Genomic DNA, 72,089 nt, shown 5'->3' on the forward strand with positions numbered 1-72,089 from the left:
TGCCTGCAAATTACTTTCTGTGTTGTTTAGAATTCCAAACAAAGGAAATGCACTTAACTCAAGACACTGGCATTATGGTTCTTGGGTACCTGCTTTTGCTAATGCTCAGTTGTCATAGAGCGCCTAGTAAAATGGATAGAGAACAGTTTCCATAGAACAGTTTGATGTTTTTGGCACGGTGTTGGAGGACTTGGTAATTAGGCTTCCAGTCCCGATAGGTCAAAATCACTTGAATCGGGTTAAGAGGGTCAAGGCACAAGATTAGGAAAGGTTAGTGTTAGCATAGTTAAGGTTAAGTTAGGTTCACATTACGTATGTTGGCTGCAACAATGGATTGTTCCCAGAGTACCGTGTCACTACGCTATATCCGTCACATATTCATCTATTGGTGGAAGTTACACTTCTTGTTAAATAGGTTCCATGCAACGGTTCAGTCTGTCCAACAATAGAGATGGCTCGAGCGCCAGAAGGATAAAAGTACATAAAATGTTTAAAAAATTGCTGGGAGGAAGTGGTGGACTCGCCTCCATTAAAGCAGACACCAAGGACTGTAAATATATAGATATACACATTTATTGAAAATACCCCAAAGATGCAACGCGTTTCGCGGGCACAGCCCACTTCTTCAGGCAATAAGCAGGGGATAAACAACAGCAATTCAGTTATAGCAAGCAGAGCACCTCTTTTCAATAAATGTGTATATCTATATATTTACAGTCCTTGGTGTCTGCTTTAACGGAGGCGAGTCCGCCACTTCCTCCCAGCAATTTTTTAAAAATTTTATGTAATTTTATCCTTCTGGCGCCTCTGTTCACCTACCAATATATTTGAGTCCACCCCAGGTGGAGGGGTGATCTACCCCCTTTCTTCCTATCTACAGAGAGTGACTTTTTAATCCTGAGTGAGGACAGGTCTAATCTCCTCACCTGCCTAATGAGTGGTTACCTAGGTGGTAACCTGTGTTTGTGAGTATTACCATCTCACTGTTTCATTTATCCAATCAATTTTGACATACTACACCATATTGGGCTCTCGATTTCTCTTCAACTTTAATAGAGATGGCTCGAACCTCCGATTTTTGGTTCGCCAACCTCAAACGCGAACCTCCGCAAAAAGTTTGGTTCGCGCAAACTTCCACGAACCGCAATAGATTTCAATGGGGAAGAGATCTTCGAAAATTAGAAACATTTATGCTGGCCACAAAAGTGATGGAAAAGATGTTTCGAGGGGTCTAACATCTGAGTTTTTGCATGGGGGAGTGGGATACATGCCAAAAGTCCCAGGAAAAAAATCTGGATTTGGCACACAGCAGCGTTTTAAGGGCAGAAATCACACTGCATGCTAAATTGGAGGCCTAAAGTGCTTTAAAACATCTTGCATGTGTATACATCAATCAGGAAGTGTAATTAGTGTACTGCTTCACACTGACAGACCAAACTCACTGTGTAACGCACCGCACACAGCAGTTTGTGTAGTGATGGCTGTGCTGAAATGGTGCGCTCCATGGCGAGAGTGCAGGTGATGGTGGCTTTCCAGCCCATATGGTCGCCGGGTTGCTCAATGACAGAACAGTGACTTTCCAGCTGATCGAATTTGGTCTGTCCAATGAAACAACGACCTTATTATCTTGGGTGTGCCTCCCCACCCTGAGACACTCATATAGCTGTCGGTCATTGTTTCATTGTGATATGCAAGGTCCTTTCTGACAGGACGCTTGAGGCAGGGTAAGACAGAAGTTGGATGGCTAATTGTGACAGCTCTGGCCACAGGTCAAGCCTGCACAACCAGTAGTCCAGGGGTTCATCGCTGCTCACAGTATCTACATCCACACTTAAGGCCAGGTAGTCGGCTACCTGCCGGTCCAGGCGTTGGTGGACGGTGGATCCGGAAGGGCTAAGGCGAGACTTTGGACTAAAGAATCTCTGCATGTCCGACATCACCATGAGATCTCTAGAGCGTCCTGTCCTTGCCTGCGTGGACATGGGAGTTAACAGGTATGCACGGACTGGTATATTACACAGCGTGCGGTCACACAGGTACTGTGAACAATTATGCAATGATTGGTATTACAAATGGTATATAACACTGCTTGCAGTCACGTAGGTAGGTAGGTGCACTGAGCACAGGTAGGTATGCAGTGATTGGTATTACAAATGTGCAGCTGTCACACACACAGGTAGTCACTGAATGTGCTGGACCTGGCAGTGGCAGTGGCACAGTAGGAATTACCAAGGGGCCAAGGTCCCACCAGCAGCTGCAACTGACTGACAGGGCTGTGTATATGCAACACAAGTGTCTGTGGGACACACACAAAAAAAAATAGATCACAAGAACAACATTAGCTCTCAAAAGAGCTGTTGAGGATGAGGAGTGCTTTTTAGCAATAAGATTAGCAAGAAAGAACAACCTAACAAGCTTAACACAAGAGCCTTACTAAGCTTTCCCTATGTCAGCAGCAAGGTTCTCTTCCTTCTCTAATTACTGCAGCCACGCAAGTGAGTGAAAATGCTGACGCTGCCTGCCTTTTATAAGGTGGGGGGGGGGCTCCAGGAGAGAGTGTAGCCTAATTGGTTACCCGGTGCCTGTTGACTGTGATGTAAAGGGTCAAAGTTGACCCTAATGATGTAGTATAAGGGGCGGGTCGAACTCGCATATAGTTCGCGAACCACCGAAGTTTGCGCGAATAAGTTTGCGGGCGAACCGTTCGGGCCATCTCTATCCAACAATAACAGACTGATGTGCTTCAAAAGAATCCTGATGACCAGCACTGGAATGCTTCAAGTGTTAGCTCACTTCACATTGAAATATGGAATAACATCAGGAAAAAGGCTGTGTAGGCGCTCAACATAAAATATTGAAATTCACATCAACAGTTCCAGTCTATAAATGCTTGCCGAAAAAACATCCCACAGAGTAATGTCTACACTGGGTACTCTTACCGGATTAGGTGGCTGATTAATTTACAGACCAGCATAAATGGCATATCAATGGCATCTCACTGTCATCTGTGTCTGCTCGTATCTAAAACTCAGAAAAAACGGGCAAACATAGCGTAATCCGATTTAAAAAAATGATAATACAAAGTCACTCAGCCCCACACGTGCATAAGTGTCTGAACTCAGTCGCCAGCAAACCAGTGATACTATTGTACGCTCACCAGATAGGAACGCTGATCACATATGAAGACCAGCAAACAGCGCTTATCTGATAATATCCCCCAGGCTCAGCTTGCGTATAAGGATCCTTCAACTTTTCTGTAGCACTGGGAAGTCCAGCCAGGAGCTTTGCACACAATCTGACACAGCTGGTCTCCATAGCTAAGCAGCAACACACCTGCTCAGGTGCCCAAGTGTGTCTCTGTAGGTTTTAAAATTCACCTCTCCATTGAAGTCTATGGCGGTTTGCCAGATTCACCCGCTCGTGAACATTTTGTGGAAGTTCAAGTTCGCCGTTCGCGAACGGAAAATTCTATGTTCGCGTCATCTCTACTGCACATTTTATACCTCCCTATTCCCCTGATGGACCAGTGAGCAAAAGCACACGGACCTATCGGTAGACAGGGCAAGACCAGGCAATGCTGGATCTGCATATATGCAAAAAACATTCCACTTACCCACATTGGGCTGCACCGCTATGCTGAGTAGTCTTGCTAAGCTGGAAAAGCTCACTCCAAATCAATAAACCACACGATCAAAATGATTAGATTGTCCATTGATCTGAAGGGAACTCTTCTAAAAATTGAAAGATAAACATTCATTTTCTTAGTTGTTTAATGATCAGACGTGTTGGTAAATAGTGATTGCATGGTTCCTAGAGTGTATTTGATAAGAACAGATCAATATGATTGTGGATGTGTGTGCAGTAAGTGAATAGTGTTGTGGGTGGTAGTGTTGCTTGTGAATTTTCGCCAAAAATACTCTAAATTTGTTCCCGTTTTTGCCCAACTAGCAAATAAAAAAAAAAACAAGTGCCATATTTTTGACTAAATAGCAATTTTCAAAAATACCTTATTTTTCGCCGTATAAGACGCTCCGGAATATAAGACGCACCTAGGATTAGAGGTCAAAAACCAAGAAAAAAATAAAAACAACTAAACCTGGTGCGTCCATATTTCAGGAGCACCTTGTACATAACCTCCCCCAAATGGTGTCCTCCTGTGTCCCAGTGTCTCCCCCAAGTGTCCAGCTGTCTGCTCCCAGTGTCCTGCTGTTGGCCCCCAGTGTCCTGCTGTCTGCCCCCAGTGTCCTGCTGTCTGCCCCCAGTGTCCTGCTGTCTGCCCCCAGTGTCCAGCTTTCTGCCCCCAGTGTCCTGCTGTCTGCCCCCAGTGTCCTTGTGTCTGCCCCCAGTGTCCTGTTGTCTGCCCCCAGTGTCCTGCTGTCTGCCCCCAGTGTCCTGCTGTCTGCCCCCAGTGTCCTGCTGTCTGCCCCCAGTGTCCAACTATCTGCCCCCAGTGTCCAGCTGCCTGCCCCCAGTGTCCAGCTGTCTGCCCCCAGTGTCCAGCTGTCCACCCCCAGTGTCCAGCTGTCCGCCCCCAGTGTCCTGCTTTCCGCCCCCAGTGTCCAGCTGTCTGCCCCCAGTGTCCTGCTGTCTGCCCCCAGTGTCCTGCTGTCTGCCCACAGTGTCCAGCTTTCTGCCCCCAGTGTCCTGCTGTCTGCCCCCAGTGTCCTGCTGTCTGCCCCCAGTGTCCTGTTGTCTGCCCCCAGTGTCCTGCTGTCTGCCCCCAGTGTCCTGCTGTCTGCCCCCAGTGTCCTGCTGCCTGCCCCCAGTGTCCTGCTGTCTGCCTCCAGTGTCCACCTGTCTGCCCCCAGTGTCCTGCTGTCTGCCCCCAGTGTCCTGCTGCCTGCCCCCAGTGTCCAACTGTCTGCCCCCAGTGTCCTGCTGTCTGCCCCCAGTGTCCAGCTGTCTGCCCCCAGTGTCCTGCTATATGCCCCCAGTGTCCAGCTGTCTGCCCCCAGTGTCCTGCTGTCTGCCCCCAGTGTCCTGCTGTCTGCCCCTATGTGTCTGCTGCCTGCCCCCATGTGTCTGCTGTCTGCCCCCATGTTTCTGCCCCTATCTGTCTGCTGTCTGCCCCCCATGTTTCTGCTGTCTGCCCCCCCATTTGCCTCTACCCCCTCGTTCTTGTGTCCTCAGGCCCCCCCATCCCCCTGTGTGTCCTCGGGTCCCCCCTGTGAGAGAAGCGGCAGCAGCTTACATCCTCCATCTTACCCGTGGCGACTGAAGACATCCAGCTTCTGTGGGCGGTTTCCTCTAGTGCTAGCTTGTAATGACCCGTCATCGATGACACGTCATTACAAGCCTGCACTAGAGGAAGCCGCCCACAGAAGCCGGATGTCTTCAATTGCCGCGGGCAAGATGGAGGAGGTAAGATGCTGCCGCTGCTGCTTCTCACAAAGGGGGGATCCGAGGACACACAGGGAGGACACGAGGACATGAGGAGGGGGTAGAGGCAAACGGGGGGAAGGAGACGGCCACAGCAGGACGCACATGCAGGGAATCCCCGACGGCGGGTCACGGGTCGTATCGGCGGGCGTTCATAAGTCGGGGATTCCCTGCCTTTGCCGTATAAGACGCAGGGACTTTTTCTCTCCATTTTTTGGGGAGAAAAAGTGCGTCTTATACGGTGAAAAATACGGTAACTGCTATATTCGAAATGTGCTTTGCACGAAAACACAAAAATGTATAGGAAGTTATCTCTTCTCCTACATATTAGACCCATATTAGGCCTTACAGAAAGCAAAAAATCTAAGTGAAGGAATGCTGAACTAAATTTAAGCTTTTTAAGCAAACATTAAAGTGAAAACATGCTAAATTATTTGAGCTTTTTTTCCGCTTGTCGAAAAGAAAATTGTATATATTTTCCCAAAAATAACGCAAAAAGAATAGAGGCATTTTCGTTCATCACTGGTTGTTGGGACGCAGGTTGTGGTGTTGTGGACAAGACATGTCTGCTGATGTGTGGGCAACTAGCAGTTGGCTGTAAAGAGCAGCTAGTTGGGGTCAGTAGTAAGTCCAGCTCTACTCCCCTCAGGGCCGGATTTGTACTTTTTACCGCCCTAGGCCAACTATACCATCTGTATGGTTGTTATATCTGTGTGCCCCATTGAGAATTCTCCTTACTTTCCATCATTGGATGTCACAGACAATAACTATTTTATTAATACGCTTATAGATTATAAATTATGTTTTTCTTAAGAACCGTAATGCCATCTCATTAATGATGAGCCCATTGTGTCACCATGAGAGTTAGGCTGATGTGTACCTGCAGGATAGAGCTTACAGGTCTTGCAGGGACGACACAAGTACAGGACAGAGAGTTCAAAGGTTAAAGCTGTCTTTGTAGATAGGGATGGCTGCATAGAACAGCTTTACTGCCCCTCACTGAGCCGCCCCTAAAATTCTGGTGCCCTAGGCCATGGCCTATAGCCTTGCCAGAAATCCGGCCCTGACTGCCCTACCTCAATATAGCTCCATGAGCAACCCATTCTTGTGTGCAGAGGCGGGACAAGGTCCTCCAGCACCCAAGGCTGAGACACCAAAGTGCGCCCCTCCATCCCTCCCACCTCAGCCGTCACACACTGATTGCTATTTGACTAAGAGGTGCCACAGGGCCCACAACCTCCCCAACACCTTAATATCTAGTTATCTGGCTTGCAGTCACTGCTATGTATCCCCTTTTCTTATTTCTTATTTCTTTCTGCTTCAAACACAATTAGGAATGACAGCTGAATGAATTGTGCACCCCCTCCGACACTGCGCCCTGAGGCTGGAGCCTCTCCAGCCTACGCCTCGGCCCGGCCCTGCTTGTGTGCACTGAAGGGGACTATTTTCTGAGACAAAAGACTTGATGGTAAAATCCTCACACACGTGGTATTCCCATACAATCAATTACATCTCTGGAAATCAATCAGTCTGATGTCTGTCCCCAGATTCCCTAGTGTGTACACAGCCTGAGGCATTTAATTAGTGCTAAGGAATAGGATCATACTGACATTAAATCTTGACAGACAAAATAATTGCTTAGGATCTTTTGAGGCATTTCCATTCTGCATCATCATAACATTGGCAACGAGCAGCTGGATGCAGCAGAATTTTTTGCGCGATTACTTGGTTTGGATTTTTTTTGCTGCGGAGCTTCCTATAAGTGATATAATAGCAATAGGTGATGGACAGAATGGGGGAGAGTGTTTGATTGACAATTTGGCATGTGTGTGGATGGAGGTAATTTTACTGGGGTATTGTGTGGCTTAGTAAAGCTGGTGTTAACAATGATTATGGAGACAGCTTTCTAGATCATGATTTGAAAGATAAGCCTATTGCTATAATTTTAATAATGCACCCTCTAAAGCTACCATTTTTCTTCCTGTTTGAATTGTGTGGCTCGTCTATTGATGTTACCTGGGCCGGGCCAAGGCAGAGGCGAGAGAGGCTCCAGCCTCAGGGCGCAGTGTAGGAGGGGACGCACATCTCACTCAGCTTTCATTCCCCTATTGTGTTTGAAGCAGAGAGAAATAAGAAAAGTCAATACATGGCAGTGACTGCAAGGTAGATAACTAGAGATTAAGGTGTTGGGAGGTTGGAGGCCCTAGGGCACCTCTTACTCTGATAGCAATCAGTGTGTGACGGCTGGGTTGGGAGGGATGGCAGTTTGGTGTCTCAGCCTTGGGCGCTAGAGGACCTTGTCCCGCCTCTGGATGTTACTGGCCCCTCCAGCTTCCTTTTCTCACATGCCATGATGTATACATTGTATGGGAGAGGCGAAGTCTAGTGTTCTTTAAAAGGATGACCCACCTTTCCTAACGTCACCCTGACAAAGCTTTGGATTGGCCAAGCAAAACTAATCGTGTCTGCCACGCTGCCCCGTCCCCCCAACCACTGCTACTGGAACCCGGCTACTGTAGTGCTGTGTGCTGGCATTCCATGCTGGCTTTGGTGCCGAAGAGCCACAACGAAGGAAGGTATAAGCGGTTACCGGCAGGAATGGGCTTCCAAGTACCGAAGTATTCAAATTCGGAATTCTAATAAAGATTAATTAATGCACCTGTGACAGCGGGATAGTGGGGGGTTAACATACCCAGAAGTCTGTGTATCCTATGCGGGTCACTGCTGTAATACGCGACCTACGGGATGCGTTTCACCAGTCACTACTGCACGTCCACGTCCTCCTCCCTGCATACAGTATGTTCAGGAGGATAGTGGGTACAGTGAAAAAAAAATATTTTCAAAAAGACCTTGTCGTTTTTGAGAAAATTGATTTTAAAAATGTAAAGAAAACTTATAACCGAACGCCTCATTGCAATTGTCAATGATACAATAATACCGTATACCAGTGGTTCTCAACCTGGGGTCCGCGTACCCCTGGGGGTACATCATTACCTGTCAGGGGTCCCCCAGGGGCCACAGACAAAATGACGGAGAACCACTGCAGCATGGAGCATAGTGTGCGCTGCGGGGAGATTTAACAGCTGATATTCAATTCAGCTGCCGCCCGATTGTGGGACCCCCTTAGGTGTTGAACTGGCCGCCCGTGCCAGTTAATTCCCCCGCAGCCCCACTCCAGCCTGCATAGTCTTCCGGCAGGCAGAGCAGGGGTACGGGAAGATGGCGTCCGAAGCCCTGTACTGGAGACTATTTGTGTCTCCAGTACAGGGCTTCGGGCGCCATCTTCCCGTAGCCCTGCTGTTCTATTCAGCGCAGGAGATTTGAGCAGGAGGATCGTCCGGGGAGCTGCACACCAGAGGCCGGCCGAGTGAGGGGACTTCTGCCAGGTGAGTAAATAATCTTTTTTGCAGGCGAAATGCTGCCCACATTGCGTTTATTTTCTGCTGAAATGCTGCACACATTGTGTTTATTTTCTGGTGTTATGCTGCCCACGGTACGATTATTTTCTGATGAAATGCTGCCCACATTGTGATTATTTTCTGGTGAAAAGCTGCCCACATTGCGATTATTTTCTGCTCAAATACTGTCCACATTGCAATTATTTTCTGCTGAAATTCTGCCCACATTGCGATTATTTTCTGCTGGAATGCTGCCCACATAGTGTTTTTTTTTCTGCTGAAGTGCTGCCTGCATTGAGTTAATTTTCTGCTGAAATTCTGCCCACATTGCATTTATTTTCTGCTGAAATGCTGCCCACATTGTGTTTATTTTCTGTTGAAATGCTGCCCTCATTACGATTATTTTCTGGTTAAATGCTGCCCCATTACGATTATTTTCTGGTGAAATGCTGCCCACATTGCGATTATTTTCTGCTGAAATTCTGCCCACATTGCGTTTATTTTCTGCTGAAATGCTGCCCTCATTACGATTATTTTCTGGTTAAATGCTGCCCCATTACGATTATTTTCTGGTGAAATGCTGCCCACATTGCGATTATTTTCTGCTGAAATTCTGCCCACATTGCATGTATTTTCTGCTGAAATGCTGCCCACATTGAGTTTATTTTCTGCTGAAATGCTGCCCACATTGTGATTATTTTCTTGCTGCCCACTGTACGGTTATTTCCTGGTGAAATGCTGCCCGCTTTACAATTCTTTTATGGTAAAATGCTGCACACATTTTGATTATTTTATGGTGAAAGATTGCTGCATTACAATTATTTTATAGTGAAACGCTGCCCCCATTACAATTATTTGGCACCTATGGGGGGGCTGATCCAAATTTTTGCAAATTTTGGCAGGGGGGCCCAGTGATTTCTAGCTATGCCCTTGATTCTAAACTGTGCTACAGCACATATACAGTATGTATGTATTGTATGTATGCAATACATGGGCAATATATTTTTTCTGGGTGGGGATGGTTGAGCATTTTCCTGTAGCCAGGAATAGAGGAGCAGGCCACGGGAAGGGGAGGGGAAGGCAAAGGAGGAGGCAAAGGCTCTTCCGTTCAGCGCCATTTGCAGACTGATGCTGCATGTGGCTGGACGTGTGAGAGGGAGCTCGCACTGTGTATCTGTAATTGATAGCGGAGATACTGCCGCAACAGCAAGCGGCTTGGCGGCTATCTCCACGTCGCAGCCGGCGGTTTCCGCCGCACAGTTACATGCTGGTGCTTTGCCTGTTCCTTCTATCGCTCATAGACTAAGGGCTGCGCGTGCGTGCCGAGCGAAAGGACCTTTATGCATGTAGAAGGGGAGCCAGCTGATCACTCGGTCAGCTGACTCCAGCTATGCTCTGGATTGGCTGAGTGACTGGTGTCACTCTGACTGTCACTCTGGTGTCACTGGTGACTGGTGCTATGGAGCGCGTTTAGTATATATAGGACCTGCCTGTCAGTTGTTCCGCATCTGCTGTTGCATATGCTACATGTTAGCACTCAGACCTAGTCAGCTGACTCCAGCTATGCTCTGGATTGGCTGAGTGACTGGTGTCACTCTGACTGTCACTCTGGTGTCACTCTGGTGTCACTGGTGACTGGTGCTATGGAGCGCGTTTAGTATATATAGGACCTGCCTGTCAGTTGTTCCGCATCTGCTGTTGCATATGCTACATGGTAGCACTCAGACCTAGTCAGATCCCAAAGTGTGCTAGAACCAGCTGGAGCTGGGGATCCACACTTAGCCAGATTCTGTTGATAGCTTAAAGTACTAATTGTATTGTATTATTTTTTATGACCTTCTGCTAGTTTGACTATTCTTCTGCTCTCTGATTCTGTACCTTCGCCTATCTGATATAGTTGCCGACTCTGCCTGAATTACTACTCTGATTTAGCTTCCTGTCTCTGTACCGTCTCTGTCCGCCTGTTGCCAAACCTGCTTGTCTGACCTTCCTGTCCTCGCCGGTGAGTTAGTCACTGGTGAGGGATCCTCTACTAGTTTCACCTGCTCCTCAGGTGATCAGTAGCTTCAGTACAGTCTGAATCACCTGCTCCTCAGGTGATCAGTAGCTTCAGTACAGTGTGAATCACCTGCTCCTCAGGTGATCAGTAGCTTCAGTACAGTCTGAATCACCTGCTCCTCAGGTGAATAATCACTACAAGATTATCTCCTCTTCCCGCTCCTCAGGTAGTAGTGGCTTATACAATACAATAATACAATAATAATACAATACAATAACATTTCTATAGTATAGGCTTCAGTATAGTCTGAATCACCCGCTCCTCGGGTGATCAGTACTCTTGTTCAGTGTATTTCTACCCGCTCTTCGGGAGATCTATTTCACTACTGTCATCTCCAGTTTGATGGAGTTTGTTATATTGAGATATTTCCCCCTCCCAGCTCCTCAGGGAGAATAAGTATCTCTACCATTACTGTTGCACCAAGCACCTATCATTACATTGGTTGTCCTGGTTCTGGCTATACTAGTATTATTGGTGATTCTGCAGATCACACATAATCAGGTATAGCATCTGTATTATTGGTGATACTGCAGATCACCAATAATCAGAGAAATCTGTTCTCGCTGACACCAATCGTTACAGTATCACTGTCAAAAATACTAATCCCAAAGGCTTTTATAAAAGCTATTATTAGGAGAAGGAGAAGTGTTAGTAGTGAAGTGGATAGGTAGGCTGGTGGTGGTGGGAAAAAACAGTTTTTTCTTTTTCCTTGCTGAGGCCCATAGATTTTAACCACTTTACCCCCAGCGGTACGAATTTCTCCGCCCCTTTTTTTCCCCCTAAAAAACCAGGGACGGAGAAATCCGTACCTTCCGCGCTACCGCCGCTGTCCGCGCTCCCGCCGCTCGTGCGCACGCACCAGCCACTCGTGCACGCTGCCGCCCGCTTGCCCGGAGATCAATGAACGGGAAAATCCATTCCCGTTCGTTGATCTAGCCCCCGCAATGATCTGCTGCTTCTTTCAGAAACAGCGAGATCATTGTGAGTCTCCCAGCCTCCTACTGCTTCCTGTAAGCGTCCTTCCGGACGCTTACAGGTCGCATGTAAACAAACACTCTGTGGCCATCTTGTGGCCAAATAGTAAACTACACCCTAAAAGCATTTTACATATTCAAACATTACATTTACACAATAAATTAACTCATTACCTCCCACACTCCCCAATTTTTATTTATTTTTTGTAATTAAAAAAAAAAAAAAACATACAATAAAAAAAAACATAAATAGTTAGCTTAGGGACTGAACATTTTAAATATTTATGTCAAGAGGGTATAACACTGTTACTTTATAAACTGCGGGCTTGTAATTAGGGATGGATGCAAAACTGAAAAAAATGCACCTTTATTTCCAAATAAAATATTGTTGCCAAACATTGTGATAGGGACATAATTTAAATGGTTTTATAACCGGGACACATGGGTTAATACATTTCATGGGTTTTAATTACAGTAGCATGCTTTATTTAAAAACTATAATGGCCGAAAACTGAAAAATAATAATTTTTTCCCACATTTTTTCCTATTTCCCCATTAAAACACATTTAGAATAAAATAATTCTTGGCATAATGTCCTACCTAAAGAAAGCCTAATTGGTGGCGAAAAAAAACAAGATATAGTTCATTTCATTGGGATAAGTAATAATAAAGTTATAGACGAATGAATGGAAGGAGCGCTGAAAGGTGAAAATTGCTCTGGTGGTCAGGGGGTAAAACCCCTCAGTGGTGAAGTGGTTAATTGTGTGTGCTGTTATACTGCATGACTAGTGCAATCGTACTGTCACTCCTGCCCAGCGCAGGTATACGCTTCTGCAGATATACGCTGTCAGCTGTCACCTCTGATACCAGATTTTACCAAAATTGCTGCAAATATGCAACAGCAGATTCCGCATTAACTTTTTAAAAAAATTAAATATGGACACAGTCCCTGCCCATCTCATTTGTTAACCAGGGACTACCTGTATTTCGATAGTATTTGGCTCCACCCACATTTTTCGCTGCGGCACGACGCCTTATTCAGTAGGGGGTACATTTGCTTAGGGATGACCCACAAAGGGGTACATGTGCTGAAAAGGTTGAGAACCACTGCCTTATACTAATACATGGCAGCCCTGGCTATCCTTAGCTGAAACACAATCCTTTAGAAACACTGCTCTTACTGTATAACTTTAACTTACCTTACCCTAACGTTGTGACTTATGGGCCCTTTGATCTTTGCCACCTTTACTTTGCTACCTTGTTATTGTACCTTAACCCCATTAATACTATTCTCTGGAATTCATATATCTGGCATGTCTACCCGCCATAATTTATGTGTACTGTTCTTTCTTTATGTTCAGTCCCACAGGGATGATATCAATGCTTCTTGTATACAATTTTTTGCCCAAAACTTCAATAAAATACTTTGAAACTAAAATGAAAAGAAATATGGTTTTTAACCAAACAAACAAAAAAAATGACAGTTTAAAGAGAACCTGTAACAAAAAAAAGTTCCCTAGGGGGTACTCACCTCGAGAGGGGGAAGCCTCAGGGTGCCAATGAGGCTTCCCCCTTCCCTGTAGCTGCATGCAGTCCAGTGCTGGCTCCCCCGAAGTGTCCCGGAATCCTCCCTCGACAAGCCTGACAAGTGCTAATTTATTTACCTTTCCTGGCTCCAGCGGGGGCGCTGTTGCGGCTCTCCGCACAGAGATAGAAGAAAATAGCCGATCTCTGTTGGGTCCGCTCTACTGCACAGGCGCAGGAGACTTGCGCCTGAGCAGTAGAGTGGGCCGATAGCAATCAGCTATTTCCGCCTATCTCCGAGTGGAGAGCATTTTCCCGAAATTTCACATTACGATACGTAAATGCAAATTACGATGCATAATTACACAGTCATAATTTCTGCTCATCCCCATTTATCACTATTTATCACAACAAAGTGATCTATACCTTGTTTTTTTCACCACCAATTAGAGTTTCTTTGGGTGGTACATTATTCTAAGTATTATTTTATTCTAAATGCATTTTAATCATTTTTTTTAATCATTATTTCTCAGTTTTCGGCCATTATAGTTTTAAAATAAAACGTAAAACTGTGAATAAAAGCCACACATTTTCTTTTCCCATATGTCCCGGTTATTGCAACGTTTAAATTATATCCCAAGTGCAATGTGTTGTGACAATATTTTATTTGGAAATAAAGGTGCATTTTTTCAGTTTTACATCCATCACAAATTACAAGCCCATCATTTAATAATAATATAACCTCTTGATATGCATATTAAAAAAATTGTAGTCCCTAAAATCTGTAGGTGTAATTTGACTATGTGGCCAGAAGATGTCCTCGTGCATTATTTCCTGTTGCATACAATAAGTACGCTAAACAGGAAGTAATGTTTGCCTGTGTTACTTCGGAAGGAACGCAGGCAACTCATTGATGCCGGCGATCACGTGGACCTAGAGGGGAGATTAATGAATGGGAACTTTGTTCATTTAACAATCTGCGGCGGAAACTAGTGACGGAGTGGGGGAAACTAGCAAGCAGGAGGCAGCGCATCGCACCGTTTAAGAATGATCACTGTTTTTAAACAAAAACAGTGATCATTCTCACCGGACAAGTACGGATTGGCTCAGGGAACTTCTGTCCCCTGCCACCAATCCCCCCTGTCGCACAGCCTCCGCAGACTGCATGGACTTGAGTCTCATGTCCCTGCGGCTAAAGCAGCACCAGCCACAAATGTGAGACTCACGTCCATGCGACAGTAATGGTTAATGATAGCATGATAACTGGGGCACTCTAATAGGGAGCAATATAATGGGAGCACTACAATGAGGAGCACTTTAACAGAGGCTCTGTAATGGGGAGTGATGTATTGAGGGAATAATGATGGAGAATTGTTATGTGAAGGATCACCTTAATAGGGCTGCCCAGTGTCTTTGAACGATGGGGTTGGGGGTTGTATGTATCAGCCATTAAACAGTGTGAAGGAAAGTGGAATTTGACCTATGTATAAAAAGTCTGAGGACTCCCACCATAGACAGACAAATGATCACAGAGATCACAGTTGATCAATTTATACTGCTGCTGCAATAACATTGGGTCAAATTAACTTAAAGTGCATCTCAACTCAGAACGTCCCCTCTGCTCTAAAAGATACACAACAGCATAATAACCTTAAAGGGAACCAGAGACGCCGGACATAGAAAAAGAAAAAACGATTTCATACATACCCGGGGCTTCTTCCAGCCCTATAAGCCTGGATTGCTCCCACGCCGCCATCCTCCGCTTCCTGCATCCGCCGATACCGGGTCCCGTCACTTCCGGCGGACACGGCCAATTGTCCGCATCAAAGGGGCTCCCAGCATACCCTTACGCGTGCGGCTGCGCAGTGTACATCCGCATGCGTAATGTTATGCTGGGAGCCCCTGTGATGTGGACAATTGGCCGTGTGCTGACGCCGACTGGCCGAAACCACGGGACCCGGAACTGGCTGATACAGTAAGCGGAGGACGGCGGCGTGGGAGCGATCCGCGCGTATGGGGCTGGAGGAAGCCCCAGGTATGTATAAAATCTTTTTCCTGGTGTCTCTGGTTCCCTTTAAAACAAAAAAACTTTTCTTTGCTACAGCTAAAACAAATCCTAAGATAAATCAGGACAGTTTCTACTTCCTGATCCATGGAAGCAGACATATTGTTAATAACATCCTGTGCTTTCAAATGAGCTTATCTGCCATGGCAGTCATGTGACACAGGGAGAGATCAAATTACAACTAATGATTAGACACAAATGAGGGGGAATTAAACAGGCTAAACTCTCTTAACCAGTTCACCCCCAAGTGGTTTTTACCCTAACGGACCAGAGCAAATTTCACCTGTCAGCGCTCCTCCATTTTATTCCCTAATAACTTTATTACTACTTATCACAACAAAATGATCTATACCTCGTTTTTTTCTGCCACCAATTAGGCTTTCTGTGGGTAGTACATTTTGCTAAGAATTGTTTTATTCTAAATGCGTTATAATGGGAAAAATAAGAAAATAATGGAAACAATTAATTATTTCTGTATTTTGGCCATTATAGTTTTAAAATTAAACATTCTCCTGTGGTTAAAACTGACACATTTTGTTTGCCCAGTTGTCCCGATTATTAAACCGTTTAAATTATGTCCCTATCACAATGTATGGCAACAATATATTATGTGGAAATATAGGTGCTATTTTTCTGTTTTGTCCGGTCCATAATTACAAGCCCCTATGTAGTACAGTTATAGTAATATTCCCTAATAAAATATAAAAGCCGAGTCCCTAAATTACTATTTATGTATTTTTTTTAACTTATTTTTTTTTACAAGTGTTTTTTTTTGGGAGGGGGGCGTTGGAAGTATAAGTTATTTATTTTATTAATATTGTGTATGTGTATGTATGTGCCTGTATGTGTAATTTTACCTTTTGGCCACAAGATGGCGCTAGGGAACACATTCCCATTTAATAGGAAGGGTTCAATTTTTTTTTTACATATGGTTACACTGTGACGGCTTCCTGTTTTATGAATGGACGCGGCCGCTGTTCGTGGTCACGTCCATTCATTTCAGGCATTGCGATTGGGTAGAGGACCCCTCGGTGCTCTTCCCCAATCACGGAACGCGGTGATCCGATGGTAAACTGCGGCGGTAGCAGCGCGCACACGTGCGGATCGGCGGCGGGAGCGAGCGACTTATTAAAACGTCCTGTTGCCATTAACAGGGTAAAACAGGACATTTTAATAAGTCAGATTGCCGTTAATAGGTTAATACACACAGGGTGCATTTCTCTCTGTTTTCCTTCTGTCCAGTGCAAGAGTTCAGGTCCAGTTTAACATCAGTAAAATGACCATGCATAGGCAGTGCACGGCAATTTTACTGTTACTCTAACTACACAGAGTTCATCGTGCAACTACCCCAACCCACATTGCCTGAATAACGCACATTCTGCTAGGGCAATGTACACTACACAAGTAACATAGCACTCGTTGGCCTAGCCATAATACAAGCAAGCTTTACCCAGGTAACATGTTATGCTACTTGCACAACGCATGCTAAATAGTCAGCATAAATAATGGGAAAATTGTTGTGCAATGTTTAGTGTACTTGGCTCATTTCCAATCTTTTTTGCGTGTGTGGTTGAATACAAATCTGTTTTTATGCAGAGAGAGCTGTGTTAGCTATAACAGTAGTAGAGTTTCTAAATTATATGAAGGATCCTTGTTTTTGAAGCAGAAGTGATTAGATATAAGTTCCTGTTTTGATGCAGAAACAGCTTTCAGTGCAATGAGTGGTAGAGGATGGAGGGTTCATTTGAATTGTTTGCACTCCTTTTGCTGTCAGAGTGAATAAACTATAATATTTTATGAAATGTGAAATATGTTTCCACTCTCTGCAGCTTCTTTCCAGAGATGCTGAGACTTTGAGGACAGTCGCTCAGTTTCTCAAGCTGCCCACTGCTATGTGATATTACACTGAGATAGCTTGTGCGCTGTCACTGTGTCAGGCTTTGACACCTGACGTTAGACAAAGCGTCCTGCCCATGTCACCGTTACCTATAAGATTGTAGAAAATGAGGAACTTAGCCGTTAGCGCTCTGATTTATGTCTCTGCCAGTGGAGACAAATGTACCCATTGTGCAGGCAGCGATCACTGACCGTAGATGCAGAAGGTCACGCACGGCACACTGCACAGTGCTTTGTACAGTGTCAGCCCTTATTTAATCCAGACACAAAAGGGGACACCGAAAGCCAATAGAGCTGTAAAATGTGGGGTTATGTGAACACAAATGTAATATACTCACAAACCAGGGGTACCAATTAGGCAACCACTATGTAGGCAGGTGGGGAGATTAGATCTCACCCCACTCAGATTAATAAATCGCTCTCTGTAGATCAGAAAGAAAGGGGTAACAGCCCTCCCCTATACTGATAGTTTGCACAGGGGTGCCAATACAGGATAAAATGTGTTAAAAACCATTTAAATGAGGAGGTAGTGGTGGACTTACCTCCTCAAAGTAGACTCAGATTCTGTTGACCAATAGTCAACAATAAATGTATTGAAATACTCCACAGTGCAACGCATTTTGCAGGTTCACTCCTACTTCCTCAGGCAGGAACGGGTGCAAACTCTTGTGTTTAGGTCAGGAAGTTAAGAGCCTCTGGCCCGTATGCAATTCACTTTTTCACCTGAGTTTTCTCCTAGGTGATATTTTTTTGATTTGTTGATAAAATGCATTTTAAGCCACCAGAAAGCAAGAAAATACTCAAAATAAATTTGATATCACTTTTTTATTTACATTTCGGTACTTTTTTAATTGAAAAGTGCTGGAAAACTATTTTAAATAGAAGTGAAAAATGATCTCCTAGGTGAAAACTCAGGTGAAAAAGTGAATTGCATATGGGCCTCTGGGCCATATGCAATTAACTTTTTCTCCTGAGTTTTCTCCTGGGTGATATTTTTAAATTTGTCAATAAAATGCCTTTTAAGCCTTCAGAAAGCAAGAAAATGCTCAAAATAATTGTGATAGTACTTTTTCATTTACTTTTTGGTACTTTTTTAGTTGAAAAGTGCTGAAAAGTTATTTTAATTTTAAGATGAAATATTATCTCCTAGGAGAAAACTCAGGTGAAAAAGTGAATTGCATATGGCCCTCTGTCTCTTATTTAATCCAGCATAAAATAAAGATTCTACAACAGGATAAGGCCCTGTTTACACTAAAAGTGGCCACTAATGGTCCAATTTCTAGTGGAAAATCATTAGAGCGATCAGATTTTCAAAGTAATGCCCATGTTTTCCTATGGTACAGTTCACACTTAACGCGTTTTAAATGAAATCTTTTTCACAATGCACTGCGATGGAAAGAATGCGTACTAACGCGTACTAACACACGCCAACTGATTAAGTGTAAATGGGCCCTTTGGATCTAAACTGTTTAATGCCGGTTCAGCACTTGTGTGAAGCGACCCTTAGTTTATCCTGTAATCTTGTGTGGCTAGTCAGTCAGTCCTGTTCACACTAGTGGTTATCTCAAATTTTCCATAAAAATTATTTTGTAGTGGACACAAATACAATGTAAAGTCATAGTACAAAAATTCCAACTAATGTGAAATTATTTTCATATGTAATCATAATTATTAGATTGCACACATACTCATCTATGGGTTCCTCGAAAAAGCATCCGTGATACTTTTCTAAAAGTCTTTCAAAGCTTCGACCACCCCCACAGGCGTTGCGACGGGCCACCCCCAGCTTGGAGACGCAAGCCTAATTCATGGCAGACAAGCTGGAGGCTGGCCATGGCAACACAGGTGGGAGTGGCCACAGAGCTGCTGGAGACTTTGGAAAAATGGCTACGACTGTCTTGTCAAGGAGGGTGGGCACAGCTTCACCTAATGAATTGTGGGTAAGTTATTAGTCCTGAGACCCCCTGATCCTGCAGCATTAAGACAGAGCCTTATATGACATTGGAAACACTCTTTAAAGGAAATCTAAAGCCTGTAAAACAAACAAAAACAAAAAAAAAACAACAACAAAAACAGTTTAACTTATCTGGGGCTTCTTGCAGCCCCAAGCAGTCATCCTGTGCCCGCTTTGTCCTTCCGCAACCCTCCAGTGAGCAGCGACGACACATTGACGCTTCTCACATCCCTGCGCACTGCATCGTTCTGCGCATGCACAATGCGGGACAACTGCTACTGCGCATGCAAAGAACTTTCCTGATGACAGGAGTGCATGCGCAGTAGCCTTTGTCAGGCTGTGACTGGCCAGCTTTGAGGGTGTCACTGGAGGGTTGCGAAAGAAGTGCACGGGTAAGTTCAAGATTTTTTTGCAGGCTTAAGTATCCCTTTAAGGAGTCGTAGTAGTCAAATTCTTGATTGATGCACCAAGGCGATACAGCACCTTAAATAACTTATCTTAATATTTGAAGCTCCCTAATGGGAGTCTAGGGTGTCACTGAGACTGAGACAGGAAGTGAGAGACAGCAATAACATCCAAAATGTGAAGTTGTAAAACCTGCCATTGCTCTAAGAACTGAGGAGAGCCTAGGACTCTTAATAAAACAATCCTATAAAACAATGCCAAACGGCAGCCAGAGAATCCTACAGCGGTCCGCTAAATCACAGCACATGTCTTTGTTGAAATCTATAACTGTCATAAAACGAGATCCATTTAAATTGCAGTCATGCTAAAACATCCTTCATTTAAACTCCTCTAGGATTCTTTTCTATAATGAAACAAAAATGGTGAAGATGAAACAGAATGTAATAGGTGACAATTTATTCAAATGTCCATTAGTTTTCCATTGAAATGCGGCGTGCAAGACGGAACTGTGTGAAGATCAGACATTACTCATTATTAAGAAGCCCTAATTACCCACATGTTCCATCGCTAATCAGAGGTATGTAGCAGATACTTGGGCTACAGCCTCAGGTGACACCATTATAGTCTACCGCCCAAAGCTGTGAGTTTGGTGAAATTTGCATTTCTGGGTGGATTAAAGGTACAGTAAAAAAAAGATACAAAAGTAATACTGAAAAAAATGGTATTTGTAACAGTCTGACCCCACTTTCTGAAATGGAAGACTGCATGACAGCTAATGCAGGGTTAGGCTGCAACCATATAACCTCAGCTGCATCAGCTTCTGTCAGGCCTAGTGCACACCAGAGCGGTTCTGCTGCGGTTTGCGATCCGCTTGCGGGTGCGGATCCGCTAGGGTAATGTATTTCAATGGGCTGGTGCACACCAGAGCGGGAGGCGTTTTGCAGAAACGCATACTCCCGGGCTGCTGCAGATTTTGGATTGCGGATGCGTTTCTGCCTCAATGTTAAGTATAGGAAAAATGCAAACCGCTCTGAAAAACGGCACTTCAGAGCGATTTGCCAGGCGGTTTTTGTTACAGTAGCTGTTCAGTAACAGCTTTACTGTAACAATACATGAAATCTACTACACCAAAAACGCTTCACAAAACCGCAAAATGCTAGCTGAAACGCTACAGAAAAAGAAGAAAAAGCGTTTCAAAATCTGCTAGCATTTTGCGGATCTGCTAGCGTTTTTTGGTGTGCACCAGGCCATAGTATGATTTGCAGTTCCAGCCAGAGCTCTTCTGTTCTGCCAAGCCTCCTCTGACTTATGACACATCTCTGCCTGTCCATATCCCTCAATTCATGCTCAGGGCCGGCAACTGGGCAATTCTCCAGGGACCCAGAGTTGGCTGTTTGGCACCCCAGGTTTCGTGGGACATTACAGCTTCATGGGGCTGGTAGAACCCCCAAGTAAGTATCTGTTTTTATTTTAAAAACTCCCCAAGAGAACCCCTTTAAGTTAATGGTGGTCCCCCCGGACTGATACGCTCTACCTTTCTTCCTTCAGCACTAGGTATGATCGGAAATGCCAATATCTGATTTCACGTAGATTCCAATTACAGAAAATGATGATTACCAATTCCACAGATTTTGGGAGAAATTTGAATTTTCAATACCGTTTACCCATTTCCGCGTAAAGGTTTTTTTTATCATCATTTTTGTTGATAGAGTTGTGATTTAGAAAAAAAGTTGTCTTGTGGAATCCGTTATATTTTGTGAATGTCTGCTATTATACAATACAATAACATTTCTATAGCGCTTTTCTCCCATAGGACTCAAAGCGCTTAGGCTCTCTCAGATTCAGTAGTTGGTAGTTGGATGAAGTATTCACACAACAAAAGTTGTATTTCTGCAAATGCCAAACTTAACAGGTGGGTTTTCAGTCTGGATTTAAACACGTCCAGGGATGGAGCTGTCCTGATCTGTTGAGGTAAGGAGTTCCAAAACGAAGGGGCAGCATGACAGAAGGCTCCTGATGAGTCAGTAAGCCTGACGAAATGCATAGGGCGGAGCCGCAGCACACTTGACTGGACCAGGAAGTTTGCCTCTCGGAGCTAGCAGCTAGACGGGGAGCTGAAGTGGCACTTACAGAGTGGTCTCCTGGGGACCAGGATTGTTTCTGCTTAATGCTTTGTGACCCAGCCTGCTTGTGAGTGCAATCTTTTTTATTCAACTACAATAAATTTACAGTATCACGCTATGTTAGCCTCTCTTAGTTACAGCGTGGTCTGAACTGAAGCTGCATAGGAGATTGACGGTGATTCCTTTTAACCCCCACACACTATCAATCCTACCTCCGAAGAGAGGCTTACAGGGTGAGTGCGGGCACTTAGGGGGGAGTGTATACGCACTGGTGAGGTGACTGGAAGGGTGATTAAGCTATTAACTGCACAGACAGCTGATCGAGGTGGAGGAATATCTTTGTAGCATACAGGGCTGGCCTTAGGTTTCACAGCACCCTGAGCGAAACCTGAATTTGGTGCCCCCCCCCCCCTTCGTCCCACACACACAAATACACACACACATACACACGCATGCACGAATGCACTTTGCACCATGCATTATAGCTGTGGTCTGTCCCCCCCCCCCCCAAAAAAAATGCCCTTAGACTCAGTATGGGCTGGTAACCAGCTATAGGTGCCCTTAGCATAGGATTTTATGTTTAGGTGTCCAAAATATAGGTAGCCAAGCATAGGTGAACCCAGTATAGGAAGTTAGCTATAGGTCCCCCCATAGGTAGCCAGGCATAGGTGTCTCCAGTATAGGAAGCCAGGTGTTGGTGCCCTCACTATAGGTAGCCAGTCATAGGTGCCCTCAGTATAGGTAGCCAGGTATAGGTGCCCTCAGTATAAGAAGCCAGCTATAGGTGCCCCCAGTATATGAAGCCAGGTGTAGGCCCCCTCTGTATAGGTTGCCAGGTATAGGTGCCCTCAGTATAGGTAGTCAGGTGTAGGTGCCCTCAGTATAGGAATCCAGCTATAGGTGCCCCCAGTATATGAAGTCAGGTGTAGGCCCCCTCTGTATAGGTAACCAGGCATGGGTGCCCTCAGTATAGGTAGCCAGGCATGGGTGCCCTCAGTATAGGTAGCCAGACATAGGTGCCCTCAGTATAGGTAGCCAGGTCAAAGGCTGGCCATGGCTAGTATAGTTGCCCCCAGTCCCCCTCTTCAGCGCTCCCCCTCCAGATAGTTGCAGCGCATAGAAGGCTGAGGCGGGGAATTTACTCACCTGTCATTCGCGTTCCAGCCTTCCAGCGCCGACATCACTCTTCTCTCCCTGTTTCTCTCCGCCTCCTCTCCGTCTGAAATTAGAGTGTGACTACAAGAAAATGGCCGCCGATGTCCACTTTTGTGGACATCGGCGGCCATTTTCTTGTAGTCTCCCTCTAATTACAGAGAGACGGTGGGGACGCCGGGGAGAGACAGAGCGGGCGGCGGAGCGGCGACACTATACTGTGCACAGCGTGCCGCCCGTGCGCCCTTGTAAGCTGGCGCCCTGAGCGACCGCTCCAGTCGCTCAGGTCAAAGGCCAGCCATGGTAGCATAGTGATACACTATAAGGCGTTTCTCTGTTTTTCTCTTTTTTGCATGCTGAGGCATTTGTCTTGGAGTAAAGAGCCAAGGAGTTTGGAAAACAGTTGAACTGTGATAGAGCTTGTTTGAAGAACAGATTGGCAACTAACTGTGAGACTGTCAACTCTTAACTTTTATGTGACAGGGAGCGCTGTCTTTTTTCATACAATTTGACTTTCTGTTTATGCACAAACAGTGAGAACGCGATCCGCCTAGTGCAATAGTTTGTTTCCTAAGCGCATTTTCTGTATTTTATTTTGGACTCTGGGTATGACTAGATTATTAGAACCTGTGGATCTGAGAATGTGGGGATTGCAATGCAGCTGCAACATTTCTTTCATGCATCCAGGGCCCAGATTATTCAGTGATTTAAACGTCAGTAGGCCGATCTTGAATAGGACCCTCCAGGGCCGGGCCGAGGCATAGGCTGGAGAGGCTCCAGCCTCAGGGCGCAGTGTAGGAGGGGGCGCAGAATTCATTCAGCTGTAATTCCTAATTGTGTTTGAAGCAGAAAGAAATAAGAAAAGGGGATACATGCCAGTGACTGCAAGCCAGATTTCTAGATATTAAGGTGTTGGGGAGGTTGTGGGCCCTGTGGCGCCTCTTAGTCTAATAGCAATCAGTGTGTGACGGCTGGGGTGGCAGGGATGGAGGGGCGCACTTTGGTGTCTCAGCCATGGGTGCTAGAGGACCTTGTCCCGGCTCTGGGACCCTCCATTCTATAGGTAGCCAGTGAAGGGAGTGCAGGACTGGCGTTATGTGGCAGGGACGGGGTTGGTTAGTTAGCAGTCTGGCAGCAGTATTCTGTATCAGCTGTAGGCGGTACAAATCCTTTTTTAGAAGGCCAATGTAGAGAGCATTGCAGTAGTCCAGTCGGGAGGTAATGAAGGCATGAACTAAAGTTGGTAGATCTTCTGGGGGGATGAGGTGCTTGATTTTTGCGATGTTCTTAAGGTGAAAATAGGATGATTTCACCACAGCAGAGATGTGATTTCTGAAGTTTAAATCCCCATCAATTAGAACTCCCAGGCTACGCACAGGGCCGGTTCTAGCTACAATGAGGCCCTGGGGCAAAACTAACCTAGGGCCCCCCCTGAACTCAGACAAAGTGAGAGTGTACCTGTCCCCATTGCCTCCATAATTCTGCTGGGGGAGGAGGGAGTGCGCACGGGGAGAGGGGGCGAGGAGGAGGGCCTCAGCCACATCATTTAGTGGGGTGAAGGGGACACTTGAGGGCCCCTATGGATCCTGGGGCCCTGGGGCAATTGCCCCGTTTGCCCCTATGGTAGTGCCGGCCCAGTCTGTATTGCTGCACACTGTGGTCATCACCTGTTTCTCCGTTCAGGTTTGTAACAGTAAGCTTTGGCCATATATACACTGACCACTGAAGCTATACTGCACACTGATATGTCCAAAAATGGATCCTTTATTATGCATTGCTGGCTGATGAGGATGAAGCTGAGTGTCGTGAGGATTTTGCTGATTTTTCTAAAGTTGAATTACAGCAGTTGATTAGCCAGACATAAACAGGAAAATTAATACTTACCTATCAGAAATTTTCGTTTCCTGGTGCATTTCCATGGCAGCATACTATGGGTTGTGGCTAGTGTTGGGCGAACACCTAGATGTTCGGGTTCGCGAACGTTCGCCGAACATCGCCGCGATGTTCGGGTGTTCGCGCCGAACTCCGAACATAATGGAAGTCAATGGGGACCCGAACTTTCGTGCTTTGTAAAGCTTCCTTACATGCTACATACCCCCAAATTTGCAGGGTGTGTGCACCTTGGGAGTGGGTACAAGAGGAAAAAAATATTTGAAAAAGAGCTTATAGTTTTTGAGAAAATTGATTGTAAAGTTTCAAAGGAAAAACTGTCTTTTAAATGTGGAAAATGTCATGTTTCTTTGCACAGGTAACATGCTTTTTGTCGCCATGCAGTCATAAATGTAATACAGAGAAGAGGTTCCAGGAAAAGGGACCGGTAACGCTAACCCAGCACCAGCAGCAGCACACGTGATGGAACAGGAGGAGGCGCAGGAGGAGAAGGCCACGCTTTGTGAGACACAACAACACAGGCCTTGCATGAGGACAAGAAGCGTGCGGATAGCATGCTTTGTACCGCCATGCAGTCATAAATGTAATAAAGATAAGAGGTTCAATAAACAGGGACCACGCGCCGGCAACGCTAACCCAGCAGCAGCAGACGTGATGGAACAGGAGGAGGCGCAGGAGGAGAAGGCCACGCTTTGAGACACAACAACCCAGGCCTTGCATGAGGACAAGAAGCGTGCGGATAGCATGCTTTGTACCGCCATGCAGTCATAAATGTAATAAAGATAAGTGGTTCAATAAACAGGGACCACGCGGCAACGCTAACCCAGCAGCAGCAGACGTGATGGAACAGGAGGAGGCGCAGGAGGAGAAGGCCACGCTTTGTGAGACACAACAACCCAGGCCTTGCATGAGGACAAGAAGCGTGCGGATAGCATGCCCTGTACCGCCATGCAGTCATAAATGTAATCAAGATAAGTGGTTCAATAAACAGGGACCACGCGGCAACGCTAACCCAGCAGCAGCAGACGTGATGGAACAGGAGGAGGCGCAGGAGGAGAAGGCCACGCTTTGTGAGACACAACAACCCAGGCCTTGCATGAGGACAAGAAGCGTGCGGATAGCATGCTTTGTACCGCCATGCAGTCATAAATGTAATAAAGATAAGAGGTTCCATAAACAGGGACCGGCAACGCTAACCCAGCAGCAGCAGCAGCAGCACACGTGATGGAACAGGAGGAGGCGCAGGAGGAGAAGGCCACGCTTTGAGACACAACAACCCAGGCCTTGCATGAGGACAAGAAGTGTGCGGATAGCATGCTTTGTACCGCCATACAGTCATAAATGTAATAAAGATAAGTGGTTCAATAAACAGGGACCACGCGGCAACGCTAACCCAGCAGCAGCAGACGTGATGGAACAGGAGCAGGCGCAGGAGGAGAAGGCCATGCTTTTTGAGACACAACAACCCAGGCCTTGCATGAGGACAAAAAGCGTGCGGATATAGCAGCAATGCTTTTTGGCGCCATGCAGTCATAAATGTAATACAGATGAGAGGTTCAATAAACAGGGACCGGAAACGCTAAACCATCCCAGATGTTCATTGGTCATGTTACTTGGTTGGGGTCCTGGAGTGTTGCGTAGTCGTTTCCAATCCAGGATTGATTCATTTTAATTTGAGTCAGACGGTCTGCATTTTCTGTGGAGAGGCGGATACGCCGATCTGTGACGATGCCTCCGGCAGCACTGAAACAGCGTTCCGACATAACGCTGGCTGCCGGGCAAGCCAGCACCTCTATTGCGTAAATTGCCAGTTTGTGCCAGGTGTCTAGCTTCGATACCCAATAGTTGAAGGGTGCAGATGGATTGTTCGACACAGCTACGCAGGGCCGGTTTAAGCAACAATGGGGCCCCAGGGCAAAATAAACCTGGGGGGCCCCCCCAACATATACCCCGGAACAAAAATCGGCATTAGGGGACCTTTTTTGCAGCTGGTATAACAGGGTGTGAAGTCCCAATCGGTCGGAGCTCCACATTCTGGCTATCCCAGCCTGCATGGGGGACAAGGGGTTAAAAAGTTTCAGGAGGGGGGACCCCACATAATTTTTTTTTTTTAGAAAAATTCTCACACTCTAAACATAAAAAAAAAAAAATTGGGAAAATAGAAAAAGATGCCAGGGATCTTCATACAGCCATATTGCGGCTGTATAGCGATCCCTGGCCAAAGCGCTGCGGCTGCGTATAGACCCCCTGGAAACCCCGTCAGCAAATTTATTGCGCTTTCGTTTGATGCATGTAAAATTACACTACCGTTAGGTTTGCTACTAAAAGTGACATTTACCGCATTTAAAAGTATACTTTTTTCCTTCAAAACTTTAAAATCGATTTTCTCAAAAACTATAAGGTCTTTTTGAAAAATTGTTTTTTCCTCTTATTCCTAATGATCTCCTTAACATATCCTGCAAATTTAGGGTTTCTAGCATTTAAGGTGGATTTGCTATTAACCATTAAAGTCGGCAGGTTTTTAAATGTGTATTTTTTATTCCTTTGAAACTTTAAAATCGATTTTCTCAAAAACTATAAGGCCGATTTGAAATTTTTTTTTCCTCTTGTAGCCACTGGGGGCCCCTACAAGCTCTGGGGCCCTGGGGCAGCTGCCTCCTTTGCCTTAATGGTAGCACCGGCCCTGGCTACGCACATGATCAGAGCTGCGTAGATCCGTGCCTCCTATTCCCAGTGGTGAAGACTGCAAGTTAAGTTGTTTTGTTGTCATGCGCTGCCCTCCGATCAGAAGGACTTCAGTTTTGTCTGCATTTAGTTTCAGCCAGTTGTCATTCATCCATTGCTGTAGTTCACGTAAGCAGGCATTTATAGTTAGAGTTGGGTCCAAGGCCGGACCATCAACCAGGCACCTAAAGCACCCGATTGGAGCCCCCATCAGTGTCTAAAGGGCCCCTCTCTGAGCCTCATATGCTGTTGGCTGGCTGCCGGCCTGCTGCACGCTGTGTATGCATTAATGGCCCCATGATCATTCACCTGCGCTGCGCTGGTACAATTACCGTCCCGTGCCGGCCCGCTCCCAGCTCTCCGCTCTGCCTACAAACACTGAGGATGGCTGGCTGCGTGTCGCCGTTGCCATGGCAATCAGTCGCTCTCCAGCCCAGTCCTTAGCGAGAGAGTGAATCAGCGTGTGCCGGCGTCCCCTGTTACGTCCTCTGTCCTTGTCATCACGTCAGCTACAGCTGACGTCATTGCCCCTCGCTCTCGCCTTCCCTCCTCACTCAGTACTAGTGAGAGAGAGCGCACAGTGCAGGCTGAGGCAGGTCCAGGTCAGTGTCAGTGAGAAGAGAAGCCTGGAGATGTGGAAATTAATATCTATGATATGATCATTACATGTCAATATATATGTGTAGGGATGGTCGCTGGATTCCGCGGAATTAAGATTTCGGCGATTCCGTTCCATTGCGACGGAACGGAATTGCAATATCACTATGGCGGAATTTCCGCAGAAAAATTTGAACTTCCGCGGAATTTTACGGAATGCAATTTTTTTTCCCACCAAACTGATTTCTGCCTAATAATAAGACATTCTGCTCGATAGACTTCCTTATTTCCCTCCTACCCCCTCCTCCTCCTCCTCCTCCTCCTCCTCCTCCGGAGGGTCTTGTCTTCCAGGGAATTGTAGGATTTCAAAAGCCAGCTTACATATATTGGCCGGGAATCAAACCCAGGTCTAGTGCTTGGTAGGCAGCTCTCCCCACTATACCACCACCAACACTACATGCTGAAGCCAGCCTAGCATGTACCATTATGATATATCCAAGAGAAAAATGAGCTTGCTTAGGGATTTGTAGGCTGTCAAAAGTCAACTCACATACATTGGCCAGGAATCGAACCCAGGCCTACCGCTTGGTGGGCTGCTATCCTAACCATTATACCACCAACACAATACACTACAATGCTACATGCTGAAGCCAGCCTAGCATGTACCATTATGATATATCCAAGAGAAAAATAAGCTTGCTTAGGGATTTATAGGTTGTCAAAAGCCAACTCACATACATTGGCCAGGAATTGAACCCAGGCCTACCGCTTGGTAGGCTGCTATCCTAACCATTATACCACCAACATACTATAAAATACTACATCCCTCTGAGTTGGAGGGGGATGTAATTCAGGGACTGGCCTGAATTAACTGTTCACGCCCCGCGCAATATACCATTACATCGCAAATGACACCCAATGCTGCAATATGGGAAGAGGGGGAGGAACGATGGCCACCTTATACAGCTATATTGGGGAAAGGGGAGGCTACTATTGAGGGGGGTCACAAAATATTGTCCAATGCTGCTATGTGGGAGGGGGAGAACAATGGCCACCCAATGCTGCTACCTGGGAGGGGTAGAAAACAAAAGCCACTTGATATGCCATCTTGGGGGGAAAATGGGACCCAATACTACTTTCTGGGGAAGGAACAATTGCCACCTAATGCAGCTATATGGGGGGGGGGGAGGAGGGGCTCTGGGAAGTGTAGAAAGGAAAGACCATCTAATGCTGCTATCTAGTGTGTGTGTGTGTGTGGGGGGGGGGGCTGAGGGTCATCTAACAATGCCATATAGGGGAGGGGTGGTTTACAGTGGGGCTTATTTTATCTTGGAGCAGCCCTGCTCATGCTGGCCTGCTTCAAGATCACTTCATGGCACCAACCTCTTTCCCAATGCACAGGCCTTGCAGCTATCAGGTGGGAAGGTGCATGTTTTGCAGTGACACCAATTGCCAGATACTCATTGCTTAAACATAGCTCCAAGCTTCGTTTATGGTAGATTTGCCAAATTTAAACATAAGTATTTCAAAGCTAATATCGTTCTTTAAAGCAGGCCACCATCTGTTAACTACTTGCCTTGCCTCTCTCAGAGACTACAATAGAAAGGCAATATCTCCAGAAATAGTATCCCAGGTTTAAAGTAGAGATAAGTGCCTCTTCTCACTGAAATTGATTTATTTATTGCTACTGATTGAATTTTCACAGAAAAGGAAATTTTCACCACATGAGAACATCTGGCAACAAGACAAACACGGATGGTGATTTTACTTCTAATGGCCCATACTCATGGGCTACAATTGTCGCCGCAACCACGTGGCACGCGCGTGTTGCGGAGACAGGTCGCCTGTGAGTATGGCATGCGCGCGACCCGAACCGTCGCTCGTCGCTGCTGTCGCCAGGCGATTGGCACGGTCAATCACCTAGCGACAGTTGCCGCCGCAACTGTCGCTAGTCCGCATGTGTATGCGGACTAGCAACAGCAACCTAATAGCCAGTGCACTGAGTTTCCGACGGGGGGGGGGAGGAACGTCGGCGACAGCTTCCGTCGCACCACTAATCCCTCTTCCGAGGTGTGTATGCGGAGGGACCTGGCAACGAGCTGTCGCCGAACTGTTGCGCACATGCTCCCGTGTGCTAGCGACAAGCTACATAAGTAGCTCGTGAGTATGGGCCATAAGGGTACAGCACCTCCCCACTATGCTATCATCTGGGTGACAACAACGAGCCAGTCAGCACAAAATGATGTCACCTAATTGGCTACCGTCATGATAACAAAGGGTTTGATTGGTTAGAAGCCCTTCTCAGTCACCATCTATTTTGTCATTGTGGTTTCCAGTCTTTTTTACCTCTTAAAGTTCACTTTTAATCCTACTGCAATACCTCAGATGTCTGCAGACTTACTGCTATCCTCCTAATTAAACAGTGGCTACAAATAAGTAGTTTGGACATTGCCATAGGTGCCAAAGTAAATAACCACAATTAGGGGCTTTGGGCTTGATTTATTATAAGTAATGTGCTGAAACAGTGCGAGTTACTTCTTCTTATGCGCTAATAAATTAGCTCAACTTAATGATACCTCGGTGCACACCACATGCGGTAGTGGCAGCATACCGTGCATAATTAATGTAGTAGCGGCTTCGCTAGTGATATATTGTGATAACGTGTGCGGTTTCAGCACGTTACTTAGAATGAATCAAGTCCTATAAGTGCTGGAGATGGTCCATAAAATAGCTATACAAACTGTGGCTTCATAAAGCGGGTGTATTCATATAGCGGGTGTGCCCATAATTTCATTAGGTGGCAGAGGCCACAAAATTACCACTTGTACCTGCTAATCGTGGCTATTGACATTAGCACGTATGTTTTGCTCAAATTACCTTAACCGCTTTGGGTATTAAGACCTATTTATTGTCGTTTTGGGAGTATAGACCGCTCCCTTATTGACTTTGAGCTTTCTGTGATACCGCCAGGCCTGGATTTACCTTGGAGGTAATATGCACAGCTTTCCTGGGCCACCATAGACTTTGTCGTCCATGAAACCAAAAACTCTAATCGCACCACAAGTGTGCTGGCTGGCCCAGCTGTCTCTTCTCCCTTAATTTCCTTGCCCATCATAGGTAGCTACAGGTGCCCCTTAGTTTTATATAGCCAGAGGTGCTCCTGACTAAAGGGAGATCTGGTCAGTGGAATGCCGATAACTAGGTGAGTAACCTCTCATTTACACTCTGCTCGGGACTCTGCATAGGGAAGGAGAGAGGGGGAGGAGAGTAAGGCACCTTTCTATCATCAGGCGCCTGTAGGCACGTGCCTACAGTGCCTTATGGTAAATCCAGCCCTGGATACCACCCAGAAAACACAAATTAGGTAGGCAATGAACAATTTCCACGAATGCTGGGAGTACACAATGGGCTTGATTCACAAAAGAGTGCTAACTGTTAGCACCGGCGTTTTTGCGCGAATTTTCGTGCGAAATTGTTATCGTTTGCGCACAAAAACGATAACGATTTCGCGTGAAAACGATAACGATTTCACACAAAAATTCACATTTGCGCGCGAAACCATTTAATTGTGCGTGAAAATTCGTGATCGTGCTCAAACGCAAAAATTCACGCGAAAACGGCTGTGCTAACAGTTAGCACTCTTTTGTGAATCAAGCCCAATGAGTTTTTTGGGCAGATAGATGGCTCAATAGATAATTTCCGACAGGTCCGATCTGATTTTGATTGTTTACAACATAGAAAAAGGTCAGAAAAACGATAAAAAAAAATTGATCAGAAAATCGATCGGCCAGTAAATCTGCCTAAAAAACTCATTGTGTATTCCCAGCGTAACTAGCCTGGAAACAACAAACTTCACTCACCTTTGTTAAAAAGTGATCTCTACATTACTACAGCCTATCACACTGCAATGTTGATTACTCTTTGACAGATTCGCTTTAATAACCTTGCATTTTAGAGATGAGTTAGCAACATAATCTATGGTTTTAACCTTGGACAGGGTTGGTGATAGAAACGCAATGGAATGTCGTGAATTATTGGTCTGTCTGGAATTTGGCTACATGTTTAATCCGAGCCCATAATTTTGTCATTATCCCCAGGCAGCACAATACACCTCCTCACCCGGGATCTCGCAATATTCTCCGGCAATCTCTGATTTATAACCTTTGCCTGTTCATCTGACGCTGAATATTGTGATATATGGCAATATTTAAAATTACAGAGATAAACCGCTCAAATAAATGGCTCGGCTTGTACGAGTGGGACAAGCGCCACCGAGGGAAGGCACAGTTCGTAAAATGGGAGCCGAGTCCTACTGAGTAGTGTTTGAATTGGAGAGCTCAGGCAATCATTCTCTTCACAGCGACGTCTCCCCCGTCACTCCGTCAAATCCTTCAACTTTCCAGCAGCATAAAATTACTGCATGACAGCGAGCAGGAAACAAAAGAAAGCTTCACTTTTAACCTTATTTTCCATAATCTTCCTCCTACACTGTTCAAAATCATATTACTAGAAGATTCTGGCTATTTGCACAGATCATACCTTACTACTTTATTATGTATCACAGTCTGTGCTGTCTCTGTCTTGTTTAAAGTGAAGGTATCCATATTGTCAGCGTTGGTGACTTAAAGTGAACTAGAGATCAAAATAACTAAAGACTTGATACTTACCCGGGGCTTCCTCCAGCCCCATAAGCTCATCTGAGTCCCACAGCTCAGTCACCTTCAGTCTGGGTCTTCTGTGAATGCACGGACCTCCCATGCATGTGCAGAAGACCAAGACTGGCGACTGAACTGTTACTGGGGCTTATCGCGGCTGAACAGCAGACCGCAGGAGGACGGTGTTGGAGGAAGCCCCAGGTAAGTATTAAATCTTTAGTTATTTTGATCTCTGGTACACTTTAAAGGACAACTGACCGAACACCACCCATGCATTGCTACATTACTTACCACTTGCTGATTCACTTTGACTTCTCCTTTCTTCCTTTAGTGGTCCCATTCCACCATGGCAACCAATCGATAAATGGCATGTAATTTCCAAAATGGCGCCAACCTCAGAGGAACGTCACGTTCAGTGCTCCTTCTAGAGCACAATGTTAGTGGTTGTGATTTGAGCTGAAAGACGTGCAGGAAGACTATTATGTGCACATTAGTGCGCACAGTGTGGCTCAAGGAGGGGGACAAGAGGCTGGCAATGGGCAAGATCAAAAGGGGTTACAAATAAAAGACTTCCTCTTCCTGTTTCCACATTTTTTTAAGACGGTATTACAAAGTTTGGGAGGAGCGGAATAATGACATGGGACTGCACAGAAATTTGTATCTGTCTTACTAACATACCATGGGCTTGATTCACAAAGCGGTGCTAACCTACTTAGCACATCTAAAGTCTTTAGACGTGCTAACCAGGGTGCTAAGTAGGTTAGCACCGGATTTCTCAATCAGATCGCGCGCTAACTTTGCGCGCGCAAAGTTTTACGCGCGCTAAGCCCCATATGCTTTAATGGGCACTTTGCGCGGAGCGCCCTGCGCTCTGTGCAGTACGCGCGTAAAGTTTTACGCGCATAAAGTTTTGTGCGCGTAAAGTTTTATGCGCGATAAGCTTGTTTAGACGTGCTAAGGGGGTTTTCACAGGCGTGCTAACAGTTAGCACCGCTTTATGAATTAAGCCCCATACCTTTTTTAAGCAATTCTGAAAGATTTTTCCAAACATGAGGTAAAACATGAGGTAAATGCATAAAGTGAGGTAAGACATGAGGTATTTCAGTGGTAAGCATGCAGTAAATAAATAATAGTAGTTTTTAATTGTCTTCCATAAGTTAGGATAGTCTTTGGAAGATTATTTTTCTTTTTTTTCTTTTTCTTTTTTTTTGAGATGGGAAGGTGTATTTGATTATGTAGCAACCTATGAAAAGTATATTTATAGGCATCCCTTATAAAAAAAAAAACATCTAGTCAATATTTGGAGTTTTATTTCTTCTATCCTTTTCTATTACACAGCCCAAATAGGAACGACACTAAAACAGCAATAGAAACTCCACTAGAAGCTGTAAAATGCATACAAATTGACTTTACCTCCAGGTACAGACAGGTCTAAAGAGAACCAGAGACGAAGCACCCTCATGCATTTTATTACATTTATCAGTGGGAACATGGCAGTAAACACCTACCCTGATTTTAGTTTAATTCTTCTCTGCTTAATCTGTCTGTTATCAGCTGTGATAAGAACCCCCGACTGAGCATTCAGTCTAGGTTTGACCTGGAATCATTATAGCTGAGTCAGTCTTATGTGGAGTCTTTTCAAGCCCAAGCCTGGTCCCCTCCTGGCTCAGCTTTCCTGCTTTGCATACTCAGAGCTGATGACATGGGAGGGGCTGCTCTTGCAGAAAGAAGCTCTGAAACAGACAAGTGTGGCTGTGTGATCTGTGTGCACTGTGCAGCCAGTCATCATTATTATCTACTGTATGCAGTTTCATTTCTATGAGAGACACTTCCTACAGGCAGCCACACAGCATACCGGAATAATAAAGTTGAAAGCACACAGATGAAAGCCTGCAGCTGCAGCCCCCTGCTTGACTATCGTTTCATAGAGCCTAGACAGCACATCCAGAACAGCTCATAACCTGGAAGCAGAAGGGAAATGAGCCGGCGGCAGTTTACAATGTCTGTGAACAACACCGGCTTTATACTTTTTGTGCCCCTAGGCCAAGTGTGTAGGGGCTCCCCTTTCATATGCAGCAGCGCCCCACGCATTCCATGTGCAGCCATCTCTTGCATGTATATCATACATTAACTATAGCCCCTCTCTTCATGAACAGCTCCCTAGGACATCAGTTTTTACTTTTTCAAGTGTTTCCTATGTAGCAACTCCTCTTTTATGTTCAGTTGCCCCCTTGGGCAGCTGCCACCCAAGACCCAAGGCTTTGTGGCCTTTCTAGAAATCCTACCCTGACTATGAATTTTCAGCACACTAATCAGAATGTGTTTCCTTTCTTCAGTAAAGCATCAGGCAATCTATAAGGAGGAGCGGGATTTAGTATATGAACCTAAACACACTGTAGGGTAGTTCAGCATTTAATAAAGCGAAAGGACTACACATTCATAACACTTGATCGTCTGTAGCATTATCCGCATTCAAACAGCATACCAAAATCGCATTCCATTTATAGAATAAGAGATTGAGCTTGGTAGAATATAGTTGTGCATTATTCTACAGTGGTACATACCAGCCTAACTTTGATAAATCGCTCTCACATAGCAACAGCACACGGCTCACTGAAGCCTAGAATGAGCTGCGTTCTACGTATGATCAAACACTATTAAGGGAACATTTGTCAGGTAATGGATATTGATAACTGAGTTTTGCCGCAGGTAGGGTTTCTCCCGTATGTTTAAAACTGATGGGATTATAGGAACATTCGTCAGTGATATAAATGCCCACATGCAACCATACTATAAATACAAAAACTCCATAAATTCTTGAAGTCTTGAAAAATTTGCTTCCAGGATAATTCTTTCTTCTTCAGGTCGTAGTTATTTACACACACACCACACACCACACACACCTTTCGTTATGCCAGATACACTGACTGCTCTCCCAGCTACACTGTCTACACGGCCATCCAAACTGCCTACAGTCAAGGAGTACCAGCTACACTGACTACACTCCTAGCTACACTGACTGCACTGCTATCTACACTGATTACACTTCCAGATTTACTGACTACACTCCCAGTTAAACTGACTACACTCCCAGCTACACTGACTGCACTGCTATCTACACTGATTACACTGCCATATTTACTGACTACACTCCCAGTCACTGACTGCACTGCTATTTACACTGATTACACTGCCATCTTTACTGACTAGCGGAAAATTGATCTATAAAAGATACATAGAGCGCTCCATAGTGTAAAACCATAAGATAGTTTAATACGCGCAAGTTAAAAGATTGTACTTACAAGATAAAAGATACAATAAGGCTCATAGGTAGCCTGCAGACACATCTATCCCTCCTGTAGCGTGGGCGCCACCAGGCAGTGGCCAGCAGCGTGGCATCCGATGACTGGGGAAAGTCCTCTCACTGGTGGGGGTGTGTCTGCTGTCACAACGTGTCTCTAGCGTGATGACGCGTTTCGGCATCCCTGCCTTCGGCAGATCACGCTAGGGCACTGGGCACGAGGGAATATGAATACATGGTTACGCCTACTATGCGTAGATGTGATGCTGTGAGTGGGAGGTGGAGTTCCGCTGAAATGGGGTGGAACTCCGTGTACATGTGGGAGTAGTGCAATGACGTCTAGCCTTTGCTAGCTTACGGTTCTGTGTTGTTGAGTCCCGCCTCTGGTTACCATGGCAGAGTCCGGGACGCTCATAATAGAAATACACTAACAAGAATCCTTGTTTCAAGCCCAGTTTATTTCAATTACGTGCTTGAAACAACTTTTTTACTGTTTATCTTTACTGACTACACTGTCATCTACACTGACTGCACTGCCAGCTACACTGACTACACTGCCAGCTACTCTTACTACCAGGGCCGGTTTAAGCAGCAATGGGGCCCTAGGGCAAAATAAACCTGGGGGGCCCCACCAACATATACCCCGGAACAAAAATCGGCATTAGGGGACCTTTTTTGCAGCTGGTATAGTCAGGGTGTGAAGTCCCAATCGGTCGGAGCTCCACATTCTGGCTATCCCAGCCTGCATGGGGGACAAGGGGTTAAAAAGTTTCAGGAGGGGGGACCCCACATAATTTAAAAAAAAAAAAAATCCCACACATATTGCGGCTGTATAGCGATCCCTGGCCAAAGCGCTGCGGCTGCGTATAGACCCCCTGGAAACCCCGTCAGGAAATTTATTGCGCTTTCGTTTGATGCATGTAAAATTACACTACCGTTAGGTTTGCTACTAAAAGTGACATTTACCGCATTGAAAAGTATACTTTTTTCCTTCTGAACTTTAACCACTTCACCACTGAGGGGTTTTACCCCCTGAGCACCAGAGCAATTTTCACCTTTCAGCGCTCCTTCCATTCATTCGTCTATAACTTTATTATTACTTATCGCAATGAAATGAACTATATCTTGTTTTTTTCGCCACCAATTAGGCTTTCTTTAGGTGGGACATTATGCCAAGAATTATTTTTTCGGCCATTATAGTTTTTAAATAATGCATGCTACTGTAATTAAAACCCATGAAACGTATTTGCCCTTTTGTCCCGGTTATAAAACCATTTAAATTATGTCCCTATCACAATGTTTGGCGCCAATATTTTATTTGGAAATAAAGGTGCATTTTTTTCAGTTTTGCGTCCATCCCTAATTACAAGCCCATAGTTTATAAAGTAACAGTGTTATACCCTCTTGACATAAATATTTAAAAAGTTCAGTCCCTAAGGTAACTATTTATGTATTTTTTTTAATTGTAAATTTTTTATTTTTTTTTTTAATTACAAAAAAAAAAAAAATGGGGAGTGTGGGAGGTAATGAGTTAATTTTATGTGTAAAAGTCATTTATTTGTATGTGAAAAATGTGTAGGGTGTAGTTTACTATTTGGCCACAAGATGGCCACAGTAACTTTTTGTTTTAATGCGACCTCCAAGCTTCCTTCCGGAAGCTTGGAGGAAGTATAATGAGCATGGACACGTGAGTTTTTTCTCACAATGATCGCGCTGCCCATAGGAGAGCAGCTGATCATTGCGGGGCTTAGATCAACGAACGGGAATGGATTTTCCCGTTCATTGATCTCTGGGCGAGCGGGCGGCGGCGGTTTTACTAGCGGCGGGCGGCGTGTTTACGAGCGGGAGCGCGGGCAGCGTCGGGAACGCGGAAAGTACGTGTTTCTCTGCACTGGCACTGCCAGCTACACTGACTACACTGCCAGCTACTCTCACTACACTGTTATCTACACTGAATACACTCCCATCTAAACTTACTACACTACATATACACTGACTGCACTGCCAGCTACACTGACTACACTGTTATCTACACTGAATACACTCCCATCTAAACTTACTACACTACATATACACTGACTGCACTGCCAGCTACACTGACTACACTCCCATGCTTTTACTGATCCAGAGACGTGCTCAGAGTCGTCCCTCTCCTCCATCAGTCTCTGCCGCTGTATACAGCCGGCTCCGCTGCTGTATACACTCGTCCTGCGTGGCCTTAGTATGTCCGAGTTCACTTGCGTCCTCTAGCTGCGCACATCATGTGTGACCTGATGCCGTGCGCAGCTAAAGTGCACTGGTGAAGTTGGAAGGACAGAGGCCACGCACGACAAGTGTATAAAGCAGCAGAACCGGCTGTATACAGCGGTGGAGATGGCCGGAGGATGGGTAAGAGCATGTGGGGGGAGGGACACCTGGCCATATCTTCAGCATATAAGGCACACTGACACCCCCCCCCCCCCCCACCACAACCACCACCTCCACAATTTTGGCAGAGAAAAAGTGCATCTTTATATATGCTGAAAAAACAGTATATCTGAATGTAAATTAGACAACACTGCAAAAAGGATCGGTTTCTCGGGTTTTATCTTTTATAGGTGCAAGTATTGCCTTAGTTCAACTTAAGTGGGATAGAAATGGCTGCCATATTTATTGCCTTCTAAACAATTAGTGTTGCCTGAATGCAAACATTTCCATCGATGTGCATCATATGTGATTTGCATGTCAGTTAAAAAAAAAGCATACATGTTGGTTGTTTTTTTTTTTTTTTCCAGCAGAAAATTCAGACAAGTGTGACGCCATTGACTTGCATTAGAGAGGCGGTGAGCGCAAATTCAGAAAAATGCAGTTCACATATGAATTCTGTCATGTGTGAAGGAGGTCTACATTTAAAATCGTGCAAGATTTGTAATGAAGAAACTTGATTTTCCTGTGTTGCAATATATTTGTATTGAAATGTGAATTACCCGCAAAAAAGCAGACCTGACACACAAAGGTAAAATGTAGAAAAAAATTGTACAAAAATTGTGTCACTGTTGTGTGACCCCTGCCTTAGGGCTGCTTTCCATCTGCACGCTTTTAGCTGCGATTATGGAAACGTGTTTGCATGGACATCGGAGAGTGCATAGACTGCACGGTCTGATGTTTTCACACATGCGCAGCACATGGTTGCACACATTTTGGGGCAATTGTGCCCGCGATCCCATTCATAATAATCAACGGGATTTGCAAGCGCTACCCGCAGGGGAATCACAAGCAATGCAGGGCCGCGCTGACGCTCTGCTCCTGTGCTGCATAATAAAAACAAACCCTTAGGCCTGGTGCACACCAAAACCTGCTAGCAGATTTTGAAACGCTTTTTCTTATTTTTCTGTAGCGTTTCAGCTAGCGTTTTGCGGTTTTGTGTAGCGGTTTTGGTGTAGTAGATTTCATATATTGTTACAGTAAAGCTGTTACTGAACAGCTTCTGTAACAAAAACACCGGCAAAACCGCTCTGAACAGGCGTTTTTCAGAGCGGTTTGCGTTTTTCCTATGCTTAACATTGAGGCAGAAACGCATCCGCAATCCAAAAAATGCCTCACCCCGGGAGTATGCGTTTCTGCAAAACGCCTCCCGCTCTGGTGTGAACCACCCCATTGAGATACATTTACCAAGCGTATCCGCAGCCGCAAGCGGCTGCAGAAACGCTGAAAAAGCCGATCGGTGTGCACCAGCCCTTACTGGTAGATAACAGGAAAAAGGCAAGCTTGAGTTTTCTCTCAGAAGGAGGAGTGATGAATATGTGTGCATTTCTGTAAGGTGCAATGAGGTTATTATTCCCAAGCAGACAGCACACGCTGCATCATCCTATTGCCTGGTTTATCCCTGTGCTGGTGCTGACTACTGGACCATGTGATGCCGGTGACAAGGAAGTGATTGACGTGGGAAATTGATGTTTCCAGGATTGCTATCATTGTCGTTTGGTCTCTTACCTCCTCTCACTTCCAAGAAGAGAGAAAACTTTAATGGTTTTCCAAGATAGCGATCACTGGTTCTATGAATTGGTTGTCCACCGATGCATTTTTTTTTCCATTGACATGCAACATTGAAGCCCATCGACCCTTCTGCATTCTGCTGACAGGATGAAACAATGATGCTGCTTCCTCTCCTTACTGAGAAGATAGCTGCCTTAGCTAACACTATGACAGAATACAATGAGCCATTTCAACAAATTGTGGCCTAATGCTAGTGTGTAATGTGAGCCTTAAATGTAACACTTACATCGCTGTATATTGATATCAGTAAGGAGGACAATGCCGTATAAATATATAGCTCACCATTTGTAGAAAGCAAAGGCAGGTAAAATACAAAGCTGGAAAGTGGTTTGGGCTTTCTTTTCCTTCTGGGTCTGGGGAGTATTTTCTGTAAGTAAAAAAAAAAAAATGTATGCAGCAGGAAGGTGATATTATTATGGTCATTTTTACAAAAATATATTTATAGAGCAACATTATTTTTCATTGTGGCAGGCAGAAAACACAATAGACAATGAAAACCACAAAATATATGTTTCGGTAGACGATGCACAGTGAATGAAAGTAACGATAATGGAAGGTTATGCTGGGAGTACACTGTTTGTTTTTTTAGGTGATTAGATGGTTCGATAGATAGTTTCCGACATGTCCGATCTCCCTTTCCATTCTTCTGCCGCTCGATTTCTGATAGAAGTGAGGATAAGAAAAACGAGCGGAGAATCGACTGCACAATCGAGCGGCAAGAACGATTGAGAGGAGAAACGCACAGCAGAAACAAACCATGTATTCCCAGCATAACTAACCTTTTAGGCCCTATTTGCACTTAAAGGATATCTTGCCTCATACCCACCGCTCCCCCTGTTCTCCTCCGCCCCCCTCTGTTAAGGCTTAATTTTCACCTGAAGCTACTTCCGGGTCAGGAGGGTCAGTATGCACTGCATGGGTGCTGCCGGTCGATGCACGTCCTTGAGTGTACGCCTGAGGCTGGGAGCGCTCTGCGCATGTGTACTATGTCACAACTACATAGTGCGCATGTGCAGAGAGCTCTTGGCCATGGGTGTGTGATCAAGGACATGCACCACCAGGCAGCACCTGCACAGTGCATACTGACCCAGGAGTAGCTTCGGGGGAAATGAGGCCTTAACAGAGGGGAGCAGAGGAGAACGGGGGGAGGGGAGCAGTGGGCCTTAGGTGAACCTCCTACTGTACACATGCCTACTCCCCCATTTTTTTGATTTCTAAAAGGGCTATGGTATCCTTTAATATATTTCACTGAGTTGCGTCGACTTGCGTCCCATTTTAGCAAATGGGATGCAACGCGATGTGACAAAGCGCGATGCAACTCATTTCAACGCTACGCATTAAGTGTAAATAAGGCATTAAAGGGTATAAGAACTGACTTGCTGCATGATGAGATAAATATGTGTACGTACAGTGCCAAGCATACATATATCTAGGCTGTGTTGCATCTTTTCTTTTCCTTTTTGTAAGGGTTACATATTTGGGTATACAAATGACAGTTTCTCTCTAGTTGACCAAGTTAACTATAGCTAAATGGTCACGGATAACTAACAACAGGACATAAAAATCTTGCTTGGCAGAGAACTATGTCTGAGTTCACAGAACAAATAAAAAGGTCAGTAATTTTGATTGTGGCTCTGGAACATAAAAAACACTGTCATTCAAATCAAAAGTAAAAGAAAACAAAAAAACTTACGGTACTTTTTTTATCTTTCAAACAAAATAAAACTGTGGGATTCCAAAAAGTCATATTTAGGAGTAGGAAGATGGATACAACTTTTAATCTCAACAGTTTATTTTTTAGTTTAGCTTTGCTTTAAGCTAACAACCTAGAATATATTAAAATATATTTATTCAATCCATCTTGTACAATACTTATTATATTTAAACACACATACATATTTAATAAGACTATCAATACTGTATTTTAGATTGTTGCAATACACACTCACTGGCCTTTTTACTACGGTAGGTGCATCTGCTCAATTTCTTGTTAAAGCACCACTATTTAAAAAAAATAAAAAAATAAAATTCATGTGTATGCATATGTATAACATGTACATTTGTTCCCGAATAAAATACACTAGAACTTTATTTATTTATTTTTATGTTGTTTTCACTCATACGATTGTAAAAATATGACAAATGTGACAGGTTTGAAGCTTTCAGTTGGTAGCATCTGATTGGTGCTGTGATTAGAGATGGCCCGAATGGTTCGCCGGCGAATGGTTCCCGGCGAACTTCCAGGGTCCGTGATCGCAGAGAATCGCAAACTTTTCCGGAAGTTCGATTCACCCCCATAGTGCATCATGAGTGTCAACTTTAACCCTCTACATCACAGTCAGCAGGCACATTGTAGCCAATCAGGCTACACTCCCTCCTTGAGCCACTCCCCCCTTATAAAAGGCAGGCAGCGTCAGACTTTGGACTCACTCGTGTGCCTGTATTAATTAGAGAAGGGAAAGCTGCTTCAGACTCTCATAGGGAAAACTTAGTTAGGCTCTTGTAGGCTTCTTAGCTTGCTCCTTGCTGATTCTTATTGCTAAGAAAGCACCCCTCAACAGCTCTTTTGAGAGCTAATCTTGTTCTTGTGATCTATTTTTTTTTTAGTGTGTGCGGCCTACTCACACTTGTGTTGCATAGACAGCCTTGGTAATTCCTACTGTGTGTGCCACTGCCAGGCACAGCACATTCAGTGACTACCTGTGTGTGTGACAGGTGCACATTGTAATACCCATCACTGCATATACCTACTACCTGTTGTTCACTTCAGTGCACCCATCTACCTATGTGAGTGCATGCAGTGTCACTGTGCCTGTCCGGTACCTGTCTGTGTGTGACAGGTGCACATTGTAATACCCATCACTGCATATACCTACGACCTGTTGTTCACTTCAGTGCATGTCGTTGCTTCATTGTGGACAGAGCAAATTTGATCAGCTGGACAGTCACTGTTGTTGTATCATTGAGCTACCACAGCCCGGCGACCATATGGGCTTGAAAACCGCCACTGCCTGCACTCTGGCCATGGTGCGCACCAGTCCAGCATGGCTGTCACTACACAAACAGCTGTTTGCGGTACGTTACACAGTGAGTTTGGTGTGTCAGTGTGAAGCAGTACTCCAATTATACTCCCTGATTGATGTATACACATGCAAGATGTTTTAAAGCACTTTAGGCCTGCAATTTAGCATTCAATGTGATTTCTGCCCTTAAAACGCTGCTTTGCGTCCAATACAGATTTTTCCCCGGGACTTTTGGCGTCTATCCCACTCATTCATGCCCCCCTCCAGGTTTTAGACCCCTTGAAACATCTTTTCCATCATTTTGTGGCCAGCATAAATTTTTCTAGTTTTCAAAGTTCGCCTCCCCATTGAAGTCTATTGCGGTTCGCGAAAGTTTGCGCAAACTGAACCGTCGCGGAAGTTCGCGAACCAAAAATCGAATGTTCGGGCCATCTCTAGCTGTGATTTGCATTTTTAAAAATTAATTTTAATGTTCTTTTTCTTTAAATAAAAATGTTTTTTTTCTCTCTTCCTTCCCCCCAAGTGCTAACCAGCATGATCACTTCTCATAGGCTGATGGCTATGAGAGGTATCAGTTTGTGAGCCACTCGAAGGGCATGGGTGGCACCAGGGGGGTGTAAGGGGGTGCTCAAGCACCCCCTAGAATTGTCCAAGCACCCCCAAAGCACCCCCTGGCATGAACTGACTTCAGGTGTCTAAGAGACGCTGAGTCAGTTCACAGCGACAGCCCGAAGCAGCAGAGCAGGGCTACGGTAAGATGGCCGCCCGAAGCCCTGCTCTGCAGACTTGGAGTCTGTAGTGCAGGGCTTTGGGCGGCCATTTTCCCGTAGCCCTGCTCGCCGGGTAATGCAGGCTGCAGGCAGGAAGTCACGTGAAGGAGGAGGATCGTGGGAGCTGCGCACCACAAGGAGGTCGGGACAGGAGGAGGTCGGGACAGGAGGTCTTCTGACTGTAGGTGAGTAAATAGGTTTTTCTTTTTCAGGTGGTGCTGCTGATTGTGGTCAGAACTGCTGAGCATTGTGTATATTGTTATCAGATCTGCTGAGCATTGTGCATATTGGGGTCAGATCTGCTGAGGATTGTGCATATTGGGATCAGATCTGCTAACGATTGTGCATATTGGGGTCATATCTGATAACGATTGTGCATATTGGGGTCATATCGGATAACGATTGTGCATATTGGGGTCATATCTGATAACGATTGTGCATATTGGGGTCATATCTGATAACGATTGTGCATATTGGGGTCATATCTGATAACGATTGTGCATATTGGGGTCATATCTGATAACGATTGTGCATATTGGGGTTATTGAACGTGTTTTTTGTTCAAATCTGCTCACATTACGTGTATCTTCTTGAGAAAACCTGCACAATTATGTGAATTTTCTGGGGAAAGGGTCACCAAAACTTGGGCCCTCTGTCTTTGCGTTGCACTTTTAAAACCCGAGGTGAGAATAATATTGAGGCTGCCATATTTATCTCCTTTTAAGCAATACAAATTGCCTGGCTGCCGTGCTGGTCCTCTGCCTCTAATTCTTTCAACCATAGACCCTGAACAAGCATGCAGCAGGTCAGGGGATTCTGACAATATTGTCAGAACTGACAAGATTAGCTGCATGCTTGTTTCTGGTGTAATTCAGTTCACTACTGCAGCCAAATAGATCAGCAGGGCTGCTAGAATTGTTTAAAAGGAAATACATATGGCAGCCTCCATATCACTCTCACCCCGGGTTCACTTTAAATTACAGTTAGCCCCCGCCCTCATCCAGTCATGACCACGCTTTGTGCGCCGCAGGTCATCATCTACCCCAGAAATTGGTCCAGCACCTGCATAGCACCCCCTAAAAAAATTCCTGGAGCCGCCACTGTCGAAGGGACAGCTCAGTGACAGAGCTGTCCCCAGTACAGCGCTGCTCTAGATTGCAGTGCTGTACAAAGTAAACAATGACTTTTGTTTTTACTAAACTGCCTTCCAGCCGCAATCACAGGCTGGCAGGCTGATCATGGAGCTCGGCAGAGAACGATCTCACATGCACGTGCGCATTCTCTGCTAATCTCCGCACCCAGGACTTGACGCCAATCGGCGTTAGGCAGTCCTGGGGGAGCCATTGGCAGAGGTGGTCGCTCAGTGGTTAAAGGAAACCTAAACTGAGAGAGATATGGATGTATCTTTTTAAACAATACCTATCGCCTGACTCTCCTGCTGATGTCTTTAGCTGCAGTAGTGGGTGAATCCGGGCCCGTTTCCACTGTCGCGGAAACGGCCGCGAATCCGCAGAGTTTCCCCGCAGGCAAATCGCGCAGGGAAACTCTGCCATAGCGGATAACTGCGCCGCCGGCCGAATCGCTTGCAGTAGCGATTCGGCCGGAACCCCCTACAGAATTCGAGGCTGAGGCTGCGATTCCCATAGCCGTGCACGGCACGGCTCATGGGATTCGCCTGCGATCCCGCCCACCCGCACAGTGCCGGCGTGCGTCTACGAGACGCACGCCGCACTAGTGGAAATGAGCCCTCACACGCCTGAAACAAGCATGCAGCTAATCCAGTCTGACTTCAGTCAGAGCACCTGATCTCCATGCTTGTTGAGGGGCTGTGGCTAAAAGTATTAGAGACACGGGATCAGCAGGAGAGTCAGGCAACTGGTATTATCCATATCCTTATCCTTCTCAGTTTAGGTTCCCTTAAACAAGGAACTTATCAATGACAGTTTCTTTTGAGGTTTTCATGGAAATGTGATTGCCCAGTCTCTATAGAAAGATTAAGTACAATCCTACAGCGCCAAAGGGAAAAGAACTATCGGCTCAGTTTTGATGATGTGACGCATGTAAACTTTTTTTTGCTTGTGCCCGACTTACGAACGACCCACCGATATGAACGGCATGGATTCTCTGTTTCCATGGGAACAAGCCATGTTTCAAATTGGACTTGTAGTTTTTGAGAAAATCGATTTAAAAAAAAAAGAAGAAAAAATGGCTTTTAAACTTGTATAAACAGGTACAAAGGGCAGAGGTGACACAGAGGGAGACACTGGAGGCACAGGGGGGCACAGAGGAGGTACAGGGGACAGAGATGGCATAACGTTCCGACTTAAGAACAGATTCAGGTTAAGAATAAACCTACAGTCCTTATCTCATTCATTAACCGAGGACTACCTATATATAACGACGTTGCTTGTTTACCAAGTCAAAAATTTACAAAAATTTTAGCATGTATTGCAAAGCGCTCTTAAATCAAGTTACTCTCAATCCAAGGTTTTACTGTACTGAATTGAAGATGAATGCAATTAGCGTTTGTTCTTTTCAATGCTAACTTCACAACAAATAGAGAAGTCTTTTCTGAAATGAGAATTAGTAATCCTGAACCATACCCCATTGATTCATGTGATTTTTAGTAATAGACTACTTTAAACCATTTTATATTATTCTTTCTGCACTTATATTATAAGTGGAGAGAGAAAGGACAAAAGAATAACGCGGTGGTGATTATATTGCAGAAATGGTTTCCCGTGAATTTTCTGCCGCCGTCTGGAAAGCAGGAACACCAGAGCCTTTTTCAAATAATATGGAAATTCTCTGAATATTCATACCGTCTTTAATAAGGACCTCGACTTATTCTTCACATTTCCCCAGAAAGATACATTCTACAATCTGCATACTTTAACAAATGGGTAGAAAAAAAAAAGACGGGTCTGTTCAATTGTATCATTAAAAATAGATTTGATGGCTTAGAGATTCTTGAAAAGGCTGCTTCGCCTGTGATGAAGGTTCTCAGTCTCTTTGGGTCACTCTCTCATCTTGGGAGGCTAGTATTGGATAGGCAAGATTGCAACAATCAGATCAACGTTCAGGGGAAAGTAAACCAATATTTAAAGAGTTCATATGAGGCGTCATTATTCTGTCAGTGGCATGTCGACTGTGACAAGATAATATCATCGCTGGATAGAGTGATGCACTTTCTTCATACCAAACGCTCACCTCCGCATTTACAGTCTTTAGTCACTGAGATTCAACCTATTCATGGCAGGAATATGCCTTCTATGTGTTCATATATTTAATATGGACACCTTTTTTTCTCCATCATTTTTCTCCATTTTACACATTTATTTTACATTTCAATATTTTTTATTGGAATTTTCAAAAAGAATTTTTTAAAAAAACATATATATCAAAGACATATTATTACACTTGACATATGAATACTTTATACATAATAACTTGTTGTAAGTAACCTTAATCTTAAGTACAAACTTTATAACTTATTTGTAGAGATGTACCTTAAACATATTTATACATCCTTAGAGTAGATATACAGTAATTCTACATATATCTGAGGTAATATAGTTTATTTAAAAGGCTGTCGAACTCTGTTCTAGATAATCCCTGAGAATTTTAATCTTTAGAATGGTTGCATAAAGTCTATATATTGCTTAATCATTTTTATATATACATTTTTATTCTTGTGAGCTAAATCAAATCCAATCTGTGTTTATAACCTACGTGTTGATTGTCTAGTAAATTTTACGCATAAGGGATTATCCCCATAAGCATTTCCGCATGTATAACAATAAGCTGTTGATTTTACGCAAGTACACTTGAAAGTACGCATCACTGATTGAAAAAAAAAAAAATTGAAAACGTGTACAAGCGTATGTCTATGCTTATTAACGACCAAGAACGCGTATAAACGCGCAAAAACGGTAAGCACCAAAATAAAGCGCGAAACGCGTCAAAGACGCGAAAACGCGCAAGATGCAATTTTCCTACATTTAGCTAAAAATAAACACAATAATTAATCTAGATGGTATAAATAATGCGTATATTTGCCACAAACAGCAATTCTGCATGTGAGATATCAAAGGATGCACAACTCAAAATCTGATTTGAGGGAATCCAGGGAGCAGAACCTCTGGAGAATGGGGGCCCTAAGTCCTCCCTACAGAGACTCCAGAGGACGCAATCCCTATTATGATATCAAATCAACTTTGATAACAATTTTATCGCCACAGAACCGCTGTACTTTTTTTTCCCAGTAATGTACCATATTAAGCTAGAAACAATTTGCATATATTTTGGTATATGAATCATATATGTCTTACTAACTGCCAATTCCAATATGAGTTTGTAAATACCTCACTGAAGTAGGCTGAAATATTTAATCTATACTACACTACACCAAATTAAACTAACTATACTAACTAATAAAAATTAACATGTGCTTATTGTGAGTTCTTAATTGAATATTTGTGTACATTTCGGCAAATACTTATACTGTAAAGTAAACATGGTCCAATGGTTTACACATTTATTTTAAATAAGAAAGGGGTTATCGTGATTCTTTCTGTACTGTATTTACCTAGGAATTAAGGTTGGTCAACTGGAGGTCTCGTCATTATTAAAGAAAAATGCAGATTCCACCCTAAGGACTTGTCTCCACTTGTGCGGTGCAAATTAGTTGTGGAAAACGCAAAAAAGAATTTGCACGTGGATGCAAATTTTACTGCGAATTCGCAGGCATTTTCGCATATGTTAAGGCGTATGCAAATGTAACCATGTCAGTGCCTGTATGCTTTTATATTGATTTTATGTGAAAACGCCCGCGTATTCGCGGTAAAATTTGCATACGAATACGCATGCAAATTTCCTATTAAATACATTAATCAAATTCTGATGGCTCTGCCGTGCAGATTTTTTCTGCGCAGAAAAACGCTCAGAAATCCTGACAAGTGGAAACAGTTCCATTCACTTGTATTGTCTATGCGAATCTGCATGCAGGAAACGCATGCAGATTCGCTCTAGTGGAAATGGGCCCTAAGTTTTCTTCCTCCTGGACCTACCTTTACCCCCATCTCCCAGGACACAGCTGGAGAGGACTGTCTTTCCTTTGCCTTAGAAGGGCCTGGTTAAAACTGCAAGAGCTTTTTCTAAGTGCTTGTTATTTTAAAAGCTCTTGCTAATGTAATACTATGTGAGTGTTCTCTCTTAAATGATGGGATTTTATAAAAATCCCCCATAGCATTGCATTAGCAAGAGCTTTTCTAACGCTAAACCGCGCATGCGCAGACGTATGTACCGTGATGACGCGTAGCGGCTGGCATGATGACACCATGCGTCAGGAGGATCCAGGAAGAGCCGGCCAGACATCGGGCCTGGGTGTCGGGGGTAACAGGAGCCAGTGGAGGCACACGGAGAGAAGCCAGGAGGACGCCGGGGGCCTTGCAGCTTAGTGGTGGTAGCCCCAGGTAAGTTAAATCTTTTAATTTCAGTTACTGCTCAGGGTCCCTTTAAAAAAGCTCTAGCAGTGGGAACCAGCCGTTACAGAGCTTCCCCATGTCATGGATTATATTATAGGGTGCAGACAGAGAGACCCACACAGTTTGGTTATACCATCCTACATAGAGGACAAGAGGTTAATGGTACCTGGAAGGGGGGACCTCCATGCTGTCCATTTTTTACGTTAACCTCCCTGGCGGTGCATTTCTGTCTGGAATTAGGAGTGAAAAGCGGTACACTTTTTTTCTAGAATTTTCGGCCTCTAAGTCTTAACTCGTAATTTACCAAAATATGACAGAATAAAAGCCTGATAGACATTCTGCATATAAATATAAGACTAGCACCCCATCACTCTCCTTCCTGCTCAAATAGCCCTTACACAGCCTGGAGGTTTGTTTGGGGTCATTGTCCTGTTGAAAAATAAAGGATGGTCCAACTAAACGCAAACCGGATGGAATAGCATGCCACTGCAAAATGCTGTGGTAGCCATGCTGGTTCAGTATGCCTTCAATTTTGAATAAATCCCCAACTGTGTCCCCAGCAAAGCACCCCCACACCATCACACCTCCTCCTCCATGCTTCACGGTGGGAACCAGGCATGTAGAAACCATCCGTTCACCTTTTCTGCGACGCACAAAGACACGGTGGTTGGAACCAAAGATCTCAAATTTGGACTCATCAGACCAAAGCACAGATTTCCACTGGTCGAATGTCCATTCCTTGTGTTCTTTAGCCCAAACAAGTCTCTTCTGCTTGTTGCCTGTCTTTAGCAGTGGTTTCCTAGCAGATATTCTACAATGAAAGCGCGATTCACACAGTCTCCTCTTAACAGTTGTTCTAGAGATGTGTCTGCTGCTAGAACTCTGTGTGGCATTGACCTGGTCTCTAATCTGAGCTGCTGTTAACCTGCGATTTCTGATGTTGATGACTCGGATGAACTCTGCAGCAGAGGTGACTCTTGGCAGGGGCGTAGCAATAGGGGTTGCAGAGGTAGCGACCGCATCGGGGCCCTTGGGCCAGAGGGGCCCCATGGGGCCCTTCCTAAACCAAAGTATAAGCTGTTTATTGGTCCTGTGTTGGTAATGATCACTTCTATAGATGCTTTGAATGGTAGTAATCATTAACAAGCTGTTCCCCATCCCCTTTTGGCACCTCTGACACTGTAGATGACCTTGGCAGGTTTTGTTGCGCCGTATCAATTGATACGTATAGAGTTCTTGGGGGGCCCCAATGTAAAACTCACACCGGGGCCCCGAGATTCATAGCTACGCCACTGACACTTGGTCTTCCTTTCCTGGGGCGGTCCGCATGTGAGCCAGTTTCTTTGTAGCGTTTGATGGTTTTTGAGACTGCACTTGGGGACACGTTCAAAGTTTTCCTAATTTTTCGGACTGACTGACCGTCATTTCTTAAAGTAATGAAGGCCACTCGTTTTTTCTTTACTTTTTTCTTGCCATATTACAAATTCTAACAGTGTATTCAGTAGGACTATCAGCTATGTGTCCATCTGACTTCTCCACAACGCAACTGATGGTCCCAACCCCATTTATAAGGCAAGAAATCACACTTATTAAACCTGACAGGGCACACCTGTGAAGTGAAAACCAACTCATCAAGAGAATGCCAAGAGTGTGCAAAGCAGTAATCAAAGCACAAGGTGGCTACTTTAAAGAACCTAGAATATGACATATTTTCAGCTGTTTCACACTTTTTAGTTATGTACTATACTTCCATGTGTGTTAAATCATAGTTTGCATGCCTTCAGTGTGAATCTACAATGTTCATAGTCATGAAAATAAAGAAAACTCTTTGAATGAGAAGGTGTGTGCAAAGTGTTGGTCTGTACTGTATATGTATGTACATAGATACATACATACACAGTACGTATCTACGTATGTACATGTATGTATGTACTGTATGCATGTATGTGCATGTATGTACATGCTTGTACATACATGCATGTCCAAGCATGTCCATACATGTACCTACGTGTGTGTGTGTGTGTGTGTGTGTGTGTGTGTGTGTGTATGTATATATATATATATATATATATATATATATATATATATATATATATACACACACATGTAGGAATATATTATACAATATATATATATATATATATATATATATATATATATATACATACAGATAGACAGGGCGATCACTTCTTACATCTTCAGGTCCATTTTAAAAATTAGCCTCGCCCCCGCCGCATGACGACACGATGCCCCCGCCGCGCACTGATTGGCCACCGGGTCCCCGGAAATATAGAGGGGACTTGGGGATCCCGGCGGCTGAAAAAAAAAAAAGATTCGGGGGGAGGAGCCTGGGTCCAGCTGGCAGCGCTGACCCAGTTCAGTAGAGCAGGCGGCAGATTTCTGACTGCCCGACCCGAGCACGGGCTTACCGCTGCGCTCATAGTAATCACAGCCCGTGCTCAGGTCAGGCTTACTGCCAGGGAGGTTAACGAAGAATTTGAATAAATGTGACCAAATCCAATGGAGTATGACATTCAGGGGTTTTAGTGCTAAAACTTTAAAACTGGTTTTCGCAAAAACTACAAGGTATTTTTTGTGACATGCACCCACTAGTGACCCTGCTATAGATAGCATGTATGAGGGCTTTGCTATTAACCGCTAAAGTTTGCATGAAATTATGCAAAATTATGCAAAACTACAAATGATTAACTCGAAATCAACTGAATTTCCAAATCATAGTTATGTATGGCGGAAATTCTAAACATTTATGCAAAATTTTGCATAATCGTAGTGAGCAGATTACTATCATCATTAATATTTATTAATTTTACTGTAATTACTATTATATCATATCATTTTTTTAAAACACTAGCTGCTTGCTCTCCTGCTGATCTTGAGGTTTCCAGAGTTTTTTTTATTTACATGTGGGGAAAGCAGGCAGCCTGGTGATTCAGAGTGGAAAGTGAACTGGAGATGAATGAACCTGTCAAAATAAGATTTGAAATGCTCAAATAAGATTTTACTTTTTCTTTCCGCAAATCTACTTTTTATTCATAAATAGGTGAATTTTACATTGAGGTTTATGGCACAGAGTTTTGCTGCTTGGTCCAAAGCATGCTATCAATTCAATACATGCTACCAACACTAAATTCCCGACCCCTGAGTCAATTTATTATTTCTTTTTTAATGTAACATTACAGTGCACATTTAAATACAGATTTAGAAAAATGACAATATTTCTTTCCTCTTGTGAACACTTGTAAGAAATTTTGAGCAATACAAACCCACACGGTCCTTAAAGAGACTCCGTAACAAAAATTGCATCCTGTTTTTTATCATCCTACAAGTTCCAAAAGCTATTCTAATGTGTTCTGGCTTACTGCAACACTTTCTGCTATCACAGTCTCTGTAATAAATCAATGTATCTTTCCCCTGTCAGACTTGTCGGCCTGTGTCTGGAAGGCTGCCAAGTTCTTCAGTGTTGTGGTTCTGCTATGAACTCCCCCTTTCAGGCCTCTCTCTGCACACTGCCTGTGTGATATTTAGATTAGTGCAGCTTCTCTCTGCTCTCTTATCTTTTACAAGCTGGATAAATCGTCCTCTGAGCTGGCTGGGCTTTCACATACTGAGGAAATTCAGACAAGGGCAAAGCTGTTTGCAGGGAGAAAAGAGCAACCTGAAACTTCAGTGCATGAGAGATGCAGGGGAAAAGAAACACACAAATGATCTCTTGAGATTCAAAAGGAAGGGTGTATACAGCCTGCTTGTGTATGGATGTATTTTGTATGTGTGGACATACTGTACATCAACCTACTTCCTGTTTTGGTGGCCATTTTGTTTGTTTATAAACAAACTTTTTAAAACTGTTTTTAACCACTTTTAATGCGGCGGAGAAGCGGCGAAATTGTGACAGAGGGTAATAGGAGATGTCCCCTAACGCACTGGTATGTTTACTTTTGTGCGATTTTAACAATACAGATTCTCTTTAAAGGGAACCTAGACTGAGAGCGATATGGATGTTTCCTTTTACACAATACCAGTTGCCTGGCAGTCCTGCTGATCTCTGTCTGCAGTAGTGTCTGAATCACAGACCTGGAACAAGCATGCAGCTAATCCAGTCTGACTTCAGTCAGAGCACCTGATCTGCATGCTTGTTGAGGGGCTGTGGCTGAAAGTATTAGAGACACCAGATTAGCAGGAGAGTCAGACAACTGGTATTATTTAAAAAAAAAATCCATATAACTTCTCAGTTTAGGTTCCCTTTAAGATTGGGAGGCACTCTGCAAAATGCTCACCTATCTAGAGCTTCCTTCTCCAACACCAGAGTCTAGTCCCTGGCCTGCCTCATGCTCAGATAGGTGGGGTTAGGCCCTGTGGAGGTGACATTTGGTGGAATCTGAAAGCAATTTTTTTTTTTGTAACACTATTTTTTTTATTGAATTCAAAAGCATATATAGACAGGTACAATGCATGTATGCACATAGAATGGTACCATTTTTCCTTTTTTAACAGAATACCGCAGTGTATGCGTAGGTGAACATGCGTAGGTGAACAGATTATTTATAACTTTAGGAAGTGATTACGGTATAATTTTACCCGTATGGATTATAGAGTCATTGACCTTATTTGATGGAGTATTTAAGTCTCTTGTATCCGTTTCAAGAAGGTATACCTAGATGAGATTGGAGATCAGTGGAGAGAATACCTAGAATGTGGAAAAATTGGGTAGAAATATCGATCGTACCTAGGATATTAATTCGTCAGTGGATTTGTTCAAGTCCATTTGACTGATATTAACTTATAGAACCTTGAAAAGAACAAGAATAAGAACAAAAACAGTATTTGAGGTGAGTATTAATATCAGGTCGGTTCCCAAGTCTAAGCTGAAAGCCATTTTTAATATCAAGAAGAGCTACAAAATGTTCAGCCCCTTCAGGTGAAATGACTATACTAGCACATCTTAACCGTTATCTCTAAGAGTAAAAAACAAATAAGCACACTGATACATTTGTATTAATAGTCAAATGTCAATGAAAGCCCTCTGATGCATATTCAGAGTCTCCACTCACCCACTCTATTATGCCAAAAAGCTCAATTATTTGGGCAGCGATATCATCAATGGCTGTTGAGATCACCTGATTCTGACAACCAATTAGAACTAAAAAAAGGGGGGGGGTGAAGGAGGGGGAGGAAGTGGGGGGGGGGGAGGAGGAGGGGAGGAGGAGGAGTAGTATATTGGGACAATAAAAACATTTCTCACAAGTGTGGCTTTTTTACACTCTGTAATTTTCCCATGATACTCTTAGTTAGTTGTATCATGTGAGTATACACTTGCTTGTGCTAGACTAATAGTAACATTAATTGCCATTGAAAAGGAAGGCAAGATATTGTGGTCCCTCAACTCCTCTGTTAGCACTTCAATTTTGCTGCAGAAGCTGCAGAAAATCACCAATATGATCACAATTCTTGCTCTGGATTGACAATGGCAATTAGCTACTGCAAATTATTGCACAATGGCCAGCAGAGCTACAGACGGTCAGTGGAGTATTATTAACAGATGTAAGTCTCTAATGAGAAGCGTAGTCCTGTATCTAGGAGTCAGTTACTACATGGGGCAGTATTGATCCTCTGAATATCAGTGCTGCTAGGATAGCAGTGGAGCGACTAGGATGATATAATTATTTCAGGGGCGTAGCAATAGGAGGTGCAGAGGTAGCGACTGCATCGGGGCCCTTGGGCCAGAGGGGCCCCGAAGGGCCATCCCTCAACTACAGTATTAGCTCTCTATTGGCCCTGTGCTGGTAATAATCACTTTTATAGATACTTTGAATAGTGGTAATCATTAAACTGTTCCTCATCCCCTTTTTGCACCTCTGACACTGTAGTCGCCATAGGCAGGTTTTGGTGCACCGTAACAATTGTCATGTATAGAGTGCTTGGGGGGCCCTATTGTAAAACTTGCATCGGGGCCCACAGCTCCTTAGCTACTCCACTGAATTATTTCATGTTATATTAAGTATGTGCAAGAGTCACTTAAAAAAAAAAGAAGGAAACCAACCAGAGAGGATGTCATCATTAGGTGAAAATATAAATAGCTTTACAAGTGGAGGCATCATCCAACCAGACAACCACTACCTGAACTTCTGCTGCTGCTAGACACAGGAAAGCTCAACTTGAATGAGTGGGCCTTTTACCGAGGTATGTAAAATTAGCGATGGTCGCCGGGAAGCAGATGCTTGGGGATCCACTTCTGTATGTCATGCACTGCAGTGGTGACAGCAGAGCGTTATACATTACTTCCTTCTGGTGGTGAGACAGGTCCTCTTCATTCCTCTTCAGTATACAATACAGCCAATCATCATGTGTCTTCCCTCCCTGTCACATGACAGGCAGACACTGGAGCCGCATGGTGATTGGCTGCACGGTGCAGAGCTGCAATGAAGAGAAGTGAAGAGTGTCGTGGCTGAACCATGAGCTTAAAAGCTTATCGACTTTCCCTCTAATCTAGTTGATATTAAAAGGGCATTTGGTTTTATCGTTACTTGGTCCTGTGTGTTGACCTTCACGTTGCATGTCAGAAGCCATCTGCTTCCTAGCAGTCTTTTAAAGAGCTTGCACCTTCCAATTAGCACCTTAATGTCAAACAAAAGACAGGCCTTAGCATGGATGGAGTGAAAGTGAAGCCCCTGCAGGGGCCTGGCTCCCTCTAGACTTGCTTTCCATGGGGGTCACCAACTGAGATTACAGGATTAAATATACTACTACACCCAATCCATATGAAACACATATTAAAGAATTGCTGGCATCAAGCCGGATCTGTGCATATCACTCTCGTCTGGGTACCTCTAGACTAGTGTTGGGCGAACAGTGTTCGCCACTGTTCGGGTTCTGCAGAACATCACCCTGTTCGGGTGATGTTCGAGTTCGGCCGAACACCTGATGGTGTTCGGCCTTTTTAGTTCGGGTTCGCCCGAACTTTTCAATGCCCGCCGAACAGGGCCGAACAGGGCCCCTGTTCGGCCGAACAGGGCCCTGTTCGCCTGAACATGCTGCAATACGGCCCCCCTATGGGGTCGCAGGCATAAGGGGGGAGCATGCCCCGATCGCGGGGGGGTTGGAAATTCCCCCCACCCCCTCCGCTAGCGCTCCCCCCTCTGCCCGCTTCCCCATACAAAAAGTTTAAGGCAAGGTAAATAGTACCTGGTGGCTGGCACTGGCAGTGGAGTGAGGAGGAGGAGGAGTCCGAGTAGCAGAGTGACGCGTTGAGGCCGGGCAGCGGGCGGTTCAGCGGTAGTACCCTTGTGGTACTTCCGCCCTTTCTCTGACCTCACGTCCTCTGCATACGAGGGTACGCGTCACGCGTACCCTCGTATGCGTCATCACGTAGAGGACGTGAGGTCAGAGAAAGGGCGGAAGTACCACAAGGGTACTACCGCTGAACCGCCCGCTGCCCGGCCTCAACACGTCACTCTGCTACTCGGACTCCTCCTCCTCCTCACTCCACTGCCAGTGCCAGCCACCAGGTACTATTTACCTTGCCTTAAACTTTTTTTATGGGGAAGCGGGCAGAGGGGGGAGCGCTAGCGGAGGGGGTGGGGGGAATTTCCGACCCCCCCGCGATCGGGGCATGCTCCCCCCTTATGCCTGCGACCCCAAAATGGGCATGTTCGGGGGTCCCATTGACTTCCATTGAGTTCGGCGTTCGGGCCGAACATGCCGAACATCTGGCCCATGTTCGGCCTGTTCGGCCCAAACCCGAACATCCAGGTGTTCGCCCAACACTACTCTAGACAAACCCTGGTTCTAAAATATTATTCTAATAATTCATGCTACAGTCTTTCCCCTAAAGTAAGACATCCCCTGAATATAAGACCTAGCTGACATTTTGCTTATTCTATAAGTATAAGGCATCCCCTGAAAATAAGACCTAGCCCCAGCCCACATGATATCCCCAGCCGCAGCCCACATGACATCCCCAGCCGACACATACTGCTAATGAGCTGCCCTCTGCAGGGTCTCTGCTGGGACTCTCTCCATTTATGCCAGGCGGCATGCTGTCAATCTGTGCAGCTCATCGCCTCCTTAACTGTGTGCAGGGATGACATAACATGATGACAGGTGCCTGATCGGCACTGTTACAGTACAATGAGCAGCAATAAGAGGCGGCCAGCGTGGGGACACACCATCCAGTGCCATGCATAACTGTAAACTTTCTCCCTCCAGAATGCAAGGGGAGGCTCACCTAAAGCAGGGGGTAGGACTTGGAATCCTGTCTCCCAAGTAGGTTTCTCTTAGCAGAAAGTCTGGCACACACTTAAATTTCTATAAAAACTGGACTCAAATGCTTACTGGAACTTAACCACTTAAAGAAAACCTGAACTTAAAATTAAAAGTCAAAATAAGCATACACAAGTTATACTTACCTTCCATGTAGTCTACTCCTCTGTGTCTTTCTCCTGTCCCGCATCCTGTTTGTTCACTGTAATCAAGGGAATTTTCCGTCCTCCATTTTGAAAATGGCCATTACCCATAACAGCTTTCTGGTCAGCACACAGTTAAACTGTAACATCGCCCACTTGAGCCATAGGGAAACATGGACATTACCTGGTACATCAGTTTTCCTCTCAGCTATAACTGACAGCAACTGATATTTTACTGACAGCAACTGATATATTTCAGATCTGACAAAATATTGTCAGAACTGGAAGGGATTATTGTCAGAAGAAAATGGTGAGCTTCTGCGAGGAACTGATGGCAAGGTAACTATGCAATGTTCATTTGAAGTTACCTCATGTGTTTATTTTAAATATTTATACTCAGTACAGGTTCTCTTTAAGTACCAGCAGTCTCCCCTTAAGGACCAGAGACTGCTGCCTGGTACAGTAACGGCGGAATCCCGACGAATCGCCGCATATACCCACTGCAACCGCCATCACCGCTGCACGACGGGATCCTAAGAACACCCACTCTGTTGTCTCTATGACGGCATGTGAGCTGGTCAGGAGCCACTTTCATTGGCTTCTGACCGTGTCTATCAATGTAAGCCTATGGGAGCAGCTTACATTGATAGACACGCCCAGGAGCCAATGAATTCAGCTCCCGACTGGCTCATATGGCTCTGCTATCCTAGGGACAGGCAGAGCAAGTGAGCTGCAGCGAGACGTCGGGATTCAGCAGGGAGATCGGCGGGTAGCGACAAAAATAGCGGATGCACGCTGCGGAGGTGATTGAAATCTACGCCCTGCCAGCCAGGTAACCACCAAAACAGGGCGCAGATTTCAATCACAGTGGTCCTTAAGTACGGTAGTTAAGTAACCTTTTCCTAATGTTTCTCCTTTTTTTAATTCAATGCTGTTTGCTAGTTGCTACATTGTTTGTTTAGTTACTCATAACATTATTTCTATAGTACGGTTTGCACTTTTAATAAATTACGAAAAATCAGTTACCTGTTTGAGTATCACAGAACACAATCCTGCTTCTTAAAGTGGAGCGGTCAGCCATACTATCTCAGTAATAAAACACATATATAAGTAGATACATATTTGCTCTACTTACATAGTACATATTGCACTGTGCACATTTAGATTTTAGTGATTTTTCTATAGTAAAAATTAAAAAAACAAAGAGAAAATCCTTCATTTTGTCTGTGTCTACCTTGAAGCCAATCCTGACATCATTTCCTCCCTTACTCTGTCTGGGTATCATTGCAACCCCCCCCCCCCCCCCCCCCCCAAGGTCTGCAGTAGAAAGTGCATCGGCCAATCGGAGAGGAACAGAGGTGTGGGAGGAGAAAACAAGAGGAAAAGAGGTTTCAGCCAATCAGGCTGCATTAGTTAAGTCTGAGAGGAAAGTAAAGAAGAAAAAAAGAAAAACCAGCATGCCCTGCAACTTCCTTTGAGCAGTAGATGTACCAAATATGAGCCAGGGAAACTGGAGAGTGAAGAATTATGGTTTATGGAGAAGAAAAATAAGTGTGATTTTTAACTTTTGGGTTGCCTGCTTAGCATCCTTATTACTGGTTTACCAGATAAAAATAAATAATTATTTTTTTATTTTATGCCAGACAGTTATTCATTAAAAGACTGTTACCCAGAAAACAGTATTATTTAGAAAGATTATCTTGTGTTAACCATTTGTTTTTCACCAGGCTTAGAATAGTTAGAATGGGTTGATTCCCCTTTCTTTTATATTATAATCGGTGGTGGCAGTTTACTGTTTTACTTAATCATAGTAATTCCATGTGTGCGCACACGTTCCCTCCTGGTCTGTCTGTAAGCCCAATTCCAGCTATCCAGTACTTCAATTGTATCCACGAGATTGGATTGTCTCTGTGCCTGAGTAGATTGGGAAGCTGAAGTAGGCGGCCCAGCAGAGGGTGTGTAACAAAGAAGACCGGTCCCGCTGCTAGATGAAGATAATGTGTAACAATCCTCTACTGCTCTGCATTAAAAAGACTCTGTAACAATTTCAGCCTTATTTCTTCTATCCTATAAGTTCCTATACCTGTTCTAATGTGGTCTGGCTTACTGCAGCCTTTTCTAGTTGCACTGTCTCTGTAATATATCTAATCTTCTTTTCTTTGTCAAGCTTTGTCGAGGCAGAGAGGAATGCACTGCCTCTGCTGAGAGATGGAGAAGTTATGCACACCCCCTCTACGTCCCCTGCAGGCTGTGTATGTGCGCTTTGTTTATTAGTCACAGACAGCTTTCTGTTCTCAATTTCAACTTGTCTGAGGGGGAAGGGAGCTTCCCATGCTGGGAAACTGAGAATCCCTGACTAGGGTTCACTATGTAATAAAAACTTGTAGTATACTGTGACTATATATATATATATATATATATATATATATATATATATATATATATATATATATATATATATATATATATATATATATATATATATATATATAAACATCACTTCCTGGTTAACAGCCATGTTTTTTGTTTGTAAACACTGCCTAAAACTGGCGATTAAAAGCCAGGACAACGGCGGGGAGCGGCAGAAACGGCAAAGAGGGATCCAGGAGATTACAGTGACTCGATTGGTATGTTTTTTATTGTACAAATCTGACAGTACAGATTCTCTTTAAAGGAATACTTAAGTCAAAATAAAAAAATGATTTTTACTCACCTGGGGCATCCCTCAGCCCCCTGAAGCTGTATGGTGCCCTCGCAGCCTCGCTCCGATCCTCCTGTCCCCGCCGGCGGCTACTTCCAGGTTCGTCGACAGCCGCCGACAGGCTGGTACGCGAGTGATTCTCCGCGTTCCCAGCCGCTATATCACCCTCTATGCTGCTATAGCTGTCGCCGAACCCGGAAGTAGCTGCCGGCGGGGACAGTAGGATCGGAGCGAGGCTGCGAGGGCACCATACAGCTTCAGGGGGCTGAGGGATGCCCCAGGTGAGTAAAATATTTTTTTTATTTTGACTTAAGTATTCCTTTAAGTAAAGGAGTGGGCCTGGCTCAACATGGTTACGCACCATTATCACAACGCTGCAAGTGGAACCACCTCACTGGTGTAGCGCTTTGCCGATTGCCGGCAAACGGCAAGTGCTGCAAAATCACTCCCAGTGGGTTCAAGGGCTATTACGTTTAGCTGGTATTTGTTATAACATTTTCAGAAACTCATATTTGAAAATAGGAGTTCTTGGCTTCTTATCTGAGGTTTACCAGTGTGGTGCTTACCACAGAACCACCGCACTAGTCCACCCATCCCATGATATATATTGTAAAAACATAGCTATGGCTGAGCCACAAGGTCTGAGCCAGAGGTGATCAGTTCAGGATATAATGAATGACCCTTCTGCGGTGTCAGGGGCTGCACTTGAGACCCTCTTTATCCGGCAAGATGATCGCTACTCGTCTACAGCGTAAAGTGGGAAAAAAATCATTTTAATTTTGAATCTCTTTTCTATCTGATCTTTTTTCTGCTGTTGTAAAAAAAAAAGTCAGAAAGGTCAAAGTTAATAAATATCGTTCAAAAGCCTGGAAGCTCTGCTTCAATTATCTTTTCACATAGTGTGTCATGTCAGATTAGAGTGGAGTAGGATGACAAGGTCTGAAAAGGAAGATTGTGTAAGTGAGCCGTATGCATTCTGATACTTTACAGCTTACTTGGAAGATCTCTTCAAGAAAGTTCTTTTTCGAGAATTACAGAAGGTTAATTTGGCCTTAGAAGACGATGTGCGGAAGAGGAAGCCAGAGCAGTGGGGGGACTTCAGTCACATCTGTTTTTTTCCCAGATACTTTTTTCCCAGAGAATTGCAGCCTCTGGCTTGAAATGCTTTCAGATTCCTCCCCTAGTGTTAATTCTACTGGATGATGAATAACCTAGCCAGGCTTTACAGGAGATGAAAGATGGAGGAACAATGCAGACAAAAGATAAAAGTCTCTTACCAAAGTAAAGTGTCTTACATACAGCTAAAAAATCTGATGGAACCAACATTTTGATCTACACCGGATATACATACACAGATTTTTTTTCCTTTCAGATTTGAACTGTGAAAACTACTGGGAGTGACAGTCTACCTGAGTGAAAATATTATTATTATTACTTTCAATAATTTCAATGGATTGTTTTGGCATGCTTTTACAATAATATTTATGAGGGTCGCCTGTTTTTTTCAATCAGCAACTATTTTCAATGAATAATCAATTATAGAAAAATGTTATTTATTTTGTTTTACATGCGCTGGGCCTGATCCAGTTCACTTTTTCTCAAAAAAGTTTTCTCCCAGGACATGTTTTCACATTATCAATAAAATGCCTTTGAAGCCACCAACAACAAAATTGACAACATTTTTTTCAAATTTTAAACAGAAGATGAAAAATTATCTCCTAGGAGTAAACTTAGGCAGAAAAGTGAATTGGATCGGGCCCATTGTATCTTCTAATTATTTGTCCACATAACCACCTCCTTTATTTAAACATTTAATATATCTTTTTTTTTTTACTGCAAAACCGTTAAGCACAAAAACGAATTGTCCATCAAAGCACCGGGAATCAGAAAAAAAAGACGCCCCAAAAACAGCCCAACGCGGGCGGACACGCAAGCCGAACGCAATGTGAATAAGGTCTTAATCTTTTATGTCTATCATCCATTCTCTTCTTTTTTGCAATTTGCATACTTCTTTCTTCTCCTTATCGTAAGAGAACAGAGGCGCCAGCAGGATAAAAGGTAATAAAAATGTTTACATTTGCTGGGAGGCAGTGGTGGACTTACCTCCAGAAAGAAGACTCACAATACTGTCTGAATTAAACAAATACATTTATTATTGGTACCCCAAAAGATGCAACGGGTTTCGCACTTACAGCCCGCTTCATCAGGCAATAAGATAGGGGACAAACAGTAGCTCGTCAGTAGCACAAATAGCGCCTCTGTTATTTATTCTTCTTTATCTTCTTTATCTTTCTTCTCCTGTATACTTCCATGTTCCTATATCAGTTTCTTCTGATCCTTTCTTTTTGCATAATGTGTGTACTTCTCTCTTTTTTTCAGTCTTCTGTAAATCTTCACACATTTTTTTGTCTTCTATATTCTTATTTTCTTCTATTATTGAAAAGTAATTAAATATTGCCACTTAAAGGAGCATACACACGCCGTATTTTTACAAACCATGGGTCCGTCAGACCCTCCCGCGGGGTGGTCGTTCTGCCGACAGTAGCACGTGATTACAGGCTGTCGGCAGAACGACCGCCCCGTGGGAGGGTCTGACAGACCCGTCATTTGTACTGTACTGTATTTAACATCTTATAAAACAAAAGTAACATTTATGTTCCAGGATAGGAGCCAGTGGCATAGCTATGGGTGGGCAAGGAGGGGCATATGTACCTGGGCGCAGCACTGCGAGGGCACTCAGCACAGTCACTGCACCCCCAAGTCTGTGGAAGGCAGCTCGCTGGCTGGCTGGCTGTAGTGCCTCTGCTCCTCTGCCTTCCTCTACAGAGAAGTGCAGAAGCTTTAACAGCTGCAGAAAAAATGGGGCACATCTGGTTATCTAAAGGGGGCACATCTGTCTATCTAAATGGGGGAAAGGGGGGAACATCTGGCTATCTATAGGGGGGCACATCTGGCTATCTAAAGGGGGGCACTTCGGGCTATCTGAATGGAGAAAGAGGCACATTTAACTATCTAAACAGGAGGAAGGGGGCACACATGGCTATACATATACAGCAGGGCTGCCCAACAGGTAGATCGCGACTGCCTTCTTGGTAGATCACGGCCTCTTGGCTGCGCTTCGCATGTTTGTTGCGGCCAGCAGCTCATCGTGTTTAGCTGCTGGCCGCTGGCCAATAAGGATGCAGGCGAGGAGAGAGGCGGTGCGGCTGCTACGTCATGGCTGGGGGCGGCGGCGGGCAGCCTGCAACGTGCGTGCTTGTAACGTGCCCGGCGCCGCCCCCAGCCATGACGTAGCGGCCGCGCCGCCTCTCTCTTCGCCGCCTCTTCTCCCATGCATTTTTATTGGCCTGCCAGAGTCTCTCCTCGCCGCCTCTCCTCCGCTGCCTGACAGTTCCAGGAGTCCAGAGGAACTGGCTAACCTACGCTGCAGGTACATATACCTGGCTAACCTACACTGGGGGCCCATATACCTGGCTAACCTACACACTGGGGGCTCATATACCTGGCTAACCTACACTGAGGGCCCATATACCTGGCTAACCTACACTGAGGGCCCATATACCTGGCTAACTACACTGAGGGCCCATATACCTGGCTAACCTACACTGAGGGCCCATATACCTGGCTAACTACACTGAGGGCCCATATACCTGGCTAACTTACACTGAGGGCTCATATACCTGGCTAACCTACACTGAGGGCCCATATACCTGGCTAACCTACACTGGGGGCCCATATACCTGGCTAACCTACACTGGGGGCCCATATACCTGGCTAACCTACACTGGGGGCCCATATACCTGGCTAACCTACACTGGGGGCCCATATACCTGGCTAACCTACACTGGGGGCCCATATACCTGGCTAACTACAATGAGGGCCCATATACCTGGCTAACCTACACTGAGGGCCCATATACCTGGCTAACCCACACTGAGGGCCCATATACCTGGCTAACTTACACTGAGGGCCCATATACCTGGCTAACTTACACTGAGGGCCCATATACCTGGCTAACCTACACTGAGGGCCCATATACCTGGCTAACCTACACTGAGGGCCCATATACCTGGCTAACTTACACTGAGGGCCCATATACCTGGCTAACCTACACTGAGGGCACGTAACCTATGCTGCAGGCACATATACCTGGCTAACCTACGCGCGGGGGGGGGGCGTGCTTCGCATTTGAGACGTTGCTAGATTGAAAAAGTGTGGGCACCCCTGATATACAGCATCTGTACATTTGACTCCACCCATGACCATGACAACATTCTGATGCATGGCCATCAATATGCTCCTTAAAGTGTTACTGAGATAAATACAGCACAAAGATTTATACTTGCCTGTAGGTTTTTCCAATCCTCCATAGTCCATTGCCTCCCTTGTGGTCTTTCCAGTCCTGGCGGTTCCACCTATGTCTGGGGGTCGGGGGAGGTAAAGCCAGCCCGGGGACTTCTGCACATTCACGTTTGCTTGATCCCACACCCGTTACTGGCAGCATTATGTGCCTGCGTAGTTACAAACCTTAACCAACTGCACAGGCTGCTGCAGAATGCTCCCCGCCACAGGAGCACGATCGAGATTGCGCATGGCCGGGTGACTACAAGGGCTGACAGCGGGAGAACAGAGGGGACCGGATGGACACAGAGGGAGCCAACGGACTTCAAGGGGCTGGAGGAAGCCCCAGGTACATTTCAATCCCTGTGTTGTTACAGAACATATTTATTATTGTACTGTTCACGTTTTGATTTCCTGCTCTAAGTTATATATGTTATGGCCAGAACCCAAAGTCTGGCCACTTCTTGTTCTGGCCGGCCAAAATGCAAAGTGGTTTTGGCTCCTCTCCTTGCTCCCCCCGCCAACTCTGACTCCTCCCCCTACCCCCTCCTATAACCCCTGGCTGTATGTCCTGTCGCACAACAGAGTCATTCATCGCCACAGGGAAGTATGGGGAGGAGCAGGCAGCAAGAACGCTGCAGACATTGCTTCTGCCAGCATCCGCTCTGCAGTGCCCACCTATGGAAACAAAATAGGTGGCAGGCACGAATTCCTGCTTCTCACTGTACTTCCCTGCAGTTACAAAGGTAACTTACTTGTTGTAGGGGGAAGATACAGGGTGGGTAGAGATACCAGGACCAGCTGCCAGTGGTGAGAGGTGCGGGTAGGGGGAGGAGCTGGAGCCACCAAACTTTATTTACTTTTCACTTTTGGCCGACTGGTGATAGGAGGGGGCAGGGGGAGGAGCCAAAGCCAAAGCCGCGGGAATCAGTTCATTTCTGACATTGGGCGCGTTAGCACGACCACTTTGCATTTTGGCCAGCCAGAGCCAGAAGTGACCGGACTTTGGGTTCTGGCTGTAACATATAATTAAGGTCGTCTACTCGACTATAGTAGTTGTGACCTATCAGTGCTCAGTATTCTCAGTGTTAATTGGCCATTAGTTCTGTAATAGTACATAGCAGAACCATACAAGGGTAAAAGTTGAATTTGTCATGTAAACATATCCAGTACGTTTGTCAGTGACTTCTGATGCCTCGATTTCTTGTATTACTAAACTGCCTTTGTCTTCTTCTCTCCAGCTTCCAATACAATTCTCGCTATGCCTCATTGCATTAAATTATTCTATTAAAATGTTAGGAAATGTTATCCAGTTCCTCCTTTAATAAATATTTTCCACTGATTATATTTATACTCCGTTCCTTTCTGTGAAAATCATTTTGCAGCCTATAAAAGTCAAATTACAATTATGAGCTTATTGCTGCCAATACGCTGCCTTTTATTATTACCAGCGGGAAGTTTTGTTACCCATGTACGGCAATTTATTTTTTCCTAGGTCCAATAATTATAATATTTAATTTAAAACTCCAGGCAGTTGTCGTCTTGCACTTTTTATTTTTTTTTCGCGCTGAAATTTTATGGCACGAATTGTTTGGTGATTGATCAGGCTCTGATGGTATATGGCTCAATAGTGAATTATATCCTATTATTATGTGTTTGGTGAGCTATTGTCATTTCTTGTATAAAATCATTATAGAGAACTAACTACACACATCTGTACTCACACATTCAGACCTGAGGGGATAAGAAAGTCAGATTTACAATGCTGGCTGGTTCATTTAAAGCCAACCTGAAGTGAAAATAAACTTATGAGCTAATACTTTGTATGTGTACAGCTAAAAAAAAAAAGAACAATACTAACAAAGAAAAGAGTCTCATTGTTTTCAGTACAGGAAGAGTTAAAAAAAAACTTCAGTTATCTATGCAAAAGAGCTTCTCTGAGCTTTTCAACCCACTGAAGCAAATACAGTCCTGTTTTCTGAAGCACTTGAACAGCCAAGAAACAGTGAGGAACAGTTTGAGAGAAGGTTTTACTGCAGAAAAGTCCAAAGGGTCATAATTTATGCTTTGTTTTAGAGCTTAAAAGACAGAGTGTGGTTTTAAAACTACGACTGTGACAGTGATGCAATGTTATACAAAAAAAGCTGTAAAACCGAAGATAAAAATGAGACTCTTTTCTTTGCCACAAATGTTCTATTCATTATTCCACACATGGAATTCATTACATCATAAGTTTTTGGGGATTTTTTTGCTTCGGGTTTGCTTTAAGGCAAGATTTTCATAAATCTGTGGTTTGCCATGACGGGAAATTTGTATTGAAGTCCATGGGGCCAAGTTTATTGCAAAGCCCTCATATACGCTACCATCATCATCACATTTAGTATGCATGTCAGAGCCAATAGTGGGAACGTCTTAAAGAGAATCTGTATTGTTAAAATCGCACAAAAGTAAACATACCAGTGCGTTAGGGGACATCTCCTATTACCCTCTGTCATAATTTCGCTGCTCCCCGCCACATTAAAAGTGGTTAAAAACAGTTTTAAAAAGTTTGTTTATAAGCAAACAAAATGGCCACCAAAACAGGAAGTAGGTTGATGTACAGTATGTCCACACATAGAAAATACATCTATACACCAGCAGGCTGTATACAGCCTTCCTTTTTAATCTCAAGAGATCATTTGTGTGTTTCTTTCCCCCTGCAGCTATCTTCCACTGAAGTGTCAGGCTGTTTCTTCCTGCAGAGTGCAGACAGCTCTGCCTTTTTGTAATTCCTCAGTATGTGAAAGCCCAGCCAGCTCAGAGGAGGATTTATCCAGCTTGTAAAAGATAATAGAGCAGAGGGAAGCTGCACTAATCTAAATAACACACAGGCAGTGTGCAGAGAGGGGCCTGGAGGGGGGAGATGCATCACAGAACCACAACACTGAAGAACTTGGCATACTTCCAGACACAGGCCGACAAGTCTGACAGGAGAGAGATAAGTTGATTTATTACAGAGATGGTGATAGTAGAAAGTGCTGCAGTAAGCCAGAGCACATTAGAATAGATTTTGGAACTTGTAGGATGGAAGAAAACCAGATGAAATTTTTGTTACGGAGTCTCTTTAAAAAGAATTGGAAAGACCAAGTTTTTGAGAAATTTGATTTGGAGTTTGAAAGTGTATCCAAGGCAAACTGCAATTCAAAAAAACTTACCTAAGAAATAGGAGGCCTCTGGATCCTACAGTGGCTCCATGCCATTCTCCAGACCACCATTGTCGAAAATACAGGATCTTCTCAAAAAATTAGCATATTGTGATAAAGTTCATTATTTTCTGTAATGTACTGATAAACATTAGACTTTCATATATTTTAGATTCAAATACACACAACTGAAGCAGTTCAAGCCTTGTCTTGTTTTAATATTGATGATTTTTGCATACACCTCATGAAAACCCAAATTTCCTATCTCAAAAAATTAGCATATTTCATCCGACCAATAAAAGAAAAGTGTTTTTAAAACAAAAAAGTCAACCTTCAAATAATTATGTTCAGTTATGCACTCAATACTTGGTCGGGAATCCTTTTGCAGAAATGACTGCTTCAATGCGGCGTGGCATGGAGGCAATCAGCCTGTGGCACTGCTCAGGTGTTATGGAGGCCCAGGATGCTTCGATAGCGGCTTTAAGCTCATCCAGAGTGTTGGGTCTTGCGTCTCTCAACTTTCTCTTCACAATATCCCACAGATTCTCTATGGGGTTCAGGTCAGGAGAGTTGGCAGGCCAATTGAGCACAGTAATACCATGGTCAGTAAACCATTTACCAGTGGTGTTGGCACTGTGAGCAGGTGCCAGGTCGTGCTGAAAAATGAAATCTTCATCTCCATAAAGCTTTTCAGCAGATGGAAGCATGAAGTGCTCCAAAATCTCCTGATAGCTAGCTGCATTGACCCTGCCCTTGATAAAACACAGTGGACCAACACCAGCAGCTGACATGGCACCCCAGACCATCACTGACTGTGGGTACTTGACACTGGACTTCAGGCATGTTGGCATTTCCCTCTCCCCAGTCTTCCTCCAGACTCTGGCACCTTGATTTACGAATGCCATGTAAAAGTTGCTTTCATCCGAAAAAAGTACTTTGGACCACTGAGCAACAGTCCAGTGCTGCTTCTCTGTAGCCCAGGTCAGGCGCTTCTGCCTCTGTTTCTGGTTCAAAAGTGGGTTCATGCTTCCATCTGCTGAAAAGCTTTATGGAGATGAAGATTTCATTTTTCAGCACGACCTGGCACCTGCTCACAGTGCCAAAACCACTGGTAAATGGTTTACTGACCATGGTATTACTGTGCTCAATTGGCCTGCCAACTCTCCTGACCAAAACCCCATAGAGAATCTGTGGGATATTGTGAAGAGAAAGTTGAGAGACGCAAGACCCAACACTCTGGATGAGCTTAAGGCTGCTATCAAAACATCCTGGGCCTCCATAACACCTGAGCAGTGCCACAGGCTGATTGCCTCCATGCCACGCTGCATTGAAGCAGTCATTTCTGCAAAAGGATTCCCGACCAAGTATTGAGTGCATATCTGAACATGATTATTTGAAGGTTGACTTTTGTTGTTTTAAAAACACTTTTCTTTTATTGGTCGGATGAAATATGCTAATTTTTTGAGATAGGAAATTTGCGTTTTCATGAGCTGTATGCCAAAATCATCAATATTAAAACAATAAAAGGCTTGAACTACTTCAGTTGTGTGTATTTGAATCTAAAATATATGAAAGTCTAATGTTTATCAATACATTACAGAAAATAATAAACTTTATCACCATATGCTAATTTGTTGAGAAGATCCTGTATATGCAACAAGACCCTGTCAGATTTCTGATGGCAACCATGCTCCTCTTCATGCAATTGTGCAAGAGAGCAGCCATACTGTGCATGCCTGAGTACGGCTGCATCCGTGCAGTAAGTTGAAGCCACTCATGCACGAGAGGCTCTGTGCTACTGCACAGGGGTAGAGGTACTCACACGGGTGTAGAGCAGCCACACTAGCATATGAAGAGGAGATTAGTCATGGTGGTCCAGAGGAGGGCGTGGCAAGCCTCTGCAGGATCCAGAGCCTTCCTTCTTCTCAGAAGGAAGTATCTGTTTCTTTGTTTTTTTTTTTTGTTTGTTTTTTTTTACCCTATGTTAGCATTAGGTTCACGTCAACTAGTGATGATTGTGATCAGCAAAATTACGATTTTGCAACATTTCGTGTAAATTTTTGCAATTGCGCCTATACGTAATTATGATTTGCAAACTAAACTGATTTAGTAGTCATTTATTTTTTTGACACCAAAATCAAAATTGCTACCTATGTTAAAGGGATAGTGGGTACAAGAGAAAAAAATGAATTTTCCAAAAAGACCATATAGTTTTTGGGAAAATCGATTTTTAAAATGCAAAGAAAAATTTTTTTTTAAACTTTGAAAAATGACACTTTAAAAACCATTTTTCTTTGCGTTTTTAAAATCTATTCTCTCAAAAACTACAAGGTCTTTTTGAAAAATACATTTTTTCTGCCTTGTACCTAATATTCTCCTGAAATGCAAAGAAAAATGGTTTTTAAACTGTAATTTTTCAAAGTTTAAAAACCATTTTTTTTTTTTGCATTTTAAAAATCGATTTTCTTTAAAACTATATTTGTTCTTTTTGGAAATTTTCTTTTTTTCTCTTGTACCCACTATTCCCTTTAACATATGTACCAATTTTGGTAGCAATAGCTTGTATGGGGCTTTGCTATTAACCGCTAAAGTTGGCACAACAATTCGCAAAATTATGCAAAAATTACACAAAACTTTACGTGAAATTATGAACTACTACTATTACATACGAGTCTTGGTGTGATAAAGGCTCACAGCTCAGGGCTAGTGTTGGACAGGAAGAAAATAATATCTTCCCAATTGGGACAAAAAAATGAGAGGAAATCTCCACAAATAGGACTGAAAAAAAATCATTAAAAACTAGTAGTGTTCCGATATTTTCTACAAAACAATTACTTTGCTTTCTAGCTGTTGTTTCACTTCAATCTGCCTACACAGGAGTACCATATATACACAAGTATATACTTGAGACCTGGCCAGTAATGAAGTTGTATCAAGCCATAAAAGTAGAATTTTCATCATGGACAGACAGGCAACATAGATCCTTATATTAGCCCTCCGTCTTTGTCTGCATAAACAAACAGCCGAATATCTGTAGCATCTGCAGGTGCTATTACTTAAGCCATGTCATCTATTTCCATAAATCTAATGCATATTGTTTTCTGAGTGACGTTATCTAAATTAAGCACCAATCATCTGCAAACATCTTGCCAGTCATAGGTATCATAGAGAACGATCACAGTTCTGACCAGTCACATGACATGGGGTAAACACAAAAAGCAAATCAACTCACAGCAGCCGAGATACAATGGGAAAAAATGGATAACAAATACAACAATGATGCTAAAACTGATATAGAAAACAAATATGAAACCAATGATTCTGATAATACAACAGCAAGTCATAAAATTACTATCAATACTAATATTCCTATCACTAAGGTTTACCCGAAAAATGTTAAAGTCAAACAACTGCAAAACAACAATATATCTGCAGCAAATCAACCTGGATAATCAGGTTCATCGCATCAGGCATGACTAGTAGTCATGTCAGCTGCGTCACTCAGCTGCAAGACAGGCTATAATAAGAGGCAGGAAGTTATATTAGCGAAGAGCTCAAACAGGATGCACCTACTCCAGATAAACTTCAAGTAGCATAAGGGAAGCCTGTAAACAACAAGAATGGAGCCAAGCTGCAATCAACATGGGGAGAAGGTGGCAATAAACAAGAAATGAGCCAGGCTGCAATCTAAGCAGCGGATTAAGAAGTGTGTGTGTGTGCGTGTGCGTGTGCGTGTGCGCGTGCTGTGCTGTGCTGTGCTGTGCGTGTGCGTGTGCGTGTGCGTGTGCGTGTGCGTGTGTGTGTGTGTGTCAGTGGTGGGCCGAAATTTATTTCGCATATGCAAAATTTCACATTGAAATTTGCAATTACACATCCTAATCTTAATGCAACATTTCAGGGAAAATAGTAATTAATTTTGTGTGAAAAAGTAATATTTCATAATTTCGCGTAATTTTAGCGAAATTTCGCACAATTTCGTGCTGGCTTTAGTGGTTAACCACTTAAGGACCACGGGCTTAAACCCCCCCTAAAGAC

This window comes from Hyperolius riggenbachi, chromosome 9, assembly GCF_040937935.1.
Source record: "Hyperolius riggenbachi isolate aHypRig1 chromosome 9, aHypRig1.pri, whole genome shotgun sequence".
NCBI classification, from domain to species: domain Eukaryota; kingdom Metazoa; phylum Chordata; class Amphibia; order Anura; family Hyperoliidae; genus Hyperolius; species Hyperolius riggenbachi.